This window comes from Acartia tonsa, chromosome 7 (assembly GCF_053477335.1).
Source record: "Acartia tonsa isolate MP-2025a chromosome 7, ASM5347733v1, whole genome shotgun sequence".
Taxonomy (NCBI): Eukaryota; Metazoa; Arthropoda; class Copepoda; order Calanoida; family Acartiidae; genus Acartia; species Acartia tonsa.
In genome coordinates, this window is record NC_137266.1 from 27,519,160 (window position 1) to 27,591,248 (window position 72,089).

General features: G+C 30.5%; 6 protein-coding genes and 1 long non-coding RNA gene across 8 annotated transcripts in view; 3 read left to right on the plus strand and 4 right to left on the minus strand.

The window, feature by feature from the left end:
• The first annotated feature begins 631 nt into the window (after positions 1-631).
• Positions 632-2,154, plus strand: LOC145324240 (uncharacterized). Its single transcript, XR_013881218.1, has 3 exons — positions 632-709; positions 1,192-1,279; positions 1,954-2,154. It is a non-coding gene; the product is annotated as an uncharacterized LOC145324240 (long non-coding RNA).
• Positions 2,155-4,203: 2,049 nt separating this feature from the next.
• On the minus strand, positions 4,204-24,981 carry LOC145325182 (uncharacterized). Its single transcript, XM_080168050.1, has 26 exons — positions 24,838-24,981; positions 24,088-24,195; positions 23,747-23,786; positions 23,284-23,331; positions 22,984-23,031; positions 22,768-22,810; positions 22,515-22,571; positions 21,794-21,875; positions 21,242-21,291; positions 20,806-20,844; positions 20,257-20,353; positions 19,882-19,976; positions 19,323-19,405; positions 18,599-18,680; positions 16,327-16,409; positions 15,971-16,063; positions 13,764-13,814; positions 11,529-11,628; positions 11,077-11,196; positions 10,243-10,389; positions 8,768-8,899; positions 8,394-8,464; positions 6,650-6,748; positions 6,108-6,225; positions 5,583-5,681; positions 4,204-5,295 (listed from the first exon to the last, which is right to left on the minus strand). The coding sequence occupies exons 1-26, from the start codon at positions 24,880-24,882 to the stop codon at positions 5,208-5,210; spliced, it is 2,118 nt and encodes a 705-aa protein (XP_080024176.1). The 5' UTR covers positions 24,883-24,981; the 3' UTR covers positions 4,204-5,207.
• Positions 24,982-27,033: 2,052 nt separating this feature from the next.
• LOC145325183 (clathrin light chain-like) lies at positions 27,034-32,387 on the plus strand. Its single transcript, XM_080168051.1, has 9 exons — positions 27,034-27,146; positions 27,439-27,535; positions 27,940-28,005; positions 28,623-28,746; positions 29,197-29,287; positions 29,927-29,988; positions 30,333-30,410; positions 30,549-30,597; positions 31,212-32,387. Exons 1-9 carry the CDS (start codon positions 27,084-27,086, stop codon positions 31,278-31,280), a joined length of 699 nt encoding a protein of 232 aa, XP_080024177.1. The 5' UTR covers positions 27,034-27,083; the 3' UTR covers positions 31,281-32,387.
• Positions 32,388-32,558: 171 nt separating this feature from the next.
• Positions 32,559-34,930, minus strand: LOC145325184 (uncharacterized). The gene is made up of 6 exons (XM_080168052.1): positions 34,849-34,930; positions 34,245-34,722; positions 33,928-33,976; positions 33,613-33,702; positions 33,280-33,385; positions 32,559-32,827 (listed from the first exon to the last, which is right to left on the minus strand). The coding sequence occupies exons 2-5, from the start codon at positions 34,324-34,326 to the stop codon at positions 33,286-33,288; spliced, it is 321 nt and encodes a 106-aa protein (XP_080024178.1). The 5' UTR covers positions 34,327-34,722; positions 34,849-34,930; the 3' UTR covers positions 32,559-32,827; positions 33,280-33,285.
• A 75-nt stretch (positions 34,931-35,005) lies between these two features.
• LOC145324241 (uncharacterized) lies at positions 35,006-37,544 on the minus strand. The gene is made up of 7 exons (XM_080166862.1): positions 37,422-37,544; positions 37,138-37,223; positions 36,819-36,881; positions 36,509-36,606; positions 35,890-36,172; positions 35,404-35,505; positions 35,006-35,175 (listed from the first exon to the last, which is right to left on the minus strand). The coding sequence occupies exons 3-7, from the start codon at positions 36,844-36,846 to the stop codon at positions 35,051-35,053; spliced, it is 636 nt and encodes a 211-aa protein (XP_080022988.1). The 5' UTR covers positions 36,847-36,881; positions 37,138-37,223; positions 37,422-37,544; the 3' UTR covers positions 35,006-35,050.
• Positions 37,545-38,091: 547 nt separating this feature from the next.
• LOC145324242 (uncharacterized) lies at positions 38,092-39,671 on the minus strand. 2 transcript variants are annotated; one of them, XM_080166864.1, is made up of 4 exons: positions 39,605-39,671; positions 39,259-39,288; positions 38,624-38,704; positions 38,092-38,378 (listed from the first exon to the last, which is right to left on the minus strand). In XM_080166864.1, exons 1-4 carry the CDS (start codon positions 39,654-39,656, stop codon positions 38,179-38,181), a joined length of 363 nt encoding a protein of 120 aa, XP_080022990.1. In that variant the 5' UTR covers positions 39,657-39,671; the 3' UTR covers positions 38,092-38,178. The 2 variants fall into 2 exon arrangements, with proteins under 2 accessions (XP_080022990.1, XP_080022989.1); XM_080166863.1 differs by having other exon boundaries at positions 38,624-38,707.
• Positions 39,672-69,159: 29,488 nt separating this feature from the next.
• LOC145324243 (uncharacterized) overlaps positions 69,160-72,089 on the plus strand; it is an 18,772-nt gene continuing 15,842 nt past the window's right edge. Inside the window, exon 1 of the mRNA XM_080166865.1 lies at positions 69,160-69,283. Within this exon, the coding sequence (XP_080022991.1) occupies positions 69,241-69,283 (43 nt within the window). The 5' untranslated portion in view covers positions 69,160-69,240. The remainder of the gene's footprint in view (positions 69,284-72,089) is intronic.

The window sequence follows — 72,089 nt, forward strand, 5'->3', positions numbered from 1 at the left end:
ACAGCAAGACGGGGCTCGGTCAAAAAATACTCCCCCACCCTTCTCTTCTTAGTTTAATTTTTTTCAAAATAAGGAGAGGGGAAGGGTTTCCATGCTTACTAGGCACATTGAGGGAAACTACAAAAATTCCTGCAGGGCATGCTGGTTTCAACTCCTCACTAGCAGCTACGCACCTGGAGCCCTTTAAGGGCATTTAATTCTTTTTTTTCAAAGGTGATTTTCTCGTGGGTGGGTGGATAAAATAGTTTAAACCTTCCTTGAACCCATAAGAAGAACCTTATCTGTCAGGGGTTACGATCTTCGATTCACACATACAGGAAGACAATCAAACATCATTTTACTTTAATATTTCTTACTAGCGGCTACGCCCCTAGAAGCCTCTAGGGGCACTGCACTGGTAGGAGAAGGAAAAGTCGACCTCATTCTATTTTAAATTTGAGTTTCCAAAGAGTTATAAAAAATATTTTTTTGAGGAGAGGAGGGTTAAGACACCCTCTCGAAAAATAGTTTAAAACCTTCCCAGGACCTATAAGAAGCTTCACTGTAAAGGAGAACAATATCGGTTCAGCGGTTAGCGAGATCCTTCGGGACAGACAAAAAACGCTTACTACTTTATATAATAGGATAGAATGCAAGCAGTCTTGTTTGTTTTCAGACAAGACAAAAATAAAATGACTGATAGAGAAGTGTGGCAAGCTCAATCCTTACAGTAAGTATTCTTTAACATTTATTCCTATATGTGGGGGAGGGGGGCAGAGCCAATCATTCTAGCAATCGGTGAGATCTTTAGATTTATTCGGACGGAGTATAAATATCATTGTACTTTGTATTATACTTGTTGCTTCGCCATTAAATTAGCCTGAAACCTCTTCTAGTCTATTATAATACTTCCCTGCCAGCATTTTAGCTTCAACCAAAAAACCTTACTATTTTATATCATAGGATTTGTTATATTATCAAAAAATTTTATGTTTCCTAAAACTATGTGCTTCTCCCTAGTTACTAATAAAGATGAAGATCAGAAAATAGCTTAATACTACATAATTTTTAAAGCTTTCCTAAAAAGTACCATTCAATTGTACAGCCAACTTTCGAGATCTTGAGCCTCTGACAACAAAAAGTTTACTACTTCACATTAAAGGATGGCTGGTGCCGTGATTATTAATGAATTCATAAAAATATTTTGCTCAGGTTAGGCGAGGCTGCCCAATTCCTACCAATATTCCTTACAGATGCATTCGGACATTTTCTAGCTTTTATAGTCATGGTAATCACTCAGGTAACAATATTATGATCACATCCACCAGTTGTCAGGCAGTTGGTCAAGTCTGTATCATAACTACATACGATAAGATTTCTTCGTGTTTGTGATTTCATTTAAGAATTCTCCAAGCTAATTTAATTTACTGTAGAGCAATGTCTGTCCGTCCATGGGGGTGGGGAGGGGGGGCTCAAACATCCTCATTCTTACGATTCTTTCATCATATATTCATCATAGCTGGTTTTGTAAGTAGTGGTAAAACCACCCTTTTATGTTTAAGATACATCCATACGGTATTTTATTAAATATCTCAAAATAAATCTAACCACCAAGATTTTATTTTGTAAATAGGTTTGGTGAATTTTTAGTTTTATTTTGAATTTGAGAAATTTATATTCATCCTTATAATAAAGTAACAGGATGTCTGTCTATTTGTTTGCACCGAAGGATCTCGCTAACCCCTAAACCTATCGGAATTTCCTTAACAAGGTAGCTTCTCATAGGTAACGTTAAGGTTTATAACTATTTTGGGGGAGGGTACCACCAACCTCCCAAGAGAAATCACAAAAATTCGAAAATTTCGTAGAGACTTGAACGCAACATAGACATGAAATAAATAAATAAAAACATATACAGTGTCACTAGAGGCCTCTTGGGGCGTAGCCGCTAGTTACTTATACATTATATTTTAGGTTTTTATGTTCCTATACTGGAGAACTATAGGGTTTGAGGATTTTTCTGGGTCGGAGACAGAAACTTGAAAATTGGTCGATTTTTTATTTGTGTTTAAGTTTATAATACTCTCGATTTTGTTTGTTTGTTATGTTTTATCCTTATTAACCTGTATTGTTAATAAAGATTTTGAAAAAATGTCGGAGACAGAAACTTGAAAATTGATCGATTTTTATTAAATTTATTATAATATTCTAAATTTTGTTTGTTTTTTATGTTTTATCCTTATTAACCTGAATTGTTAATAATTTGAAAAAATAATTCTAAAAATATTTTTCAAATCCGTTTAATCTTAATAGGAATAGATAGATATAGAATTACTTAGGGCTCTCTATTTAAAGTGATAAGACACAGTGCGATCTTTTGCCAAAAAACGGGACATTTAGAGTAGACTAAAGTAAACTTCAATAAATAAGCTTGTATTTGAAGAAATGATGTAATTTCTTTTGCTTTAACTCGGAAATAACTTAAATTTTGCCTCTGTTAACTTCTAATGTACATTTGGTAAGTATGTCTTGCTGTTTTGGAGGAGCGAAGCTACCCTATTTTTAAAAAATCTATAAAACTTCATAACTTTAGTTAGGTTAGGAATATTTTAACAAAATCAACGTCTATGTAAATATTTCTTCAATGCAAACAATGTTTGTGAACAAGAATATAGCGTCAGGTGCACCCAGTTCGAGTCCCGGCATTTTAAGGTAGGTCCAGTATAAGTAAAATAGGACACTTATAAGGCATGTTTTCAAATATTTTTTTACAGATATGAACAACAATAACATAATTTTCAAAACACTTTTGATTTTGTGGTAATACCTTTATTCTAAGTCTAGCTATCTTCATTTAAAGTTTGTATAAGAATATAAACATAATTACTTAAATTATATTCTCTCTCAAACGTATATTTCTCTCTCTCTCTCTGATGCGTATATAATGTTTTTGCAATATTATAATTAATCCCCATATTTGAATTTCTGCTGGGCCAAAACCAGTTAGAACTACAAATTTTTTTAGAACACATGAAATTTAGCAAATTTAATTGCTAAAATAAAAGTATTTATAAGTCATCTTTATTTAACGACTCCTTTATCCCTTAAATGTCCATTACAACCGCGAGAACGGCAAAAATCGTTAAAAATCACGCCAACGGCGGCAAATAACGGCGAAGCGGTTCGCCAGAGGCAAATGATGCATAAGTCAAGAAAGATCCGCCTTAAAAAGTTTGAAAATATTTTAGAGATGACTTAGGGCTCTAAAATGACTCCTTCCCCCTCTAACGAAGGAAAATTTGAAATTAACAAGAACGAAATTGTTCAAACCATGCAATGTAAAATGCTCAATTACTCAAAAACGGCCAGGAGGCCCCAGGTTGTGAAAACTGTTTTATACACAATACATGTTGCATATTAATATTGTTATTGCAAAACCCGGGGCCTCCTGGCCGTTTTTGGGTAAAATGGAGAAAACTGATTTTTTGGGGTTAAAAATCTTAATATTTTTGGTGAAATTTTCTCACAAAATGTCAATTTACACCTCCAAAAAAATATTTTTTTAATTTTTTTCTTTAATTAGACATTGGTACAGGTATCTGAAAAGTACCTCAATCAAAAATTATTTGCATAAGCTGAACATAAATGTATTTTTTGTTGCTTTGAAAAAATTGTGTAAAAAAATCTGGAAAATCATCAAAACTGAAAAGAAATTTTTCACTACCCTTTTTAAAAATGGCATAAATCCGCCAAAAGTTAATATTTTTTCAAAAATTTCTTTTCTAGCTGTCTAATTACAGCCATTATTAGGTCCTAGGATAGATAAAAGTAGATTTTAAATTTTTTGGATGTCCAGATTTTTTTCAAAAGATCGCACTGTGAAGAAGGGGCTAAAAAATGGTCTAAAATTATCCAAGACTTAATATTAAAAAAAACCCTGAAAAGCATCCCAGAACTATATGAAGCTTTCCTAAAAAGGAGAACCTAATTAGTTCAGTACTTAATAAAATCTCAAGCTTTTGACAAAAAGCTTTCTACTACTAATAGGATACGAGGTAACGGACGGAAGTAGGGAAGTATATAATACCTAAACCATAGAGTAGCTGCGCTACTACGCTAGTAAATATTCTAAAGATTAACATATAGATTTATTGAAAAATCAATGATAAATTTGTTAATTTTATGACATCAGAAAGTATCACAATTGATAAAGTTATTATATTCATTAGAATATACACTGTAAAGCTTTTAAGATATTACAGTTCTAATAGAAAATTCAATTTTTTGTATTCGTTTCATACATGATTTTTAGTCTTACATGTTGCAAAAACTGGTACTTTTTCCTAAAAGAGCTTGGCGAAAAAAGATTTCCTCCCACACCAGAAATTTTTCTAAATCAAAAGATGGGGGGAGTCTTTATATCTAACTCCTGCGAAGAGACTTAATCCTATATCTACAGTTACTAAACCCTGCGGAGCAACCTCCGGCACCCAATATAACCCAACCTAACTTAAATAAATAAAACATTAATTTACGAAAAACGCTATATGTCTTATTTTCATTTTTTAAAGGAAAATGGAAGGGGATTCCTGTGCTCGACTAGCCATTTTTAGAAAACCGCCGAAAAAATTAACTATGTATTAGATGAGATTTTACAGTGTATATTTCAGTTTGAGAAATGTTAATGAGATCAATCTATATGTGAATAATAGAATGAGATTTTATGTAGATGTTTGAGATTTAAAATGTAGGTTTTTTGACAAATTTTGTATTCCTAGGATGCTAAATTGCATATTTTAATACATAAAATAGTTATTTAGGTTATTTCAGTAACACACAAATAAGAAAATAGCAATTCGAAAATATATATAATTTCAAATTTATTAATGATGATTTTATTAATTAGTTTGATGTATAAAAAAATATTTGTAAAACGTCAAAAACTCACAAAACAAAATGGAACCCTGAAGGGATAAGGTAATAATCAATAAATTTATATACATCCCCAATGATAAGAAATATAATTAACCCTTCTTTATATTGTAATCAATTATTGAAAAGTTTGGACACTATCAGATATGAACCAACAAATAAAAATAGTACACCATTATAGGGTTTTAATTCGTTGATTTAGTATTAACGCTTTAAATCCCTCTTTTGGTGTTAAAAAAATAGCAGCGAAATTACTTATTTATGCATTACTGAAATTAAATAACAAAGCTAACAAATTATGTTAATTCAGTGAGACCATCAAAAACTACACCAAAGTCAACTTGCGGGGCTCTTTTAAACAGTCGGTTAAATCTTCTGTAGTGCCTAAAATATGAAAAATTAAAATCAATAGCTCATATTATGGATTTTATGATAGCGGAAAAATTGTCGTCAATTTAGGTTGCAAATGTGGACATCATTTATTGGTTCGTTCTTTCATCCAGTAGGAGGGGAAAGGATGTAGTGTATGATCCAAGATAAAGCCATTTCTAGAGGAACATTGTCAAAAGTTCAGAATAGGGTTCTACATTTTTAATAGAGTTGTTTGAAGGAAAAAAAACACTAATGAAAAAAGGGGTTATATGATTATTAACAAGCTTTTTTTTGTTTACCTGAGGTTTCTAAGTATGACAATGCCGTCATAATCATCTGTAATTAATTCTTGACTATCAACATAAATATTTGATACAGCAGCACTATGTTCATACAACCTAAACATTTTGAATATTTATTGTGTTACGTTTTATATACATACGATGAATTGATTTACAACTTTAAATATGGCAAAATAAATTACCACTTCTGTAGAAAATTAATTGAAAAGTTTGTACACCGCTAGTTTGTAACCGACCAATCAAAATTTAATAGTGAACGAATACATTCAGTGGTTGTAAGACTTTGGGTACCAGTATAATTTACATTTTAACTTTCCTCTATGTCCTCGCAAAACTGTTTTTTTAACCTTCAAAGTTTTTTGAATTTCTGTAATAGCGTGCGACAGTAATTCAGCCGTTTTGAGGACTCCATACCACATTACAATAGATCCCCCTCCCCTGAACCTTTGAAACCCCTCATTCTAAACCACCCCCCCCCCCAAAAAAAAAAAAAATAATAATAAAAAGCTTTGACGTCCTTACCTGCTCTCACTGTGTGGCATACCCAGGCTCTTCATATCATTTGCCAGAACAGACTGTAGGCTCCAGATGACCAGCTGACCGTACTGACATCCACTTATAACCTTTCCCTCGTGAATAGCTGGAAAATAGAAAATATTAGTGAAGACAGATAATTAATAAAAGTGCATGATTTCTATGATTCTATTCCAAAGGTGGGGGTACTTTCACCCAAAATAGACATTAATCTTCCTTGGATCATTAAGGTTAGAGAAAGGTTAAATATATGCTGATATTAAATTTGCATCCGTGGTGGAATAGTTATTTATTGCAACGTATTATAGACAGCTTTCCGTGGATAGTATACTAGAAATTACAAGAATAATTTCACTTTTGTTTGCCACGAGATGCCAAAAGTTTGGGTTAACAACACTTTTATTTTTATGTTTTTCTTTGGAGAAAATTCTTTGTAATATTATTTAATACATGATTTTAGTATGGATACGAAAGGGATTCAATCCAGCGGATATTAATCGGTTTCAAAGCTATACTGTAAAATTAATTACCTGCGCAAAGAAGTTTAGATTCGTGTCTCAAAGATTTAATGCACTCGCCCAGTTCTAGATTATACAGATCCAATATCTCGTTGTCGCGACAAACCAAAGCTGTTAGAACAATTTGGATAATTATTTTCCATAATTCCAGTTTTGTTGGGCCGAGGAGCCTCAGAAATAAGGAATTGTTTAATGAAAAATAACCAATATTAAACAAGGACAATTATATAAATAAAAAATATAAAATAATTTTCCAAAACATTGCACTAAATCAAGTAACAATGGGCCGAGACATAAAAAATATTAGTTTAGCCTAGGAGTTAGGATTTACATGTTTTCAAAGTTTAAAGGAGTCCCGATATCTTTTATTTATCAAACAGAACTGTAAGCTGTAGTTAGTTAAACAATCCACCAATAAATAAAATGGTTTGAACAACGATTGATGTAATATTTTTTCCTATTATCATAATAATGATGCCAAATCGAAGTGGACACTGGACACAAATCTAAAGACGTAAGAGATCATTCATATTAAAAATATTTAAATTTATATTCATCATATCATATTTCTATAAGATTTTTTTTATGAATAAAGGTTTTTTTATATTCAAATTCTTTCTAACAGATATATTATAAAATTATAATAAAAAGAATGTTCTTTTTACTCTTAAAGATACATTTATTTATTTGAACCTATTCTAAAATTTAATATGAATTGTTTAAAAATTGGTCCATTGTTAAGATACAACTGTAAAAAATACCATCATATTTTCCACTATTTAGCTACGCTACTAGATCCCTTGAACCCACACTTTTGATTTTAAAAAAGTCTATAAAATCTTTTTTAGAGGTACCAAACCCTTATATAGATTTATATCACTCCCTGGATCTATTAAGTAGTATCACTGTAAAGAAGAACTATATCGGTTCAGCGATTTGCAACAGACACAAAGACAGACAGAGAGATATCTTGTTACCCGAGCTGGATCTTTAAATCATTTTAGTGGTGAGCCAGATCGGAGTGAGCCGAATTTCAGCCAATCACAGCGCGGCATTTCATAAAATGCTGTGCTCTCATTGGTGGAAAGTTGGCTCACCCCGATCTGGCTCACCACTAAAATGATTTAAAGATCCAGCTCCGTATATAGTATTATATTTTCAAATATAGATTAATAATATTGATGGAAAAAAATTAAACTTGTAAAAGGATTTTTATTAACAAGTATTTATATTGATTAAATGACGTCTTTTTAAATGTTGATATAAGTATTGTTGGTTTTGTTGTTGAATCAACACTCACCAGTTTTCCAATTTAAAATATGGTTCAATGTAAAAGTAACAGGATGTTTGTCTGTCTCTATGGTCTCGATAACCGGTAGACCGATATTCTTCTCATTTACAAAGTAGCTACCCATTGGTCTAGGGTAGGTTTCTAAATATTTTTGGGGGAAGGTATCACCCCACCGCCCATAGACTCTCCTCCCCCCCCCCTACAATTTTTATTTACTTCTTTCTTTTTAAAATTAGAATTAAAAATTGGATGCTGGTCGAATCCCCTTCCCCCCCCCCAAAAAAAAAAAAAAAAACTACCTTAACCTTAAGTGCCACCCTAGGCTTTTAGGGGGAGTCCCTGATATATTTTATAAAATGCTTTGACAAAACACTATAAAAGATAAATTTATAACAGACGGACTTACAACAGTGAGTAATTAAATGCTTTGTCACATAGATTGTGAAAAATATTTATCCAAGTTTCCTAAAGGATATTGCAGATGTATATTCCATATTATTGATTGATTGGAAGATTCTTTAATCACTTTCTTTACACTAACATCACATAGAAACAGTAATTGATTTTAATTCAGATGATTTGATGATAAAAAAGATTGTTCCATATTTTTAAAAAAATCCATTTTGGTTGTCTTGTCAATTTAAATTATAAGATAATTGAGATAATATTTTGAAATTGAATTTGACAAAAAATGTTTGAAGCTAAAGATCTAGCAAATTGCTTGTAATTTTCAGGTCGGCATTATAAATATTGTAGGGTGGGTTTAAGCCATTTTCCTAGCATCCTTTAGAGTCAAAGGGCGAAGCAATTAATTAAAATTAAAGTATCTGTGTGCCAACCTAAAGTCATTGACATCCCAGAGCTTGAATGAAGAGTTGGTCAGGGTGTGACCAGTTAGGATGTAGTTTTTATCACAGGCCAGGGAATAGATCTCCCCAAGATCTGGTTCTCCAGGGAAAAAGGAATGAATTCTAGGATTAATTTACAAATAAAGACAACGTACAAATGATTGAGTTATAGAAATTAAAATTGTATTTCTTAACTTTCTTTGATTTCTAAGATTATTTCTGAATCATATACCATCAAAATAATTATGTAGTGCCCATGGAATATATTATAAATCCTAAAATAAATAAACTATCATCAAATCTTTGATTATATTTAAGCTTTCTTCTTTATTAAAAACTAGCGGCTTCGCCCCTAGCCTCAAGGTTCTTTGCCCCAAGAGGTATAATTACATCTTCTATTACTTACCCAGCAGAACGGATCGCAAATTTTCGCACCTACCCAGCAGGAAAACATTTTCTCGTTTAAATAACGAATTCGCAAAATTCATAAAAAAAATAGTCTAATGTGTTCTCAAGAAAATTACTACTGGTGCTGCTCATAGTCTAATGTGTTCTCAAGAAAATTATTTTTTTTGGGGGGGGGTTAAATTTTCATTATTTGGGGGGTTGGGGGTGTCCCACCCCCCAAGAAAATAGCTTAGAACCACCACAGGACCGATAGGTATATACCCTGAAGAGTAGAATCCAATCGGTTCAGTGGTTACCGAGATCTTATGTTTCAGACGGACGGACAGACGGACGGACAGACATCAAGCCACTTTGTATTATAGATAGTTTAAATTCTAGCATTTTTATGATAATAAGAACTATATTCAATAGATTTTTTTAAAATGACAATAACCATATTGAGCGAGTTTCATAAATATAAATGACAAAAAATTTAAGAACAACGCGATCTTAAGATTCCAATTTAAATGAAAATCTAACACGGAATTCAAAATATATATATTTTAAATAGCAGAAGCGTTAATTCATCTACAACGCAGCATAACAGACAGACAAAGTGAGCTGTACAGAAGATGTAAATTTTAGCAAGTCTATATTCGGAAACAGGCTAGAAAACCCATATATCCTATACAGATTTGATGTATCCCAATGCAGTACAGGCAGACAGACCTACGAACAATTTGAATTACAGAGTAGAAGCATATGGTTTGCTAAATCATCAACAACATATTCATTTCCTTGAGGAATTTTGATGTCCCCTAGAGCCTTACAGGCGGATCAATCGAGTTATAATCTAAATACTTATTGATCAGCTGAATCTTTTCAAAAAGCTGCCTTTCCCAAAGATCTCCCGAGTAAATCATATCAGGACGTACAGACGGACAAATATGGTTAGTTATAGGGTAGGAACACTACAAAAAAATAGAACGTTTTTAGACCGTCAGACCATTCTGCTAAAAATATAAAAAATATAAGAAAATTTAAACCTATAAAACATATGTTGTCGTCTTTATTTGTTCCTAAAAGATTTATTATTGGCATAGGCTTCAATGACATTGAGACTTCCCGCAAGGCTCGTCACTATGATCTTATTTTTAACTATTTTGACACCGGATATTTCTCTGCCATGTGGATGGATGTACAGGAATAGTAAGGCACCAGTATCTCTAAAGTAGAAAAAAATTAAACTTATGCCTTTGTTTTCAAAAAGGCATAACGATGAAGATTATGTTCAACAGTAACAAAGCCCTTTGAAACAGCAAGCTAAATATAGGACAAAAAGGAAGAGAAGGGGGAATAAATAATCCAACACATTTTAAATTTTAAGAAAACAGACCAATAGAAACTTAGTAGTATGGCTTCTTTAAAAAGGAGTAATTGTAAAAAAGTAAGTTACATAAAATCTTTACTTAATAATAAGAATCAATTAGTATTTCTGCAAAATTAATGCATTAAAATTGTTCAATAAAAATATGAAATGCATTTAATTATAAAATGAATTTATCTTTTTGCTAGACATCAGTCAGACGTTTTTTTTGCGAAAAAGATTAGATTGATCTGCAAAGATTAATTTCAAAATTGCAATATGTTTTACCTTTATAAGATTTAGTAAGACTAAACCTGAACGATGTAGTACTTGTATGTCTGCTATAACTATTCTATGTCCATAAATATTGTACCTAAACTCAATTCTAACACTTATGTCCCAAGAACCACATAAAAAGGAAAGCTCTAGTTCATATCAAATGACAAAACCTGACCTATAATGTATCTGAAAGTCTACTATAACTATTCTATGTCCATAGAATACCTGTAAGTCTTCTATTACTATTCTATGAGCATCAATATTATACCTGGACCAAATTCTAACACTACTGTCCCAAGAACCACTGACAATAAAGCTCTGGTTCATATCCAGTGACCAAACATGATCCGTATGTCCCTCAAGGGTCTGTAATAGCTGCAGAGATTTCCTGAAGAAAACAAATATGTCGATTTTTTAAAAGATGAATAAGCTAACATAATTTATCTAAAATCATGTTATTGAATATTTTTTTCTTAAAAGAATCTTTTCATAAATTGTTACTAAGAGAGTATTTAAATTTGATAATATTGACCTACTTATGAAGAGTTCAAATCGTAAAAAAATGTACTAATATGGAATTTAACATCGTTCGCTTTCCATTAATAAAAATTGATGTGGAAATCTCTAAAAGCCCCCCCACCCCAAAAAAAGAGATTTTTAAGATTAAAAAAGAGGAATGAATATTAGGTAAGTCTTTTAATGAGGTGAGAATCGTCCTACCTGTCATAAATTTGAATTTTCTTATTGAGGAGGCCCACCACTACATTATTATGATCACAAACCATTGTGTTTACGCCTATCTCACAGCGCAAAATCCGCATTCCTACAGAGAGACAAACATATTCATTTACCAATAGATGTATTACGCTAGATGTGCTGTTAGACACAATAACCTTCTAACTTAAAAGGAATTTCTAGCAGACGAAGATATTTGTTAATATTTAGTCATATGTTATTCATAGTTTCACAAAAGCTAGCTTTTCTTAGAAATTGAAACAATTTAGAGCCGACTTGTTATATACATCTGAAATATCAGATCTAAGTATATTAATGTTAATATTCCGACACAATAGGCTGATTTTCAAAGACCCAATTGAGAGTCCGCACAAGGTCATTCGGATAAGGAAATACAGTTATTTAACTCCTTCCCCCTCTTGAATTTTACTGTTATTCTTATACTAAAGTAACAGGATGTTTGTTTGTCTGTGTCTGTACCGAAGGATCCACTAACCGCTGAACCGATCGGGTTTTCCTTAACAGGGCACCTTTTCATAGTTCCCGGGAAGGTTTTTAACTATTTTGGGGGAGGGTACCACCACCCTCCCAAGAGAAATCACAATAAATCGAAAGTTTTTTCTCTCGAATAGAGACTCCTACGTAACATTGCAAAGTATCGTAGAATATTGATAGAGACTCTTTCGAAACATTGCAAGGTATAGTATTATTTTTTTAAACCAAACATTTAAAGTGCCACTAGAGGCGTAGCCGCTAGTTATGAAATGAAAAAAAATAACTGCTTTGCTAAAACCCATTTTGATCATTTATGAAAAAGAGTTTTTTACTTTCCAAATTATGTAAAACTAAGATATTTTTTTTCAAAATCCATAATCTATTATATCTTAGTTATTTTCTTACTTATTTATTAATTCTAATAAATAAAAATTTTAGGAATTTCATCCTATAAAGTCTATGAATTTTATAAATATTTTCATATTTTTAATATCATGAATTATATTTTTTTTGTACTTTTAAATTTCAAGGAAAGGAATTTCGTCCTAAAAGGTTTAATACCTTTAAGAATTTTAGAAATGCTTTCATATTAAATTACTAATACTATGTATTTTCATTTTTGAACCTTTAAATTTTAAGTTTAAACTGTTCATTTTAGTAACAAACGATTAATTCTAATAATTTAAAAGTAAAGGAATCCTTTGAGAATTTTAGAAATGTTTTCATATTAAGCTAACTTTCTCAATATTTTAGAAAAGAAATAAATTTTATTTTCAAACTGTTCATTTTGTCAGAATGAATAAGAATGTGATACTTTTATACTTTCAAATATATCCAAGGACGTCCAAGCTTTTTTATGGGAGGGAAATGAGATGAAGAAATATAAATTTTGGGGATGCCTACGTCCCTGACTACATTTACATACTTTTGAAATGTTTGACAATAATAACAACAAGATTATACAAAATGCCGTTAGTATTGAAAAATCACAAGGATAAATATATCAGCTTATGACTAAAGACGTTAAAATGGCTCCTACTGCTGCTTTGTAAGATGCTCGACACTGATATTTAGAGTGGGGAGAACGTCAATGCACTGAATAGGCGCAACCCTTTACCACACACAGTTAGGACTTCTAGACATTGGTCGTGCGATCGAAAATTTTTGAGTGCAATCAAAGTTTAGTTGTCTGACTGTAAAGATAAATCAAGGTGATTGTGGACAAACTATCATCAATTTTAAGATAAATACTTTGTATCTGAAAATAATATTTGAAATTGTCAAAATAATTGAGCCCCTTTTCATGATTTTTGAGCAGTGCGGTTTAGATTATAAGCATTATAAATATTTTGAGTGGTTTTAGGCTATTTTCCTGACCTCATTTGCCCTCCCCTGTAATCTAGGGGCAAGGCAACTAAAAGGAAGTAAATAGTAGAAGAGGAAAAATTAGGATACAAGTAGAGATTCAAGTTTGTAATAGTTATTTCTTTCATCGTATTATAAACCGCTTTCCGCGGATATAGAAAGTATAATTATGAGATTAAAACTAGTTTTTTAGCCCCGTGTTGCCGAAGGCACCGGCTAAAAAAACTGGTTTTAATCTTATGATTGTACATTTCTATATTCGTAGAAAGCTAGATATAATACGATGCTAGACATAGTTTTTTTGTATGGATGAGAACCGGTTCCTATCCACCGTATTCGAATAAATACGAGAAATATGTTTTCCTGGACCAGCTTCAACACAATCCCAGAAATCTTTCTCCAATAGGATTCCTGAAATTTAAAAAATATAAATAATTACACCCCACTTGAAATCTTATTCAGAAAAAGAATAAGTGAAAACACAGGAGGGGGGGGGGGGGATATTTTTTACTAGAGGCGATTTGTCATGGGAGAGTAAAGATACCCTCTCCCAAAATAGTTTTAAATTTTCTAAAAATGTAAGAATCTTATATGAAAAAGACACCTATATCGTTTCAGGCGTCTAATGCTAGTGACATACATCTATTAATTTTTTTCAGGATGAATTATTATTTTTGATCTTTTTTAATGCTCATTGGTCAGGATAATCTTTTGAAAATTTCTTGAGGCTATTTTGAAATAAGTCGATTTATAAACTTAATATTATCCATAGCGTTTCGGATGTACGGACAGGAAACGCCAATGTTTATTGGTTATAGGAGTCATCTCAAAATGTTTTAATATACATTTTATTTCTTTCCTTTACTTTGACTGATAAAATACGAAAATATATATTTAGAATTTAAAGATAATTTATTTTCTCCAATACTATTCATAAGTAAAATTAATTTTATTCAGATAAAAAGAGAAACCTTTTTATCAGTGCATCTACTCTTAAAAAAATAGTATGACTGTAGATTCATGAATGTCATTTAAGCGTTCATACTCGATAGATCAACAACAAGACACGCATGCAACGAATTCTTTGGACGTAAAAATATATTCTATAAAATACAATTGCTCAAGAATGTGTACAAAGCAGTGCAATGTCCTTCCAATAACAATTATAGAATTCTATCCAATAATGTGGTCTGATTGTTTCTAAACTGTGTTCTATTTTATTGTTTTTAGTATATTTATAGTATATTCCAACTCAACTTTGTTAGCTCATAAACACGCTCTTTCTATGGACATGTCAATCCTTGCTTTAACTTACTTTACTTTTCGACATTTTTTTAATATCTTTAACTGAAAATTTCAAAGAAATAGTTAATTTCTTACTTTAATTTTATGTTGTACATTTTCTTTTAAAATGGAACATGTTTGAAAAACGTGAGATTTTAAAATCAAATTAATTTTACACAGATTTGTGAAGCAAAGAAAAATAAGTCTTAATAAAAAAATATGGTTTTAAAACTCTAATTTCTTATAATTAATCTGGGGGGGCGTTCAACGCCTCCCCCCCCCCACCCCCCGACCGTTAAGGGTTAAGATGCGCTTGCTTTTACTCAGTTGAACTTGAAGCAATGTGCTGATATTTTGTATTTTAAAGTTTATTTGACTATATAAAAGTAACAGAATCTTTGTGTGTGAATCTGTCTGTCTGTACCGAAGGATCTCGCTAACCTCTGAACCGATATGGTTCTACTTTACAGTGTAATTTCTCCGGTCCAGAGAAGGTTTATAGCTATTTTGGAGACGCTACCACCACGATCCAAAGAGAAATTTGCACAAAAAATACTCACTTGCTATCCCGTCCTACAAGGATGCCCAAATGTTTTCTTTTTAAGGCTACAATTGAAATTTGAGGGGGGGGGGGAGGACGACATTCCAATCCTCCCGACCACCACCTCAAGGGTCGTTTGTACAGCACAAAACAAAAGTAGTCATATTGTTACCAAAGTATTGTCATTGTGAATTTATGAACTGCTTTGCTCTACAGGGAAACTCTATACTGCTATCAATTTACAACAACAATGTTATGATAATTGTCATCTAACCACGTTTTAGAACATTACTTTTTTAGCAAAATTAATAAAGAAAACTTGACGTGGGTGTAATTGGTTCAAAAGACAGCACACGTTTTATTCATTAAAGTTTCCATTAAAAAGGCTTCATTTGATTGAGATTCATTGTGAATGAATATATATCAAAGAAAACTTAAAATAAGAGCCATGTTAAAATAACTAGCGGCTGCGCCCCTATCCTATTTGAAAGGAGCAGAAAAAAAAACAGCTTAAAACTATCCTAAGGTTTAAATCGAAAAATTTAATTTCTAAAACCATCCCCAGGACCTATGTGAAGGTTCTCAAAATTGGAGAACCGAAACGGTTCAGTGGTTAGTGGGATCTTAAGCTACAGACAAAATACCGTACTACTTTATGTAATAGGATGTGAAGCAACCAGAAATGTTATATGTAGACTGTCCTTATCCTGATAATAAAAAATTAAAAATTTTTAAACTGAACCTGAAATATCACAGGAGAGAAGGACAAACCGTTCACAGTGTACAGAATGTACAGCACTTGTGTGACCAGAAAGTGTACGTAACGGGTTACCACCTAAAAGCAAAGTAATCAGTTACTGGCATTCTAACTTTGATCCTAAGATAAGCTCATAATTATGCTTCTGAAATAACTGATGTACGAGGGCTGAAAAATTCCAACGATTTTTAACTCCCAAAAATGACATTTTAAGATGCCTAACACTTTTTGTTATGAGAGCGGTGTACTTCCTGCAGGCTTACTTTAATAAAAATACATAATCCCTTAATTTTCTAATTGAAAAAAAGAATGCAAGGCTTGGTATTTTTAAACAACAATACCTGGTTCAGTATTGATATCCCAAATGTAAACATCTTTAAAATCATCTCCAGTGATCATTATAACATTGTTCATGAACACAGACCTAAATAAATAATAATTTCATATGAGAGATGTTATGTAAGGGGAATGCCTTGGACCAAAACAGGCGTAACTCATTAGCATGCACCAGTTAGGACTTCCAAGACAAAGGTCGTGCAATCAAGGGTCTGGTTGTCTGAAGGCCATATGATCTTACAACCATGCAAAGGTTCTGCAAGGTTTGGTTCATAGAAAACTAAAGATTGCTTAGTGTATCCCGTCCTCAAGGTTATCAGTTTTTCACCCTTTATTACAATCTTTTCTTTATGCCACTTTTTACATAGAAAAGATGCATTATCTAAATAATTTTAACAATGTCCTGCTAATTTTTGTAGTCTTTTATAGAATATGTTAAAATGTGATCTTTTTTACATTTTGAATATGGTATTTTAATAGTCTTATTAAGAATTTTAAATAACAAAGGATTTGGTGTTTTCAAATATATTGTAACTTGTATGGCAAAGAAATATTAAGATATGTTGGGCTGATAAGAAAATCAACACTGTACTTGGTAACAAACCATGAATGTTAATTTAAACAACATTGTCTGATAAAGTTGTAAAGGTTTCTAGATTTTCTATTTTTATGACCTATGCAAAGCCTTTGATACTTTTAATCCTCTCATATACAATAGTTTTTTTTGCATGTCAACACTTTGCTAACTGATTATCATTTCTAGGAAAGATTCATATAGTTCATGGAATGTTTATATTTATAAGCTAAGTTTAATACAACACTTATACAAAGTAAGTAGTTTTCTTTTAGTATAAACTAATCTTTAAAAAATGGTTCTAGTTAAAGAATATTTGATTTTATTTCAACAAAAAATAATCAGGGATTTGATAATATAATATAATAAGGAAGTCAAATTTGTAAATGTGAATTAAATGCTTATAATCAAATATGATTATAAAACAATTTAAGCAAGAATTATTAGGTTTTATTTGAAGAAGAAACTAAAATTTGATCAAATTTGCTCATTAAAACCAATATCAAATTTTTAAATGAGTTATTTAAGCAAAACGGTATTAAATGATGAGCTAACGCTCGATCATTTAATACCTTGGGATTTAAATATCCATTTATGCTAAATTTTGTTTGCTTAAATAACATTCTATTGCAACAAAAAGGTGATGTTAGCAAATAATTTCTTGAATAAAATCATAAAACGTTTTTTCATTTAATTTTCATTTTTTTCACTGTTGTGTTTTTATTTGACATTAAAAATAAAAATCATAAAAAATCTTCCAAATCAAAGAGAACAAATCTTTGAATTATTGGTCAATTTAAGTTCAAAGATTTTTTTATTGTAAAAAAGTTAATTTTTTAAAAATATTTTAGAAAAAAAATCTTCTAACAAAAAAAAATTATCATAATCCAAGATGGCGTCAATACATGTAAAATAATATTTTCAGAACAAAAAATTAAAACTTGAATATCTTTTTTCACAGATTGAATTTCAAAAATCGGTCTGACAGTTTTTCCAAAGTCAGTATGATCTATCGAATGGAAAAGGTTTGAAACTGATAGAACATTTCTTTATACTAAAACATATTCTTTCTCCCGTTTTTTCCCACACTTCTAAAAAATGAAATTCAATGAAAATTAAATGGTTCTCACGTTAAAAAAATTTTCTCACGGGTCCTAAAAATGAATTTAAATGAAAATCATATGTACCATTTAAATCAAATTAAATGGTTCCCACACTCGAAAAATTTTCCCACGCTTGACATTATTGAAAAATGCCAAATAAATGGATATTTTAACAAACCCAATATCGCGTTTTTTGCAATGGAATGAAAATTTAAGACTAATAATTTTTGGAAATCTTATCTTACATAAATACTTTAAACTTTCTTCTCATTAAAAGAATTATTAACGGTTCCTAAATATTTTAAACCATGAATGATATTTTCATAAAATATATACACATAAAAGCGGCTACGCTCCTAGAGGCATCAATGGGAACTTGAGGGGAGGGGGAACAAGTCGACCCCCAAACTTTCAATTTTAGTTTTAAAAATAAAAAGAATTAATGCTTTAATTTTTTTTTTTTTTTGGGGGGGGGCATTTTTTCCCAGAGGCGATTTCTCTTGGGAGAGTGGTTGTACCCTCCCCCTCCATCTATACACACAGACAGCCAAACAGACAGACCGACGACAAACATCCTGATACTTTTAGATTCAAGTATACCTGACATCAGAAGAATGTTGTAAAGTTCGCATCATAGTTCCCTCCTCCAAGTTCCATAGGATGGCAGTCTTGTCTTTAGATCCTGATAAAAAGTTTAAGATTAATGAATAATTTAACAATTCTAAATAGTTCTAATGTGTTTCTGTATTAATAACATACATATAGTAATCATTATATAAAATAACAGGATGTCAGTCTGTCTGCAATTTATCTCTAACTGCTAGACTGATGTGGTTATCCTTTACAGTGAAGCTTTTTACTGATCCAAGGAAGACTAATAGTTATTTTAAGAAGGGTACCTTTACCCTCCCCATGTCGAAAAAGTCAAAAAAGTCGATCAATGAATAGAAAAAGATAATATGTTTGAACAGCCATGCTCAAAAGTAACTTTGCTACAAAAAATGTAATGGTTTATTTTTTGTGTTTATTATTTTTTTTACAAATTAAAACCATACTTGCATAGTTTAGTTGACCATAATTTTGATGTTTTAAAATCAGTCAATATCTTCTATAGGATACAAATTGTAGTTGATTAATAAAACCCAATTTTCCTTTTCACTCCCTAAGATTCTTATCTGCTTTTTATCCTGGTTTGTAAATATATTTCTTGAAAATTTTACTAATAATGATATTTGAACTATCGAAAAATTCCATCCGTCAAGAGGTTTTGTTGACTTTTTTCAAGGATTGTTTGTTGAAGACCAGTCCCTAGTCCCACTGTTACCTGAAAGTGCATGAGGATACTTCATTGTAACACATCTAATTGTATTCTTGTGACCTTCCATTGTTTTCAACTTAGTCACTCTCCTTTTAATCAAGGACATTAGTTTATTTGTTTACTGGCGTCTACGCTTCTACAGGACTCTAGGGGCACTTGAGGACAGGGAGGGTGGGTAAATCGACACTCAACTTTCCATTTTGGTTATGGTTGAGGGAAAATATTTTTTTGCATTGGCGATTTCATTTTGTAAGGTAAAGGATTTATTCCCAAAAATAGTTATAAACCTTTCCTAGACCATAAGAAGCTTTACTGTGAACTAGTAATAGTTATCGAGATCTTAAGCTGGAGACACATAGACTTCATATTACATTAATATACTTTTATTTGTGTATAAATTTTTGGAGATTCCTCATATTTAAAATGAACCTCAAAAGAGCGTTTGATAAAAATCGTTATTAATATGACATTAAAGTAAAATAGGAATTTGTCAACATTATGTCAATGAAACTAAATTGCATAATAATAATATATATAAATATTAACTAAATGGCCTTATTCCTGCCTTTTATCCCATAGGTAAAGTTTGCTGTCTGAAGAACCAACAAGGATATGATCAGGACCTACAGCTGAGCAGGTTAAAGATTCGCTATGCTCCAACTAAGATAGATAGATAGATAGATAGATAGATAGATAGATAGATAGATAGATAGATAGATAGATAGATAGATAGATAGATAGATAGATAGATAGATAGATAGATAGATAGATAGATAGATAGATAGATAGATAGATAGATAGATAGATAGATAGATAGATAGATAGATAGATAGATAGATAGATAGATAGATAGATAGATAGATAGATAGATAGATAGATAGATAGATAGATAGATAGATAAATAGATAGATAGATAGATAGATAGATAGGTAGATGGTACCTTAAAAGTATCCAGCTGTGGTTCTCTAACAAGAATGGTTTTATTGCTAACATTATCTTTAGTCACCACCAGAGCGTATCTTAGGACACTACCCTTTCTAAAAATAAATAATAATATTTTTTAAAATTATTGTGATAGGGCAATAAAAATTGTTTATTTGTGTTATTAAAGACTAGCGGCTACGCCCACAAGAGGCCTTTACGGGCACTGGAATTCGAAATATAGATTTTTAATTTTCATTTTAAGTAAAAAAACTTTTTTAATTAAGGAAGGATTTTTTTTTCTAGGGCCGAATTTTCATGGGAGGGTGGTGGTACCCTCTCCCAAAATAGTTATAAACTTTCCCAGGACCTATGAGAAGCTACATTGTAAAGGAGAACCACATCTTTTCAGCTATGGCCAGTGGTTATCGAGATTTTTCTATACATACATACAGAGACATCCTGTTACTGTTATATAAGAATTATTTCATACAAACATGGGATTGCTTTTGATTTAATTTATGTGAATAAACAGAATATGGAAACCTAAGTTCTATAAAACATTAACCTGTGGGTTGTATAAAGTAGTTGACGTACTAAACCAGAACCCTGTATTTAAAAATGGATATGATATCAAAATAAATTATTTTAACTTTTTCATTTTACTTGTCAAAATTACTATAAAATTATTGAATATGTCTTTTTAGATATAAAAAAATTACAAAGATTTGTTAATAGTCAGAAAGGAAAAAACATTGGAATAAATTACACTGGTACCCAAAGTTTTATAACTTATTCGTGGGCTCTATAGCTATAAGTAATATTTATTAAATTTTCATTTGTTGGTCTCCTAACTAGCAGAGGCCAAACTTTCAAACTGATAATTTTAATTTACACAATGGTAATTTTGTTTATCACTATTGCGGATGTATATTAATTCATCGTCCTTAAGATAAAGTTATTTTTATTTCATAATAATTAATTGAAATATGATCCATTTTTTTCCCTGATCAATTGGAGGATCCAAGTGGCAAGCAACTACTGGACCCAGATTCTAGAAATAAAATAGTAAGATATTAGTTTTAATTTAAAAGTAGAAAATTGTCTGTTTTTATAGTAATACTAAAAATATCTACAATGTAACAATAAAAAATGGTGTGATTTTTAACTACCATTTTCCAGACTTGCCCTAATTTTTAGATTGCCTTTTAATTCTCTACCAAAAACATGGAATAATTATGCAGAAGATTTGAAAGATCTAAAAAATAGGCCAAATTTTAATTTATTTAAACAACACTTTAAAAAAAACATTGATTGAAAATATTGAAACAAACTGCAACAGACTTCTTTGCCATATTTGCCATTTAAATGCAATTTGAACTATTGTTGGTTGGAATGCTGTCATTATTCTATAATTTTATTATTCTGTGATCAAAAAATATTAGAATGCAAAAATTGCCAGGTTTTAAACATACTTTTTTACATTTTTACCCCGAACAAGATAAAAGCTTGGACGTCACTGGAACCAATAATTGAGGTAATTATGGCAATAATACCTGATCTATTAAAGTTAGTTGTGTAAAAGCGTGCTTGCACCACAGTTGTATACTTCCGTTCCACCACCCCGTTATTAATAACCTTGAAATTATAATAATAATGAAGTAAAGCAACACCTATTCCGTAATCTATAACTTTGAAATCTTAGTAAATATAATCAAAATTAATGCATAAAAATTGGGACAAGGGACAGTTAAGTATGACTATAATGGCATGGTAGAATAGATATCATATTCTAACAATATAAGTAACTACATTAACAGATTATTTGTTATAAATTAATTAGTAATTTATTGCAAATAAATCATATCTATAGTATAACTATAGTTTTCTAGTCTTTGAATAATTCAACAAAGAATTAAAATCACAATAAAGCATTTTTTTAAAACTAATGCTTAAATGTTATAAAGTCAATGTTTTTTAAGCTCAATCATTAATTGAAGGATACAAACAAAATTTATTACTTTAATAAACTCAGGGAGGGAGAGGACATTGGGATGTTTACTACACTAGTCCCTAAAGTTTTCTTACTCGTTAGCTTAACAACTTTGGGGACTTTAATTGAATCTTAATTGTTTGATACATTAAGTTGAGTGTTCAAAAGGTTCAACCACTAATTTTAATTTACAAGAGGGGTATTTTGTGTATCATCATTGAGGATGTTAATCAATTTCTCGGTCATTATCTTATCCCTTTAGATACCTAAATATATACTTTTACCTAGAATCCATGTCTATAGATATGCAGATATCTGGATTGGAAACCAACATGTTATGACTGAAAATTAAAAATATAACAATATAAATTGTTTAGTAAATACTTGGAAAATAGTTTTTATACACCTTCTTATTATTCTAAAAAAAGTTTCAGGAATTTTTTTTATTCTAAACGTAATTTTTACTTTATTTATTGATTTAATGGGATTACACTCAAATAATTATAAGATTTTTAAAAATTGTAAATTTTTGTTTACCTTGTAAAGGTTGCTCTGTTATAAACTGCTATTCTCCCATCACCTATAAACAGTATAAACCTTATTTATATCCTATAAATTAAATTAATATGATGTCGTCTGTATGTCGCTCCTAAACGTCTGAACTGATTGCCTCACAATTTTCACATTAATCCAGTAAATTATTTTAAAGATATAGATAATTTATTTTTATGGTTCCAATAAAAATATGTTTACCTAATCCACAAACGATTTTATCTTCATCGGCTACCATACAAAGACTTTCTAAAAAAACAAAAATTAAATTTTCAGGAATTATTCTGAATTTAAGAAATAATAATACTATAAGCTTTATTTCAATTTTAGCCTTATTCATAAGAGAATGGATGATTTTGCAAAAATCACATTATCGAAGTTAATACAAAAATTTTATTTTGATTTATTAATGTGATAATCTTTTCTTCGTTTAAAATATAATTCTTACAATTAAAATCCTTTAAACATGAATTATAGTTCATATTGGAAATAATAACTTACCTGTTCCGATTTTAATTCTTTTGCTTGCTGGAACTCCTTTAATCCATCCTAACAATATAGATTCAATCATGTGGATATTAACAAGAAATTCATTTAAAATTATTTAAAATACCAATATAAAATTTCTTAGAAATGTTTATGTTTCTTTCTATTTATCATAACATTTTATTTATTATGTTGTATGTTTAAAAAAATAGTAATTTATCATATATTATTATTCAAAAATTCCAGTTAATTTGTTTTTATAATTCTATTTCAATATTTGTCGAAAATTGTCTATAATTCAAAACGATACATGATTTTTTAGAATGACTCAGAAAAATTACTTATCAAGTGGATATTAATCGGTTAGGAATTTATGCTGCAAAGTTATTTTATTCTTTAAAGTAGATTATCAAATCTATGTGATTTTTGTGTTAAATACTTTACTAATGTCAAACTGTATGTTATTATTTCAATTTACCTTCTTTTAGACGTTTTCTATTGGACGCTGATCCAAGAACCTTAACAGAGTATTGACAGATTGATCAATTGTAATATATTTTAATATGTTTGTTCTTGTACTATCATAATGAAATTTCAAACTAAAAAAACAAGGACAGAGTTTATCTAATATAAGCTGAATATAGGGACAAAACAAATTATCATAAAGTAGACACTAACGTATTAGGTTAAATTTTATAAGATGTAGCTGGCTATCTTGATAAAGTAGCCGAGAAACTCCTAGTTTATAGAAAAAGATTTTTTGGAAAACTGATTTCAAAATAATTTTGCTATAACTTCCATTAATATTTTCTTATTAACCTGATTTAGAATGATGTCCCTCCATGTTTTACAGACCAGGGAGGCAGAGTGGAGGCTTGTGCCATCCAGATAACAGAATATTCGCTCCAGTATGTGAGAATACTCACCCTGAAATAGGTTATTTATTTTTTTAATACACCTCCATAATTATTATTTCTATAGTTCCTAGACTTTTTTAGATTACTCTCCTAACGTACTAAATGGTAGAGAATTAAAATCCATAATATGAACTGAATACATATATTATTAAAGTCATAAAGATAGGTTTAAGTATGTCATAGTTAAGGCCCTAACAATAATTATGTCTTTCGCAGGGGATAAAACTATAGGTTCATTTATTGTATGACATTTCTGGTGGTTATATGATTTTTGTTTTAATCAGGAATCTAAATTTATAAGACAATGGTCAATAAATATACACTTCCAAATCTATCTACCGTAGATTTAAATTAATGTATTAGTTTTTACCATCAATTCAATATTTTTAATCAGTCAATATTAAGTCCCCAACGTTTTCAAGCAAGCAAATGAGAAAAGGGTTTATTAAACTTTGGGTACTAGTATTATTTAAAGTTCGATGTCTCCTCCCTCCCTTGGTTTTGATAGTTTTCTTCGATGGCATTTCGGTTAAATTTTATCTTAAAATCAAACGTTTTGAAAAAAGGATAATTTAGTTTTAAAAGTTTTCATTTATTAGATGATGTTATGAATATATTATGATATTTAAGGAAATAAAAGAAAATAAGTTACCTCATTTATTAACCTAGCAATAACACTTTCTTGTATATCTGTCATTTTATTGTTTTATTTTTATTATTTTGTTGTATATTATTTCATATGATACAAAACAATGTTTTTCCTTTCATAAAACTGTTTGAATTATATTCAAATCAGCTGATTTTTCACACGCAACCTCGCAATGGTTCTATAACATTTTTGGTTTTGGCGGATTTTTTATAAATATTTGAGAACTATTTTGCTTTTAACATTTTATTTTACTCAGATAAATGAAAAGTATTAGGTACTAAAGCCGATAAAAAAAGTAGAAAAATCTGTAAAATATATATTTTTTTTCATACTTTATCTTTTTCCTGTTTTATTAGTTAGAAAGCTGTAGGGAAAGGAACAAATCAATATAAGGAAGTATAGAGAAAATAAGAGAATATTAGAGACAATATTAGGAGGAAAGAGGAAGCTAAAGAGAGAGAGAGCGAGAGAGAGAGAGAAAGAGAGAGAGAGTGTGTTTGAATAGGAGAGAGAGATAAGAGAGAGAAAAATTGAGAGAAGAGAAGGGTACAAACCATGGAATTAAAGATGTATAAATAAGATTTTAAAATGATTTTAAATATATAAAAAAAAACATAAAATTGGAAGATCAATCAATTACAAATCTTTTCATAAACTGTTACACTTAAAAAATATTGAACTTATATTGAAATATTATGGATTGTTTCTTAAGTGTAATTTAAGAACCATTTAATAGGTAAAACTTTTGTAAACTACATATTTTTGTGTATTGTTTGTAAATTTATCTAAGAAAATAGTTATAATATAGAGTCCGACAGATTCAGGGTATATACAGTTTATATAGCAGCTGTGCTCCCAAAAATTATTTATATATTTTCCAGTATGGCTTCAAAACTGATTAATATCCACTGGCCCTTCGCTATAGAAAGCTCTCTATAGAAACGTTGTGATATATTATAAATTTATTTTATATTTTACATAAAATAATATAAATAATATTCATGGTGAATTTACATATCCTTGTATCTCTGTTAAACAGAGGTTATCCAAAGTACCGGAATAAAGTCTCTATTTTTGTGATAAAACCAGCTGATTATATACATACAATATTTCTTAGAAAAAATATATATAATATGTTTTAAACATAGTTATACTAGAGGTTGGTATATCTATGTGAAAGTACTGATAGGTGTACCTCAATTTTTTCTATTAGAACCAGCTGTTTATATACAATATTTCCTAGAAAAAATATATATAATATGTTTTAAACATAGTTATATTAAAGGTTTGTATATCTATGTGAAATTACTGATAGGTGTACCTCAATGTTTTCTTTTTGTTTAAATACAGTTTTTATCTGTTAGAACCAGCTGGTTATATACCATATTTCTCAGAAAAATATATATAATATGTTTTAAACATAGTTATACTAGAGGTTGGTATATCTATTTGAAATTACTGATAGGTTTAAATCATGTTTTCATTGTGTTGGAATACAGTTTGTTTCTGTTAGAACCAGCTGATTATATACAATTTTCTTAGAAAAATATATATAATATGTTTTAAACATAGTTATACTAAAGGTTGGTATATCTGTGTGAAATTACTGATAGGTTTAAATCATGTTTTCATTGTGTTGGAATACAGTTTGTTTCTGATAGAACCAGCTGGTTATATACAATATTTCCTAGAAAAATGTATATAAAATATGTTTTAAACATAGTTATATTAAAGGTTTGTATATCTATGTGAAAATACTGATAGGTGTACCTCAATGTTTTCTATTTGTTGAAAAACAGTTTTTATCTGTTAGAACCAGCTGGTTATATACAATATTTCCTAGAAAAAAATGTATAGTATGTTTTAATCATAGTTATATAAAAGGTTGGTATATCTATGTGAAAATAATTATAGGTTTACTTAATTTTTTTTTATAGTGTTTAAATAAGTTCTTTAATTGTCAGAACCAGTTAGTTGAGTACAAATTCTACTAGAAAAGTAAACTATAGTAATGCTTTTTATAAATGTTCTAGGCATACTTATATAGTTATTTTATTACTATTAGTCCGTCATTTGAAATATTGATTCCTAGAAAAATTGGTCATAATGTCATCCGCACGTGGCATCGCTATCTTTTACGTTAATGTCTTAATTGTAAATGTCCCGTTATTCCGATTTAATTTGCTTTTTATGAATGTTGGAGCATTTTAAAATTATATAAAAATTGTATTGAATTTGAGAAAGCTAAAATGTCTGGATTTGATGATGATTTTGGGGAGATGGTAGAATCAAAGGCTGAAGCTAATCTCATGGTAAGCTTAATAATCCTACAATTTTCAAGGAAAGGAAAGGTATATTTTTGGATAATCATTTATCCAATACTTTTACCATACTTAAATTTAGTGGCCGGTCGAGGGGTGTCAACAATTTCTTAAATTTAAAATTTGGAAATTTAATTAGTTTTCATGATTATTTTTTTAAAGGAAAGTTAGCTGTGAAACAACGTGATGAATGATTTTTTCAGTGTGGCTCAGAACCGGTTCTAATCCAGTGAATATTAATCGGTTTCAAAGCTATACTGGAAATTATATTTTATTTTATCAGGAAACTGACCTAATCGGAGAAAGTGAAGTAGAAGTGGAGAAGGTTGAAGATGCTACTGGTGATGACAGTGGAGAAGTTGAAGAAGATCCAGCTGCAGGTGCGGATATTAGATTCCCTCAAGTACCTTAACTTCCCAGTTCCTTATTTTACCTCAACCAAATCTAACTGAATCAAGTACATAATTAAAATGGATTCAATCTACACAGGTTACAGGTTCTAAAGAAAAGGACTGCTACACCCTGGGGGTTTTATTTGTAATATTACTCAACCAAATCTTTAATCATGGAGATCTTATAGCCTAAACTCTAAGGGAAAATTAATAGTATTTACTCCAATATGGTGTACAACATTTGTGGTGGAAGGAATGATTGAGGGTAGAGATGCTAGACATCTAAATTATTGTTAGAAACAAAATACAATTATAGAATTTTTAGAATTTCAGCCCAGCTTTATTTGGAACTTCTGAGCTTTTAATTGAATTAATTGTCTTGTTTTGTTCAGAGTTTCTGTCCAGAGAGCAAGCACAACTTGGCACAATTGATTCAGAACTTGGTGCTGCCTTGTCAGGTAACAGACAACAACTTATTATTTTTATATTTCCACATTCAACAAATTAGATATTGCAACTAAATAAATTTTAAGCAAATTAAAATGTTTTTTTTACGAAGAGTTTTTTTTTGGTCTTTCGATAATTTGAGGAACACAGTAATAGTGTCTGACTGATTATGACGTAACAAAAAAAAATTAGCCAATGAGAGGCCGTTATTGACCAATGGTAAAATTTATAGTGGCCTCTCATTGGCTAATTTTTTTTGTTACATTATAATGAGTCAGACACTATTACTGTGTTCTAATTTGAGGTTACTTAAGTAAATTATTTTTAAATACAACTCAACTAATTGCTTTTCTACTGTTGTGAAATTAAAAAGATAATACTGTATTACCTGGTTTCAGTAGTGGGTTCCTTTTTCGTCTGCTAACAAATTGCTTTCTGCTATTTTGTAGCTGCAGCGACTTGGCTGTGTTAATATTTCCGATCCTATTGGTTGTTATTTAAAGACCCAATTTAAAGTCGGAACATGGTCCACACCCTGTGGGCAAAGTTATATATAGCTCGTGCCTCCTCAATTCGTTTACTGTAAATTCAAATATTGATATTAAAATGCAACTTTGCACTGATTCAGATGATCTTGGCGTGACTCTGTCCCCCTCTTCGGTGACTGACTCCTCCAAGCCAGTTTCAACAGTCAAGCCAATAACATCTTTTCCCACCATCAAGAAGGTTAAAGAAGAGCCAGCTGTTTTAAGGTAAAAATTATACATTGGTAGCTATCTCAATGTTAATTCAGCCACAGCAAAGTAATAATGAAAAGTTTGACAAGTGTGAGTTATATATATTAGATGCTTAGTTGTAAAAAAGAAACAGAGAATATGTCAAAAACCTAACAGTCATGGAACCTCATTATAATTTTTATATCTTTTGAAGTATGAGCAACAGTCATACGGACAAAACTATGTATAGACTAGATTTACAGAAGCCATAGGAATCATCAATGAAAATATTAGCTGTCTGTCATAAATAGCAGTTTAGAAAATCAAATTTCTTCCTTAGTATTACGAACTGACGGACGGACAGACAGTAATTTATAGAGTAGCTTGGCTACTAACAGACAATGTAAATTATAGAGTAGCTTGGCTACTAGCAGACAATGTAAATTATAGAGTAGCTTCGCTACAAATCTTGAAATATAATTTTAGAGAATGGAGAGAAAGACAAATGGCTCGTCTGTGTGAGAAAGATAAGCAGGAGGAAGAGGACAGACAAAAACTCAAAGAAAATGCAGCAAAGGTGGGTAAACAAAATGTAGCTTTTTATAGTCCCTATAAAAATGACGGCATACTGCCCTACCATTAGTCAATCAAAATGTATACTAGTCTACCATTGGTAATTTAGTCTGTGTATTGGCCTATCATTAGTGATTTTTTATAGGCGCTATAAATCAATAAGATAGAGCAGCAATAATAACCTACAAATGTATAATTAGAAAGATAGTGTTAATACAAAAATGAATCATACATGAAAATTAAAATTAATAAATTATAAAAATCTGAAAAAAATCAATACCAGTATGTTAGACGCAATTAAATTTAAATGTGATATAGTTAAAGAGTATCTGTGTTGTTTATAAATTATAAGAATTCAAAATTGAGGCAATGATTTGTTCTGAAATGGTTTACAAATTTCGGTGGTTTCCCTCAAATTGAATAGTCGAGTACAGAATCCCCTACCTTTTGTTTTTAAAAAAAATTGAATATAGGGGGGGGGGGAGATGTAGTTTTTTTTGTGTCAAGATATCTACCTCCTTTATTTCAATTCCTTTTCAAAAAAGGGAAAGAGGGTTCTGTGTTCGTTAGGCAATTTTAGAGAAAGCATTCAACCTACATATATATATTCTCTTGAAATACATGATCTTAAATTTAAACTTAGGAATTAGAAGATTGGTACAAGCTACATGATGACACCATGGAAAAAACTAGAGCAGCAAATAGGTAAATCTTTATACAAAACGTAATATGCGTTTGTCAGTCTGAATGTATCACTGTGACCACTTGGCCGATATTCCGATATTGATTTTATTATTCCTATTTTATTACTCGTGGAAAATTAGGTGTAAAAAGATACTTTTCTAGTATGACTTTAAAATAGATGTATTAGAACCGGTTTTGAGCTATACCGAAAAACTATGTATTGCATTGTATTAGTTGGCCTCTCAAGGCTAAAAAATGGAGCTAATCTAATGATTTTTTATTTTACTATCCGCAGAAAGATTGTATACTACAATTTGATTAATAACTATTATTATTACAGTATACAAAGACACTTTAATTTTCAGAGAAGCTCGACTAAGTGAGGACAGGACCTATGTTTCCGAGTTCTCTGAAACCATGGAACCTGGCACAGAATGGGAGAGGTATTCAATGACAAAATACATTCAAAATCAAAATACAAGTTTAGTTTGAAAGGCAAAAAACAGTAAACTGAATAACCGGACTAATATCAATATCCATTTAAAATGTTAATAGTTTATTTCTAATTTATTTTTGTTCAGAGTGGCCAAGTTGTGCGATTTCAACCAGAAAACGTGCAAAACAGTTAAGGTAGATATTAATTTTGCGGACTTTTTTTTCATATTAAATTAAACTAAAAATTAGCAACGGAATTTTAAATTTTCTCTTGCCCTCTCCCTTCTTTAATTTTATTTTATTTTTCCCATGGACAAGACAATTGATGACAAAATTATTAAAGATTCCAAATGAAACAAAACAAAATTAACCCCTTCTTATAATTAATTGTTGAAAAACTAGGCATATTTTAATGTCCAATTTAATTCCACTCACTGTCTGAATTTCTCATCTGAAAAGGATTAATTAATACCATTAAATGCTTTGTTAATATCAAACTAGTCATTTTTTATGATATTACGCTAGTATAAGTGCTTTCTCTCAAAGAGCTTATAGATTACTTATTTTTTAATAAATTCGGGAGGGGGGGGGGGGATTAGTTAAATTTTTTCCTATATGAATTACCCATGCAAAACTATCTAATATGACCCAACCTAACATAATCCAAAGTGATAAACTAAGTAAGAAGAATGGGTGTTTCAGTATTCAAATAAACACTTAAGAGAATACACCAACAAAATTAAAGAAGGATGACAGGGTTGTTGATTTTGCATTGATATTCCCTCCCGAATAAAAATAATGTGTTGTAGGATGTGTCAAGGATGAGATCCATCATACTCCAGCTGAAATCACAATCTAGCTCAGCCGTGGCCAGCTAAAATGAATAATACCTGGAATCCTACCCTGTCAAATTTTTAACTCAACAAAAATCGATTAAGGCTTAAAAAGATGTCATCAGGAAAGCGATAAGTCGATGATATACCAGCAATGATCATTTTTTTATACCATCTCTTTGGTCATCACAAAATGTCATATCTATAATTTATCAGCATTTGCCACTTTTTTTATACAGCTTTAGGCGACATATACAATTAAAATGGAATGTTGACAGGGTTATTATCTTTTATGCCAAGTAAAAAAAAAACTGTAGTAAATTTTAATCTTATTTTGCCAATAACTATTTATTTAAAAGTATATCATGATAATTAATTGTTGAAATTATAATGTAGAATTTAGAGCTTTTTACAGTTAATTTGTTAGCAATCTATTAAATTTTACACAAATTGTAAACAGAAACAGTTTCAAAAAAGAATTTATTGAAAAGTAGATAATAAAATGTGAAAAAAAGCAAATGATTTCAATTTTAAAAGAAGCACAGTTGAAAAACCTTAAGCAAATAAAGTTAATAAACAATAAAAGAATGTATAATTCATGTAATATACTGGAATATATTCAGTAAAAAGCATATTTATGTTATAATAGTAAAATCAATTTTTATTGTTTTTTTTAGAGGTGCAGCTACTCTGTATAAAATAATGTATCTGTCTGACAGATGCTTTTAATTCACAAATAATTTTTGGTTTTTTATTGCTGCGCTAGATGGCAAACACTGTCTTTACTAATGATTTTGATTTAGTGCCAGTTAAGATATAACAACTAGCACAGTAAAACCAAGCATGAAACAATTAAATATTATTCAGTAAAAATAATTAAAATAGGTTTAATAATTTTCAATCAAACTTTAAAATCGCCAATAAATAATAAGTTCTTTTTTATCTCAAATAACTTAATATGAATACCTACAATAGTTATAGAGTAGGTGCATTACTCTCCTGAAAAGTTAATGTTTAAGCACATAAAAGCTTCTTAATGTAAAATAAAAGCAAATTTATGTATATTATAAAAATTTTTTGAATTGTACAAAATTGTTATCATGAAATTATTCTGTTTTATAATTCTTTCTGCCAAATAAATGTGTTATTATATTTTTTGGATTTCATTCTAGGTTTTAAAGGCCAAGGATCTACTCAGAAATCCGTAAAACAAAAAACAAATAATCTAGGTTTCATAATGCTGCCTAATCAACCTAATTTTTCGTATTTTAGATTTAAAAGTAAAAAAAAAATTGTGGGGGGAGATTTTTTTTTGGGGGGGGGGGGTTAGTCTGAAACTTTGGACACTTGAGTTAATGAACCAACCAATCAAAATTCAGGAAAAGACCCCAAAGTTGTTAAGCTAACAAATAAGACAACATTATCATAAAACTTTGTCTTCAGCAGCCCAACGTCGCATCCCCCCACATTTTTTATATTTGATTGTGACACCCTATTGTTTCCACTTGTGTATTAAAATCTCTGAAACTGTTGTCTCCTCAAATTCAGAAAGGGTTCTTTTTCTTCTGTCCAAGATGTTTGAGGCCCTTGATCTACAAAAAAAAAATATTTTCCATACCAGTAATTTTGGTAGGACTAAATGATATATTGAATTTTAAAAGCTATTAGGATAAAACGATAATTTACAAAGACTTAGCAAGGAAAAAAACGTTTTAAAACATTTAGAGACCCATTTAAACTTTTTAGAGAGGTTTTTTGGTAATTGATAACATCAGTCTAAATATTTCGAAATCTCATATTTGGTTGTTGGTCCTAAATTATGTGATTAGCATTTTTTGGGCACCTTTTAAAATATACCAGGAATTCATATGTAAATGTGGCCGGTAAGATATGTTGTTAAATAAAAATTTTTATTTGTGCCATTTGGAAAGTCAGATAATTTTGTTCCTCACATTTTACATAACTGAAATAAAAGACAAAAAAACTTATAGTGGGGGTGGGGAGGGGTCTGAATTACATGACTAAAGAAAACTATGAACATTACCCTGAATTATTTTTCCTCATTCTTCAATGTTTTACTTGAATCATCACTGCCAGGTGTTGACTCCTCAGACGTAGCTGAGTTCAACGATGTACTTGATATTTCTGACCTAAAATGAATAAAAAATATTTTTTTTTCAAATTTCAAGCAGATTTTTGTACATAATTCTACCAAATTTTGTACTGATTTTATTGTTCGTTTGTGGCTACCTATTGTTAAAAAGTTTAGCTTTCTTTAAAGGGCCCAATAAATCTGATAAAATTTAAATTGAAAGCAAAAAGTTTATAGTCTATCTGCTCATTTCATTTAAAATTGACCAATACAAAAGTTGATTACCCCAACGAGCTCATGGAAGAATATCTTGAAGATAATGCAAATGATTCAAGTGATGAAATTGATCCAATTGATGACAATGAAGAAACAGAGCCTTGTGAGAATAAAATAAAGATTAGAGTAGTTGTTAAAGTTGTTACCAAGTTCAAATAATCCAACAGTGAGAATAATTAAGTAATTGATAAATTCTATCAAAAGTAGTAAGGGAAAAGATAAACCTTAAAATACCATTGCCTACAAATCTTTGGATCTAATACTTTGGACATTAAGGAATCACTTAAATATAAAGTCTATAGTCATTACTCTAATACATCTATTCCTAGAGATGAAATACTTGAACCAAAGGAAGATAAACTTGATATTGAACCTAAAACATAGAATAAAAAGAAAAATAATCACGACACAAATTTGGGAAATCTGAAAAGGTTTTTTTTTACAATTTAAAGGTGAAGCTTTAAAAAAAAAAGATTATGTATAGGTTGCTGCCCTTACTTTAAGGCACAACTAGAGTTAATATGTTCAGTTCATTTAACTTATTAAATTAGAGCAAACAGCAATTGTCCCTCAGCAACAGTAGTTTTCAATCTTTATGCTGCTAAGCAATTCATATATGACTCTTTTTTTAAATTTATAACCTAATGAAGATATGGTGGATCCCATTGAAGATATAGAACCCAAGCTTGAGATGCTTGACCCAAGTGATGAAATTGATCCCATTGATGAAACAGATCCTTTATGATTAAAATAAGATAGGAATTAAAAGACAGAGAAGAGACAAAGCTAATGAAGGGGAACTCTTTTGATAATCCAACCCTTTAGCTTTAGTTGGAAAAATTCCTAACACATTGGAAAGTAAATTGAATTTTAAAGAATTTGAGACAAATAATATCAAGAAAGGACAATATCAGTAAGAATTATATCTAATCCTTGAATTGGATCTGATGTTAGATATTTATAGACAACAGCTTTTCCATTATGAGATAATTTTGATCTTGCTATCTAGACCAAGTTTAATTATTAAACCCAAATTTAACCATGCCTAGGGATGATAAGCTAGAAGCATCTCCTATTGATGAAAGACTTGAAACTGTGGAAAAAGTATCTGATAATTCCCTTAATATAATTGATCATTATTTGAGTTAAAATCTATTCATATTTAAATGAGTAATGTATAAATCACACAAAGGACTAAGTAGTGGATAACAAACCCATCACTGATAAATTCCACATTTAACTTACTCAATTCTATCTGACTCCAGTGAAAGTTGTTGTCTTAACCTCCTTCTCCCTCTTCTAGACCGTCTCCTAAAATATTTTTTTGGTTATCATCAGTCACCACATCTAAAAATAGTATCCTTAAAGATGTAAAATATTTTCCTGAATTGTCATTTTTCAATCATTTATAACTCAATACTCAAAACTTTACAATCTATCCTCTCTATTATTGGAATTCAAAGTACCGCAAAAAGATTTTATAAACTTTCCTGAAAGAATATCTTGATAGTGCTTGATCTGCAATACTTTTAGCTTCTGCAGCATAGGTTTCTTTCTGGTCAGCTGTCAATTCTTTAAAAAAATTGTTAAATTACTATAAAGTTATATGTAGATGTGGCCTAAGACAAGTTTTAAAAAATCTTTTCTTGACAAAAATATATTTCTTTTACAAAAATGTTTTTTAGAATTATGGAACTAATTATAGTCATTCCAATCACATGAAAATTAGGTTCTTGCCATTTCTTAAAGACAAAGTAGTTCCACAATAAATTTAGAGAAAAGCTTCAATATAAATTAAACCTGGCATTTCAAAATTTCTGTTTACATTTGATTCTGGGAGTTCCACAATAGGATGCAGAGTTCCTATAGTTGGAGGTCTTTTTGATCTTTTTCTCACAAAACCTAAAATCAAATGTTAACCTAATATAAATCAGTTTTTTTTTTGTCTGAGGATATCAGTAAAGTCAGAATTGCTTGGGAATTTTAAGGACTATCTATTAATGTTTTGCTATTACAGACGTCAAAAAAGGGAGAGATAAGAGGAGAAGTGAAAAAGGAAACCCCTTAAAAAGAAATTAATCTATTGACGTCACACAGCTTATTTTGTTGGACACTTTGTTGAGTCTCTTTCAGAATACATGGGGTTATTTAATTGTAAATACCTTGACTGAAACTCTTTGTTAAAAACTAAAGTTGATTTTTTAAAAATAGTTTTTTAACTAAAAGTATGATTTTAAAATCCTTAATTTTCATATTCTCATAAAACTTCTGAAAACTAACAAATACCTTCATTTACAATGCTGTTAGCTTGAGAAGTTTCAGTTAAAACTTTTTTTTCTTTTTCACTTTCTATCTCAGAATTAGCTTCAGATTCCACTGCTGTAAAATTTCCTTGTTTAGATTTATCTTCTTCTGAATTTAATTTTGTTTCTTCTTTGTTTTCATTAAAATTTTTGTCATTTTTATTTCTCTCAATGAAATCTTTAAGATCTTTTTCTTTAACCTTTGTTAAATCATCAATACTTTTGACTGCTTCATCTATTTGATCAGGAACCTCCTCTGAAGTAATCTGAAAAGATATTGTTGAGTTGTTTTTATATCTTCTAAATTATTCATTTATAGGAATATATATTGTTAAACTTCATTTAAAGCACAATTTTTCTGTCCATTCAGTCCATATAAAATTAGGAAACTTGCAATTAACAGTTACTTTTCACATACTCATACCAACGAATATGATATCACCTTTGTAAAAAATATATTAGGTACTAGTCTTTACATTTGAATTTTCCCTATTTCCCTGTAGTCATTTACTCTAAAATATTGTCAGTTTTCTCTGGTTTTCTTTATTTCTTAAAAAATATTTTGTATATATTTAGTTCTTCTTGTAACAATATAAGATTACCTTAAAATTAGCTGGAACTGTGTTGCATCTCTGCAATCCTAGTGTTTCATCTTCATCATTTGAGCTTATGCTTAAACTTCTTGAGTTTTCTATTGGTCCTGAAGAAATTTAGATTTAATATTACTTTGCATCTATGTAATTAAAGTTTATACGACTGTTTGACTTTCACAGAGACATGAAGAATTAGGTCCCTTGCAAGGGTTAGCCATATTAAATAAAAAAAACTGCCTTTCATATTCAATTAAAAAAAATAAATGAGGGGGTATTTAAATGCTTGATATACACTTTGAGTACATCAAAATAGTTATACCTGTTTCTTTAGACCTAGTTGTAATCATACCAAGAACAGCTTTAGATTTCAAACTCAACCCTCCTTCACGTTCATATTAAGTAGGAGCAGGTTTGATATATTACAAAAACAACTAAGTCTCGCTTTAAACAAAAAGAATGATATACATTTGAACTTAAGGATTACGTGAGTAGCTTACATTTAATACATTAACAGTACACTAATATCATTTGAATCAGCTTGATATTAACAATGCGTTTGATTCAAAATTAAGCTACATTCCTAATGAAAAATTTAAGAATAGGTATTTTAATCCCAATTCTACCAAATTATAATGTGCCTTTTGGTTTCTTCTTTAACTTCTCAGATTGTGACCTACAGATTATGGGTTTTCCAATACTGTTGCTTCTTTTTACACTTCTTGGACTAAAACAGGAAATGATTAAATTTTACAGAAGAAAAATTTAAGTTTTGAATTATAAAATTTCATCTAAGGTTTGCAGGTAAAAAAGACAGGTTCCAGATCTGGAAAATTACAAATAATCTTATAAGATAGGTCGAAATAAATGATTTTTAAATCTGAATTTCTTTTTGGTGGTAATAATTTGTTAGAATCCGTCTCACCTTAGTTTAACATCCAAAATTGTTGGAGTTTCCACTTTCAATGCTTCATTTAATCCAAGTTTTAAGGGTGTTTTGTGTTCTTCTTGTAGAGATGTTTCATTTTTAATTTCATTTTCTGGTTTTTGTTCCTAGTTCATATTAATTTTAATCACAAACCTATAATTGTTCGTGTACTTCATTTTAAAAAAAATATATTTTGCAACACTTACCATCACAAAAGTGAGAACCCTTCCTCCCCCCCCCCCCTCCCTTATTTTTGCAATTTCTTCTAGGAAGAGTTGATGGGGTAGAGGACTTCTCTTCTAAGTTATTTTAGTAATTGGTAGCCTCGAAGGGCACCACAGGTTTCAATCACGCAGGCTTAGAGCCACTGCCGGAGTTAGACTAGTTGAGAAAAAAACTAACGAACACAGTAAAAGTGTCAGACTGATTATGACGTAATAAAAAAAATTAGCTAATGAGAGGCCACTATAAATTTTACCATTGGTCAATAATGGCCTTTCATCATTGGATAATTTTTTTTACGTCATAATTAGTCTGACACTTTTACTGTGTTCAAAACTAACCCCCTCCTATATTTTTAGTTTTTTTTTATCAAAAGGGGTTGTGATTATCATTTCTCAACAGGTACTTTCTGTAAAAGCATCTTATTTTTTGGCCATAAATCTAAACAGAACCATAAAAATAAAATTTTTTAATCTTAGGTGACTGAAAAACATCCAATTACTAAAGCAACAAAAACTATGATTAAAATAAATTATTCCTTGACAATTTCATTCTCAACAACTCCACTTTTCTTTTCTTTCTCAGGTTCTATTTGATTAGCACTTGTTTCTTCAATGTTTGTTTCACCAGGTTTTTCAGTTCCATTTTCACTTGTATCTTCAGTAGAATCTTTAGTATTGCTTTGAGTAATTTCATTTTCAGATGTTTGATTGTTTTGTGAATTTTCAGAAACTAAGATGAAATAAAAATGGGTTGTTTTTTTTAGACTGAAGCAACATTATAATTCACTTTGTCTGTGAGTAAGATAGTCGGTTCGTCTGTCTTAACAATGTGTTCCTTTATTGTTTGCTCTGGTAATGTTTCTACAAAATTAAGTAAGTCTCTTTTTATAAATGGTTTAGAACTGGATTGATTCTGTTGAAAAAAGAAGCAGATTCTGATTTTTGTGGGAAAAAAATATAAATGATTTGAGTTACCTTGGCTAGTATTTTCATTATTATCTTTGCTTTTTTGAAGAGAGGATTGTTCATTTTCTAAACTTTCTTCCTTTAGATTCTCTACTAACAAATATTTGCATCATTAACATGATTATATTTTATTTGTATATATCAGAAGGACAAGGAACACATAATTTTTTACAGGAAATTATCGTTTTTCGGCTGTTATCACAGCTGATATGTGGTGAAAATTCATACGACTTCTGGGAATCTACCCTGCTCTCAATAATGTCCGTCTATTTTGCTCATATTTATTATTCTGTTTATACGCCTCGTCACGTAGAGATACTGTCCTTGTATCAAGTAGAAATCAGATAAATCATACTTTAAAACTGCCTGTTTAAATTGTTATCCATAATATTAAAGTAAAATAATAAAGGGCATGTTCTTTATGTAACTTGTCCCTCAGGGCAGGGGCCCTGTTTAAATTATGTTTTGGGTCTTTGTAATCAGCTAATAGCGTCGGAAATATAAACTCACTCGAGTCCCTCCTAAAGAACAAAAAAAAATGCTAGCAGACGAAAAGTGTCTCTGCCACTTGAGGAAGGTAGTTGTCTTGAGTATACATCAATACTCTTACATTTATAATATTTGTAAAAAAAATGGAATTTTACCTCGTGGTCTGAGAAATCCTCCAACTGCACCTGGATAAATGATTTTAAAACGATGCTTATGTTAAAGGGTAGTGAAGCATTTTAAACAAATTAATCAAAGATAGAAATGTAAACAAACCTTTATTCTTTAAATAATGAAAATTTAAAACAAATGAAGAACCCAGTACCTATTTTTAATTGAATAAATACACAGACAGAATGCACTATTGAGTAGCTTAAAAAAAAACTATTGTCAACAACCGTTGTACCTGTACAACTGTAACGGGTCAACTATTGTTGTACCGATTTAAAACTTTGATGACTAGTTTTAAGATACAATTTAAAAATCCTCGTTAGAAAAAAATACCTCTTACAGCATGCCTTCTGTTTCTTTTCAGAAGAGGTTTTGCTCTATCCATTTAATCTATCCTGTTATTATGTATCTTATCGTTATTTAGACATCTTCCACGAATAATAAAATCAAAATCCCAATACTAATATCAATTATGTTGGCCCCAAAGTGAATTAATCTTCAAATTCTTGATTTTACTATACGCTGAAAACTGTCTTTAATACGATGCGATAAATTGTTATTATGATAACTTAAAACTCGTAAATAAAAAAAAGGTTTCATCAATTTATTATAAATGAAAATGTAAATCATTAATTTGATAATAACTTTTAGTAATAAACAATGAAAACTGAAAGTAAATATGAAAATAAAATTTTTCACAGTTTCAACTTCCTAAATATATTGCATTGATAACAAGATTATTTGTTAGTTATGATTGATAACATTTTTGGATTATTTTCTAAAAACAAGAAAAAAAATTTCCAAAAGACACTCAAACGCTACTTTTTAAAATTCTAATTGCGTGGCTTGAGTTAATAGTAGAAAAATGTTACGCATATCGTTAGAACCGCTAAGAAGAAGTTTTTTTTTGTTGGAAATATAAGAACGATTCCTCTACTATGTATAGTTAGGGAGCTACGTGTTGAAATGTCCCAACTGAAGTAAAACTTGACTTGCGGGTATATAACTGAAAATTAGAGAAAAAAATTTACAAAAAGAGATGCGTACATTTTTAAATTTCAAATTGCGCGGCTTGTGTTAATTTTATAAAAATGTTACGCATACCGTTAGAACTGCTATGATTTCTCAAAAATATTTGCCTATTGTACTTTTTTAAGTTGTCGTCTAATGAATTTTAACATTCTCATAAACGATTTTTTTTCCAAATCTTATTAAAGCTATAACTATAAAAGTCGTCCTCCATTGGATTATATCTTTTATGAAAATAATAACAAACAAGATGAGGGTACATACAAAAAGAATTCATGATGTTAGGGGAAAGAATTGAGTGCAGATTATTCTAATAAATAAGAATATAATACTAGAGCATAGGCGCAGTGCCCCTAGAGCATAGAAATAGTAGTCTTAATAGTATTAAATAATATACAGAGATAGAAAATATAAAAAAACGCAAACAAAATAAAAATTATTTTTAAAGAACAAGAATAATCGAGTAACTTAGTAGCGCAGAGTAATTAAAACGTCCAGTCCAACAAGTAAGGATAAACAAGGGGTGCAAAATCCTGGGTAATTAGTTGAGCTTACCCTTTGATTCTATGACCTTTTTCTTGAAGTCATAACTATGCTCTGTAATGAGTTTATGAGATGAGCCAAGGTTTTGCACTGCTTTTTCTATTGAATTCACGCACCTGACATAACAGCCTCCGGTTCCATATTAATTTTAGAATGGTACAGACTCGAACCCGATACCTCCTGACAAGTAACTAATCACGCAGCGCTAACATGCCGCGAGTTGTTAGTTATAGAGCAACTTCGCTACTCCATAAATAAGAGGCCTCTTGTATGAGGAAAAGGTACACAGCACAAGGGGTAAGATTAATAGTTGAATATCAAATAATAATAACACTGAATAAATATATACACGGATTATAAATGTTTGTATGTACTGTCAGGGATCTTTAGGGATAAGACAATGGACGATAATGTGATCATTATCCTATGATGATTAAAATTATTGTTTAAAAAGTTTGCAACTAACCAATCCATAAAAGTATCCAAAGTTTTTAGTTCTAAATAAGATAGCGAGGTTATAAAAATTTGGGTACCTGTGTAATATACAGTCCAATGTCCCCTTCCACCCTGATATGCTCTGCAGGTGGGGTTAAGGAGTATATCTTCATTTGTTCTAAACAAGGATGATTACGTCCAAAAAGTGATTTTATATGATCATTACATAAAAGTTACTGTTTGTTTGTCACGAAGGATCTTGCTAACCACTAAACTTTTTTCACAAGATAAAATTGAAAACTAACCCCCCATCACTTCCCATGCACCTAGAGGTTTCTAGATACTAAAGTAAAATTGTGAACAATTTGTGAGTGTGTATGTTCATCATAAGCCATTATAAACCACTGGACTGATTAGTCAAGCATTCCTTTAATTCTAAATCAATCACTACTATAATTCTATAAATACAGTGGACAAACAAAAACACTTTACCTTTTTTCATCTATTAAAATTTTAGCAGTAGCTTCCTATTTCAATATCAGTTGTCCTTAGATGCAACAAATATCTAAATAATAATTGTACGCACGACAACGCAAGACTTAGATTCCGCGACATAAGTCTATTTTTATCGTTTATGAAACAGATTGGGACGGTTCAGGTTGGAACCCTACACATTTCCATCATTAAAACAATATAAATCCCTTTATCCATTTACATATATTTATGTACACATAAGAATGCATATGTATGCTTTATTTTACTCTGGGGGGTTTCAACTGTACAAACAGCCCTCTCTCTCCCCCCCCCCCCCTCGCACACAAAGCCTATTGGAAAATCCTTTCTCGTATTCATTCGAATCCGGTGGATAGGAACCGGTTCTCATCCATACGAAAAAACTATGTCTAGCATTGTATTATATCCAGTTTTCTACGAATATGGAAATGTACAATCATAAGATTAAAACTAGTTTTTAGCCGGTGCCTTCGGCACCACAGGGCTAAAAAAACTAGTTTTAATCTTATAATTGTACATTCTATATCCGCGGAAAGCCGTTTATAATACGATACGAGAAATAACTATTACAGCATTAATGATAAAAATTAAGAAAAGGGCGATTAATTATTTGCAGAGAAATTACCTTTACGATTAATTAAAAATAATTTTATTTCTCCTTTTTCTGCAAAGGGAGTGAGGTAGTTGTATCCTTCCCCAAAAAAGTTAAAAACCTTTCCTGAACCTATGAGAAGCTTTACTGTAAAAGAGAACCTTGTTGGGTCCTTTGCTAAAACACACACAGACAAATATGGATACAGACATCATGTTATTTCTATATTATTATATCTAAATTTTATTTGAGTGTTTATAAAACATCATAATGTCTTCCTGTATCTCCTTTGACCTTAACAGCGACCTTAAATTTTTCTTCTTTGAATTCTTAAATCTATATTCCTTTTTCTAACAATATTCAGAAAAAAATTGTAGAATATGACAACGAAGTGTAACCATATTTGATTAAATCAGAATATTAAGAAAGTAGCATATATTATAGGAAAGAATTTTACGGTCGGGTTGTTGTTATACTTTTATCTTTTGGTCAAATTAAGGTACTTTTACATTGATTACTAGTTTTAAATAGAAAAGTGCAGAAAGTTTTTTTTTCGTTTTGAGGGTGTGGTACCCTCCACCAAAATATAACTGAACCTTCCCAGGACCCCTGAGAATCTTCTTTCTTAACCCTTACAGATCGGGCCCCAATTCCCACCTTAATAGATTGGGGGGGGGGGGGCTCTATCTCGGCTCCTGGTACAGATAAAGACGTAAAAATTTTTTCTGGTGGTTCATGTGTATTTTAGAGAAAATTACTTTTTCTAGTCATAGCAGTCAGACCGCTCCTTAGCCGCTTTTTAGCGGCCAGCCGCTAAATTTTAAAACAGCTGTAGAGCGGCCAATTTTGCAGCTAGGATGACCAAATTTTAGGACGAACTTTTATTTTTCATAACAAAAAAAATCCTTTTCTGATCATCGCCGAAAAACGGCAAATAACGGAAACCGCCATTTTCGGCGGTTACAGCGGTAAAACGGCGATTGGCGGCGCAAATAATTATTTTTTTCTGTTTATTATTGCTCAAGGATTTACCAAAAAAAATTATAGGTTTCTAGCTGTAATAGAAGCCACGATATTCATGATATATGTCTGTAGTAAAAGCCGGACAAAAATCGGTCATAAAGTCGGTCAGGGAGCGGTCAAACGGTCATAACACCACTTTTCTCAGATGGTCATTGATATCTAAGTATTCACCAAAAAATTTTTGGTTTCTACCTTATACACAAAAGTCATAATGTAGAAATTAAGATTTATTTAGAATTTTTTTGCTACCCAACCGACTTTGACCGGACACCACGACCGACACAGACCAGATATCCTAATATATTCAACTCTTGCCGACGTATAATTGGTAAACTTAAAAAGTCATGAAGTTACAGCTTTCCATCTTACCTACAAAAAAAATGAGATTGAAAAAACTAGAGGGGGGGGGCTCTTTGAGCCCCCCCCCCCCCTCCGATCTGTAAGGGTTAAGGAAAACATATTGGCTCATAGGTTTGCAAGACAGAAACACACAGATATCCTGTAACTTTTTATTCAGAACACATTACCCTTTTCAGATTCCCTTTAAATTTATCTGCCCACCCCTCTCCCTCCCAAGGGATGTAAAGTTTAGTTAAAGAGTTAATTAGATGTCACTACCCAGCATACACACAGAATTTATATCATAGTCACACCATGCAAAACATAACAAAAGTTGATAGTAGAAAAAAAACATTAAAAAGAAATAAGTAAGTTGATTCATTCTTAAAGAAAACCTAAGTTATATTTCATAACACTTTCACATGATTAATGTATTTCTTTATTTATTTAGATTTTTGTAATCATAGAACTAAATCATGTAAAGTCTGTAAGTTTTTTATATGTTTAATCATGTATTTCTCTGTCAAAAATGCTTACAATACAGACCTTTTTCGACCTAAGATACTGAAACAATTTCTTTACAAGCCCAAGTAATCAGTCTTGAAATATCTTTCTTTTTCATGGAAAACTAATGAAAATACTAAAAAGATATGCGAATTTGGGTTTAAGTTTTTTTTCTCGTTTTAAAATTTTGATTCTGTTTAATAAAAAAGATAGAACATATATGTACAAAAAAAAACTTATACAAATTTAGTCTGAAGATCCAAAAACTCGTCATGCTAAAAATGGACATACTTTCTTGTAATGCTTATAATGTTGCTACGCTACCTAACTGTTACAAAAACCATATTGAAGTTTGAAATCAATAGGACAATTCCATGGTGAGCTATCCGTATTGGGGGGTCCTGTCCTAAATGTAGAAAAGCTTCGCTTTTGACAATTATCGTTCGAATTATTTAGGGCATAGATTATCTAATAAAGAAACTAAATATCTAAAACAATTAAGTTTTTACAATATTTGTATATGTAATAAAAAGCTTAAACATTGTATTATTTTAGATTATAAGAACTTCAAGTGAAACATTTATAGTTTGCGTAAAAGGAATAGGATAATTAATCTAGAAAAAGTTTTAAAGGGTTGGATATTTTTCCGTTAGTATGTCTGTCTTCCCTTGTGTTGGAATATATGCAGGATCCATTATGCAAAGTTTGAAATTTATAGGACAATTCTAACATGACTAAATTAGCGATAAGAGCTATGAGATACTGACGTGCCTAAAGGGCTTATGATAGAAAATCTACGCTTTTAAAAAAGGATCAACATGATTGTCCACGGAGTTCCATGCTTCAGAAAATAATTTACTTGTTCATGTTGTCATTTATGTGTAACAATTATGAATATGATAACATTTCATATTCGTGTTTTTGAAAATGAAACAGTTTTATTTTGTGCAAGAGAGTTGGTTGGAATTTTTTTGTAAATTGTTGGAAAAGTGTTCTCACCTTCTCGTAAAAGAAATGAGTTCGAATCTTGGCTCAAAGTCTGTCGTACTTAAGGACTACTGATGTAAAATAAGGTAGGTTTAATTTATAATGAGAGTATGGGGAATACATTGGCCAATAAACAGGCACAACACATTGTCATACAATGTTGGCTAAAGGCTCATGTAGCTCATAAACAATATTTTATTATGCATAAAATATAACATCAATATAAATTATACATATATAAAAAAAATGTTCTTTATTTTTGAATTTCATTGTTTATCAATTGCTAAAAATCGCTTAGAAAAAGCTATACAACAAATATCATGTGAAAAAAATAGGCTTTTAGTATCTTATATTTGATATCAAAGTTACTTCAGCTACATACAAATATTATTAGGTTTAAGTTCTGGCGAAAATGTATGAACAACGTTTAAATTTGTTGTAAAGTTTTGCTGATCACTACCTCTAGTTTTTGTGGATAAGCCACAAAATTGGAAACTACTTTTTCCCTATTTCTTCATTTTAATCAGGGTTATAAGGGAATTGCTTTCTTAGTGTTTAGTAGTATTGCTTCTCTAAAACTAGGTGTGCCTGTTACCATAAACAAGGACGAATGCATCGAATAATATCGAAGCTCTTTGAAATGATAAGTAGACAGAAGAATGTACAAATAACAGAGTTGCTTAAAAGTCTTTATGTATTTTAAAATATAGTGTTAAGCCTTAAATAAATCCGGCTGTATACGGCAATAATACGAAAAGGTTATAAATACAGAAATCTAGTAGACGGGACGATAGAGAGAGAAAGAGAGAGAGAGAGAGAGAGAGAGAGAGAGAGAGAGAGAGAGAGAGAGAGAGAGAGAGAGAGAGAGAGAGAGAGAAGTAGAGTAACAAAGAAAGACAAAAAGTAAAATGAAAAATTATAAGATTAATTCCAGTTTTAGTGGCCCTGTGGCAAATTGTTATTTTATGATTTTTTTATTCATGAAAAGTTGTCTATAATGCTATAAAATACATGATTTTTCAGTTTTGCTTTGGAACCGGTTCTTATCCAGCAGATACCAATCTGATTCTAAGACATACTGGATTAAACAGAACACAAAATGGCTTAATATATTTTTATGTTATCCTTATATCCTGTAGTTACACCTTAGTCGCAAGTGGTAATACTTTTCATCTACAAGTTTAGAGGTTACCAAGATCTTAGAGTAATGCATTAAAATCAGGGAGGGATGGAACGTCTGGCTGTTTATAAAAATTGGGGATGTATGTACATCAATTTATTGGCCTTTGTCTTATCCCTTTAGATTCCTCCTATCATGAGGCCAATTTAGCCCCTAGGGGCTAAAGGTGAAGTTTTTTTTATTTTTAAAAGTATTTTTTTTCTTATTTCCTCTTATCTTTTTTTCTATTAATTACTTTAACCAATTTCTTCATTATCAAAATATTTCTATATAACTCTTTTATGCTCTTTAAATTGTTACTCTCTGAGTTGAAATACATTTTTCTTACATCCCCCCACAAATTTCTTGCACTGTAGGTTGAACCTTTTTTTACCTAGCTAATCTATTTCATTACTAATTGCTTGGTTGTCAATATTTTTATATATATTGCACGTTTTTTTTGAATGGTGGTTTACTTAATGTTTTTTCTTTTTTGTTGATCGGGAAAAGATAAATATTTTTGTATGTAATAAAAAAAACTTAATTATCGTAATTAGGCATGTTATAATCTTCCTGTGGATTTTAAACTCTGTTCATAATTCAAAAAAGCGTTACAACTCAATAATCATTTCTAGAATGTCTATTTCAGAATCTTGAATAGATTTTTTTAATATTATGCAGATTAATATTTTTTATCTGAAGATTATTCTGTCACTCCATTACGTTATTTTTATTTCATGTGTAAGTTAGTTGTTAACCTTTGTTTTTAATGAAATTTTCATCCTTGTTCATCTATATTGATAATATCGGGTTTCACAGTAGCTTTTCTCTTATTTAAAGCCCCTGCGGGGCCTATTTTTTAACCCTGCAAGGCAATCATTAACATTTGTCTAACCTAACATAAAAAAAACTCTAAAAGGCTACTATTAAAATACTATGAAACCCATTTCATTTCCATAATCCAAAAGTTTTTATGTAAAATCATTATCTATTAGTCTGCATATAAACAAAAAATACATTGAATGAAATTAATTTGTAATTTAAATTTTAATTCATTGTTTTAATATTTTTAATGGTTTTAATTCTCAATTGATTACAATATTTGTTTATTTGTTTATTTGGGTAATTTATTATTATATTAACCACTAATAATTAGCATATTATCTGAAGCAAGGCATTTCTATAGTAGGCGACTAAAATGTTAATTAATTAAAGAATATTTTTTTCCATTTAAGAATAAATTTTTTGTTGATTCGTCTAAAATGATTTATGTTCTTAATATGAATGAATAAGGAAACTGAAAATTATTTGGATGTAAAAATCTTTGAACAAAAAAGTGTTAATAGAATTACACTATAACAAAGAAGGGTAATAAACAAAAACTTTTTAAAAAGGAATTGTAATAGTTATTTATCGCATCGTATTATAAATAGCTTTCCGCGGATATAAAAATGATTAAACAAGTTTTGTTAGTACCGAAGCGCTGAAGTCCGGACAAACATAACTGGTGTGATTTTTAAAAGCGAAGCTTTTCTATAATTAGGGTCAGTCCGTCCGTCCGTACGTCTGTAACGAATAGCTTTTTTCGTTATTTTAGGCATGTTAGAATTGTCCTATCGATTTGCATTGTGATTCCTGTAGTAGTCAGGTACGATTTAGAAAGCGTAGCAAATCTATCATCGCTACCAGAATGTCCGTATGTCCATTTTAAGCATGTTGATTTTTAACTTTTTCAACAACAAATTTGTATGTGATAAAATTATCAGATTGTTTTGATTTTTGGAATACTGATTCCTAGGACAACAAAGTATAATGTTGTAAGCAAAGCATCTCTATAATCAAGTCCTAAAAACGTAAGTATGTCCTTAAACATTATCCTGTATTTAAGCAGTTTTTCAACAAATTTTATTAAAATGTTTATTCGACATATATACAATATATTTCTCGGAGCCGGCTCCGAGAGCCAGTCGGCTCCGAAAATTGAAATTCATAATGTATTATAAGTAAACTTTACTTAATAAATTACATTATGTTTTTCAGTTTTTTCGGAGCCGATATACATTATACTGATTTTTCAGTTCTGACACACTACAACTTTAAATGTTCGTTTGTACTACCGTTTCAGAGCTTCGCTTTTATGGATGTTGGTCATCCTTGCTATTTTAGTATTTGTAGAAAATAGTCTGTAATACGATGCTATACATGATTTTTCAATATTGATGAGAACCGGTTCTAATCCTTCGGATATTTATAGGTTTCGAGTCGATACATGAATGTATCTTACTTCTAAAAAAATATCTGTAAAATTTTATCATTCAAAAGGGTTTCATTATGTCTAATTATTTTCCTTATTCAATTGTTTATTTCACTTCCACAAAGTTGAGAGAAAATCCACTAAAAAAAATTAGAAAAGTTGTTTAATTATTTAAAACTACACTTTTGACCATTTCAAACTAATTTTAAAATGTACACAGTTAAAAGATTAACAAATGAAAACATCACACCAGGATCGAATGAATAGGACAATGGCCGATAAATGATAATACACTAATAAGTGGTTGAAACGTCTAAACATTCAACTTAATGAACCAACTAATCAAAATACAATAAAGCCTCGAAAGTTGTTAAGTCAATGAATAAGAAAACGTTACCATAAATCTTTGGGATCTTTTGGATTGTAAAAAACAGCCCAATATCCCCTCCCTCCCTGCATAAAACAAAGTCGATTTAAATCAATTTTATGTTTGATTTTTAACTTTTTAATAGATAATTACTGAGCAAAGGCAATGAATTAATTTCTTTAGATCTTAACATATAGGTAGGTTTTAAGCCATTTAGCTTATAATTGTTTACGGATTGTATTTAGGGGGTTGAGTCATTAATTTTAATTTTTTTCTGCGCTCTATAAACGACCCAATTCTTTTATATTATTTTTGCAATACATAAAAGATATTTTATAAAATAATATAAAGTAAAATTATCTGATTATCCAAAATATAAAAAAAATGCAAAAAGGAATTTATTTTGGTGTTTGATGTGCTAGTTTAAAGGGGCTAAAGTGGAATGGTTAAAAGGATAAATATTTCAAAAAATAATTTGCAAAGTATGGCAGTTAGTACTTTTGTAAATTGAATAGCTGACACTTTATTTTTTAACCATTTATGGTCGGTAGGAAAGTGGTGTGGTTGGACTTCATACGCCCGTTAGGAAAATAAGTGTAAGTCATTACTCCCTGTTAAAAAATACATCAAATATATTTCAGGTTTCATATTTGATATCACCTAAAACTCAAAAAATCGTCCAATGATTACTTTTTGGCTCTTTTACTATAAGGACGATTTTGCCTCTAGATATATTAATAAACACCTGAAATCAATTCTATGTATTATGTAACAGAGAGTAATGCATTACAACTGTTTTTTTTACATATTCCTTTTGACTGTCTCAGAAAATAAGTTGTTAGACCTCGCTCTGTACAATTAGAATCAATGTAAAATTGTTTTACCCAAAGTATATTCCTATCCTAGAGTCGGGGGCTAAATGTTATGTCCATGTATGTTCAAGTTTTGACAGACCACCAGAGTGATGGGATTTACGCCGCCCTTTTTATCTATGGTGCTCATACATTGTAATAAATAGCAACAATAATAAGTATTAGTATTTTGTATTAAAATAAGGATGACAACATTCATAAAAGCGAAGCTCTGAAACGGTAGGACAAACGAACATTAACAGTTGTAAGGTGCCATAACTTAATAATTAGAATATAAATGTATAAAATCAAAATTGAAAGTAAATTTGTTGAAAAACAGGAAAATACAGGATAATGTTTATGGACATACTTACATTTTTAACACTTGATTATAGAGGTGGTTCGCTTATAGCATTAAACTTTGTTGTCCTAGGAATCAGTATTCTAAAAATCAGATCAATCGAATAGTTTATCATATATAAAATTTATTGTTAAAAAAAGGCAAAAATCAATTTTCTTATTATAACTTTTACAAAATTGTTAATTAAATATCTTTTTTAAGGAAAAAAAAAGTATTTTAGTTGCTATCCTATAATATAAAGTAGTAAGCTTTTTTTGTCTGTAGCGAAGGATCTCGCTAACCGCTGAACCGATTGGGTTCTCCTTAACAGGGTAGCTTCTCATAGGTCCCAGGAAGGTTTATAACTATTTTGGGGGAGGGTACAACGACCCTCCTAAGAGAAATCGCCCCTAGAAAAAAAATTTACCCCCCCAATTTTTTTTTTTACTTTTTCTTTTAAAATCTAAAATCCAGGGATACTAAAATCAGAAATTGGGCTATCAAATTGGATTCCCCTCTCTTAAAGTGCCCCTAGAGTCCTATAGGGGCGTACCCGCTAGTTAAGAATAAAATATGTAATATTTAATCAAAGTGTGCCAGTGCCCACAGGGTTAGAGCTACCATCAATATTAAAATACTGTTTAAAATTTTGAAATAAAGAAGATTGCGTTGGTTAACTCGTTTTTAAAGAACACCTTATTCAATATATTTCTTCATGTATCAATCTACCTATGTTTTTTCCTTGCTCTAATTTTTAAAGAAGATCCACTAGAAAATTACTTATTTTTTTAAAGATACATTTTGGATAAATTAAACTTTGTATGACTGTTACAATAATACAAGCATAGAATCACAACTAAATAAGTATGGATAATGATATAGAAGAATTGTATATATTGACAAGGGAAAATCGTTAATTTAGGTTGCTAATTTAGACGTAATTTTTGGTCATTTCATTCATCTATAAGATGAGAGGGGATGATGGTATCGGTTTTTTAGCAACCTTCGAGTTTTACTATATTAGTTTACATAAAATTCAGGTAGAACATCCAATTAATAATATATCGAATCCTTAGTATTAAAGTATCTTTAAAAATTTGCTCTTTTGTAGTAGAATTTTTTTATGAAAAAATCCTCAATGCTTAACACCAAAGAACCATTTATTTTCTCGTATATGCTGAAATACAAATGATAATAGACTTAATAGTTTCAGAAGAAGAATGAAACCGATTTTAGAACTTTTGAATAGCTACACTTGTAAATGCAGCCGTATTTTATCTGATAGGTTTTGGGTTCAAGTCTTGGTCAAAAATACGTTATATCAAAGACCTTAAAAATGCTCCTAATTGTAATTTTAATTATGATTTAATACTATGCATGCTCCGTTAGGACTTCTAGAAAAATTTCGTGCAATCAAAAAGACTTATCGTAGAAAATTCTTGATAGCTATTTCTAGCATTTATTTTTTATATATCTATTTATTTTATGCATTTCTAATTTTTAAAGGATTTTCCGATGCACAATATAAAGTTTTTAGGCTTCTATTATAAGTATAAAAATATATAAAAGCATTTAGGATGTAAAGGCTCGCATGAAAAAGTTGTCCGGCAGAAATTAATTAATGGGACACTCGGACATCTACCTTTTTTACTTATCAATTAAGATATAAAAATAGGAAAACTGCATATTTCCCTCTATTAAGATTTTTTATAATAAAAATATGCGGTTTATTAAATTCAAATTTGAGTGCATTTCGTGCATCTACCCTTTAACCCTGCGGGGCCAATTACCTAACCCTGTGGGGCAATCACCTTAGATAAGTTCAGCTTTTATTTAAAGCTTATGCTTTAGAAAAAGAAAAACCTTACTACTTTAAATAATAGGTAAGAGCATTAGATATTAGGTTTGACCCTTTAATAGCCTTTTCCCTCTGTAGGCGCCTAAAGGCATCACCACATAAGTAAGTTGCTAGTATGCACAAACCTTTAAATTGTAAGTCATCTAAAGCAATGTACTTTAGCTTAAGATTCCGATAACTACTGAACCACAACCACTAAATTAAATCTACAATAGGGGTAATTTGTGTATAATCATCACATTAATTCATTGGCCATTGTTTTATTCTTTTTGATCCATCAAATTTTGAACATAATGGTAAAGTTAATTTGTGTTAATCTATACTCGCCATGAAAAGAATGTTGAAACTAATCAAGAGGAAAAGAATGAATTAGAAAAAGAGCATACTTCAGTAAGTCAGGAATTAAAGGATATGAAAATGAACTCTTTTATGATCAAAACAGTTAGTTCCATATAAGTAGCTCAGCAATAATAAGCTGACACATTTTTGAAAACGTAGAGTAACACAGATATAAAGAATAATATTTTAATTAATAATCTTTGAAAACCAAGATATAAAAAAAGGTAACTGGACACATTGTCTCAAAAATCAGCCATGTGACGTCATAAAAATGGTGGAGTTGAGAGGAGAAGTGGGAAAGAAAACCCTTAAAAAAGTAATGGTTGATTTTTGAGACACTTTGTCCCGTTACAAAAAGTAAAAAACTGTTTATGATATCTAGCGGATGCGTCCTTGGCATCTAGTGGTATATTATAAGAAGTAAGGAAATCAGAAAAATTGCCTAAACTATCCAAAAAATTTCATAGCCTAAAAACTTCATGGGGCCTAGAAGCTTCCAAAAAATAAAGATCTTAATCGTATATGTATGCGTAAATTTCTTAATACTTCTATCATTTAGGTTTTGTATAAAAAATATGTTTCAACTGTAAGCAAATCAAGTTTTTAGATCCCTTTATCCAAATAAGTGTGTGGGTATTCCTTTAGGCTAAAATGTAACTTGATTATTCTCTTTTAGTGTAGGTATACCTTTTTAAACTACTTTCTTTGTTAGCAGTGCAGACCAAATAAGGGGATAGAGAGACGGATAAACAATATCAAGAAAAAAGTTATCCAAAACAAATCACAGCTTATAAAATATTAATAAAACAAGAATGATAATACTCAAAGATTATCTAAATAAACAGGACATTGATTAATAGGAAGATTAAACTCTGTTTCGATCATGATATAGTGCCTAATCGTATTAGAAATCACCTTTTCAAAAAAGGGGAGCTAAGATGTTGGTGCTTTAAATACTACCTAATCAAATCAGCATTAAAAATCTATATAAAGTGTAAATAAATTTTGACATTTTTAGGATACTTTTCTTATTCCGTAAATGAGGGGTTGAATTAATAGAGAACGGCCTTTTTACAAAGCTTTTTTGACCAATGGAAGGACAAAGAAAAAACTTTAAAGAAAATCTAATGCTTTGAAAAAAGGGGGTAGGGGAAAAAGACATCCCCGTACATGAATTAACATACTATGTTTTAAAAATTACATACCATTGTGATATAAAATCCTTCCCAAAAAAACTTTTTCCAATCACCCGCCTATTCATCATATTTGTTTAATTGAATTAAAAATAAGAGAGGGAGGGGGTAGTCTTTCGTTTGTTAATTTATTACTTGAGGTTAGGTAAGGCTAGGTTGTATAGGTTACTTGGGTAGCCCCGCAAGAATTGGGTACCTTACAAATGAGAGGCATAGGAAATAAAACTATTTCATTTCACATACATTTGCGATATAGCCTAAAACCTATCCATGTAGAATAATAAACTCTGAAACTTGAATACTAATCGGTTCAGCTGTTTGCGATATCATAATGAACACAAAAAGGAATAAAATTTAAACAAATTTGCAAAGTTATTAATGTAAATATTATGTATGCAAAGCAGAATTTAGCAACATAGACAAAGACCGAATATGGGTTGCAAAGACAACAAATAATCAAGAATGGTAATGTATGAAACGTTTGCTAAAGTCAAACTAACACTAAATCATCTAAAACGACCAAGCTACGTGCTTGATTCACTTCTATAAGAGATGCGATTGATAAACAAGATTTTTTTCTTTGAAATATATTTCGTTATGAAGCAGCAGTAGTTACTAATTTTTAAATGTTGTGGTTGAGATAGATTTATGACTGGTAAAAGTGTCATCAAAATATTCCGTATAGATCTCGCCAACGAAGATGATCAAAGTTCCTCCATAGATTATGACGTCATACAAAAGAATAACCAATGAGAGGCCAGTATACACTGTTAATGACCAATGGTAAAATTTATGCTGGCCTCTCATTGGTTATGATATCGTATGACGTCATAATCTGCTACTAATTAACCATCTTCTTCGCCAACCACTGAACGATTGTGTGCTTTATATTTAGATAATCAGCTAATAGTTTTCTGGATAGTTTAAGACTATTTCATATATAAGTTTATCCCCCCCCCCCCCCCCCTCCACCTATTGACATAGAGCTCATAAATGCTAGGACGTAGCTGCTAGTACATTGAAATATAATAATAAAGATCTTTAACTTTTACAATTGATTTCTTCTTACTGAAACATTTCTGGTAATTTAGCTGACATTTTCTAAATTATTACTGTATTGTATTGAAATGTTTTTATTATTAAAATATTAGTTACTTTTTTTAAATTTAATTTAATCTTTATCTATATATTTAAAATGGTCTATGAAATGTGTATTAACAAGAACAATTAAATTATTGGAATATGGATTAACTGTCATTCTCTATGTAATATTAATTTTCTATCTATCTATAATGGTTTGGTCAGCTCTTTTATTTTTACTAGTTTTGATTATGTTTATAAAAGTAAAAAGGTTAGCTCTTTTCGTTAATTTTAGTAACGGTAGAATTGTCCTAATGATTTCAAACTTTAAATAATGACTCCTGTGTAATTTAGAAATCGTAGCAACTCTATAATTGTAACCAGCTCGTTCGTCCATATCAAACATGTTGATTTTAAATTTTTTGTATCATATTTATACCCTTCATTTTATTTTGTAAAAATGATTTATGGGACAACAAGGTACAATATTTTAAGCAAAGCGTCTCTATAGCCAATTCCTAAAAATGTAAGTATGTCCTTAAACAGCAACATGTGTTTACGAAGTTTTACAACAAATTTATATGCAATTTAGTTTAGACTTAATTAATTATTATTCTACTTATGAACATATGAAACTCACCAAGTGGTAATGTACGTTTTTCCTACCAGCTGACATTAGAGTTTCGATTTTTTTGGATGTTGTCATCCTTCTGATGTTCATCCCGTAGCTTAAAGATTTTGGAGGGTAAGGATTGGATTTTAATTTTAATCTGCACAAGCCAATCACGATCTGGAGATGAATTTTTATTCCAGGGTCTTTGATATCAAAGATTTTTATTATTTTTTCCAATGAAGCTTTCAGACATGTAGACCTCCTATGTAATTATCTGTGAATACCTTTGTGATAAAATAGAAATAGATAATTTAGCTCTTAAGAATCCTTTATTAATAATATATGAAATATATTATAATGTAGGTTATAATAAGAGTTGAATTTGAGACATTGATTCTTCAAATATAATTTAAAAATAGATTTAAAATATTTTTTGCACTAGATTTAAAAACATTAAACCATTGATTTCTTTCTCCTTTAAAATTACACTTTCGGATTTATAGTTTGATATGAAATACAATTTTTTAAAGGTACTGTAAAACTCAGTGGTACCCAAAGTTTTATATTATAACCAAGTTATCTTATTCGTTGGCTCCTAAATTGTGGGTATTTAGATTTGTGTTTAAAATGTTTGACAAATAATTTAATCTGCAGATAGAGTAATTATAATTATAATTATTGGGGATGTGCAATAATTTATCGTCCATTGTCTTGATCCTTAAGATCCATAATTTTTTGTTAATATTTATCCCTGGTACTGTCATAGAATGGATGCTTTCCCTTCAAGAACCTACCTAGCACTTAACCCCCCCCCCCATTTTTTCCCCTCTTTCTGCGGGGGGTTTTAACCCTTCGATGCTACGTATTACTCAATATAACCCAACTTAACCAAACCTAAGGTAATAAACAAACAAAGACTGGGGGGATGGAGTCCTTTCTTAACCTGGCACTTGGAGGGAAACTGAAACTGTGGAAAGGATATATAGTTACCTATTAGCCAGCTATTTGCCTAGAAATATGATACTCGGGAATAAACACAACCTTTCTTACAAGATAGTATGGTAAAAATTATTAAATATTATATATATTAGGTTTTTATGATTTTTGTTTGTTTGTACGTCAAGATCTCGCTAAACAGTAAACCGAGTAAGTTCTCTATTTTAGGGAAGATTTATTTTGGTCTTGGGGTGGTAATAGTAGTTTATAAAAAACTAGCCGCTTCGCCTCTAGTTTATAGGGGCTTTGGCCACCGTCCAAGAGGAAATTAGAAACAAAATAAGTATTTCTGGTGCAGTTTTTTATTTTGAAGTGGTTTCCCCAGAAAACTTTTTTTTGTGGGGGGAGGGGGGAAATTTTCATTTTTTGGGGAGGGGGTTGGTAGTATCCTACTCCACAAAAAATATAGCTTAAAACCACCAAGGGACCAAAAGGTATATACCCTAAAGAGTAGAATCCGATCAGTTCAGTGGTTACCTAGATCTTAAGGGACAGACGGACAGACGGACGGACAGACAGACATCAAGCTACTTTGTATTATAGATAACAATGATGCAAAAAGTATTGCAGCAGATAAAATTCTGATTTATCAACCCTAAAAGTAATTTTTTTCATGAAAAAAAATTAGGGAGGGAAATTACCTTAATACCCCACATGTAAATTTTACTATCATGTTAAAAAAATTGTGGGAGGGTTTTGTAATTGTACCCCTTTCCCAGTTCTAATTAACCTTTTACTTTTAAGAATATTAACTCCCACCCCCTCAAAAAAAAAGCTTTTTTCAGCTTGATAAGAATATTTTAACGATAAAAACCGACAAATCACCAAGAAATAAATAAATTGTGAGTGAAAATATAATAAATGGTGTTTGTTAATTAATTTTTACATATTAATGCTACAAATTATACATTATTTATTCATTACCAGATATTCTCTTCAAAGCCAGGACATAGTAATAGGAAAACTATTTTTGCTCGGCAATGGATTTGGTTTTATAATAAATGGAACTAATACCTCTTTCCCTTTTAAACCTTACTCCATGCTCCCCCTGACCATGGAGGAACATATTGACAATATCTGAGGATTATATTAGCAATCTTAATTGACGACAAAAATTCCCCAAGAGCGAAGCTTCGAGTATTATGAGGTCAGACAAACTAACATGAACAAATATACAATATCAAGGCATTTTTATTAAAAGCTTTCTGGTAATAATTATAGAGATGATACGCTTTCTAAATCATTCCTTACTCTTACAAAAATCATCATGTCAAGTTTGATATCAATAGGACAATTATATCATGCCTAAATTAACGATAAGAGCTATCCGCTACGGTCTGGTGTAAGGACATTTCACAATTATTATAAAGCTTCGCATTTAAACTTCTTGCAGACATTTACTTAAATATTTTTTTCTGTATAGATGATTTTTAATCTTAGATGGATTGTCAAGGTCCCTGATCGTTTGCCCCGCAATTTTGGAAACTTTCCAAGAAGGTTTTACATTTTATATGAGGAGTTTTATATTGCTTATTCATTATTTACTTTCATTTTCTTTTTTTATTTAATTTTGAAGCGTTCTTTCTTTCTGTAACACACGATTTCTTTACTTTATCTGTATACTAGCGGCTTCGCCCCTAGCCTCTAGGGGCTTTGACCCAAGAGGTGATCAAAAAAAATGGGGGGAGGATTTTTTTTCTGGGGGGGGGGTGGGGGGTGTCCAACCCCACAAGAAAATAGCCTAAAACCACCATAGGACCAGTAGGTATATTCCCTAAAGAGTAGAATCCAATCGTTTCAGTGGTTACCGAGATCTTAAGGGACGGACAGACAGACGGACAGACAGACGGACGGACGGACAGACATTATTTTACTTTGTATTATAGATGTCTATCTCTTAGGAGGGTGAAGTTACCTATTTCCCAAAAAATATGAACCTTCTCAGGAGTAGCTGCGACGAAAACTCTACTTCCCCTAAACCTTGGTGTAGTTTTGATCATAAATTATGGTAACAACAATAAATAAAATTTTATAGGTCTTCGATACTTTTTCTTTACTTTTGCATGTTTCGGGACTTTGATTAAGTGAAATTGAAAATTTGAAATGCCTTTGAAAATAACAGGATGTCTGCCTGTCTGTATGTAACGATTAATTTTACTAACACATAAGCAGATATGGTTCCCCTTTACAGTAAATTTTGTATAGGTCTGTGGAAGGTTTAACATCATTTTTGGGGGGCAGATTACCTCCCAAAAGAATTATACCCCGTAAAAATACAGGCCTCTAGGGACATTTAATTTACAGTCCCCCCCCCCCCCTATCTCCACATTATACTTTAAGTTTTAATCTTATTTGTCATCTTCTACTATCTTGTTCATAGAATAACACTCCGAATTCTCATTTTTAGCATTAATTTATTTTTTTTATGAAAAAAATTCGACCCATTCCTGCCTACACTTTTCCTTGGAGTTCATAGCTAATCTGTAACTTTATTGTTGACAGAAAAAGTTGTTGTCTGACTTGTTTTTGACCAGTTGAATGCAAAATGATTCATTAGCGGTGTGTGAGGGGGGTGAAAAAAAGTTTAAGTTAGGCCTTCCCTGTTTCATTTTTAAGTTTTTAAGGGATCTTAATGTTGATATCCCGACCCCTGTCACACATCACTACTTATGACAAATAAGAAATCAAAGCTTTTTTCCTGAATTGCGTCAGATTGAATGTCAGATCATAATTTTTAAGAAACTTCGCTAATGAAAATTTTATGGTAATCGCTTATTTTACTTTTCAGTATTACTAATTTGGATTAAACAAATAAATACTTTGGACATGGGAATTCTTGTTCCAAGAAAAGTTAACTTGAAATTGATTAAATTGTGGTTATTGCATTCAGGACACGATCAAATAATAATTTTCAATATTGCTTCATCAAAATTTTATACCACGTTTCAATTTTATATTTTAGAAGAAGCAAGAAAAGGAGTAAACTTGTATTTTTAGCAGCGCAGCTTCTTTATAATCATGTTTATCCGTCTGTATGTTTGTATGTAACAATGTAAAAGTTCTTGACCTTACAAAATTTTTTACACTTTTAGTAATTTTATTTACGTTTTTTTTTTTAAATTTTAGACAGCATTTTCTTAATTAAAAAGTTTCATTTAGTTTTTAGCAACAGTTTCCTTTATTCATTTTTGTTTACGTAACAAGCTAAAAGGATTCATATTTTGAGTATTACTCAATATCTAAAACGCAATCAAACAATAAAAATACCCTTTAAAAATCATAAGATTACTGGAATTTAGAGTTGTGTAATTATCTAAAAAAAATTTCTCAAAATTTTCGTTGCTTTAAACTTTTACATTGTTTTATGTAGAAAATAATTTAAGATGCATGAAATTTAAATAAAAATTTTCATGGCTTATCGTAATGTTTAAATAACTAAGGTTTCTTTAGTGAATTGAATGCTTATTTAAAATAAAAATGTAAATCTTTTAAGAACTCTGTTTTGAAGAATCTATGTTTACATGCTCAGCGTTGTAGCTGATTAAATAGCAGGGGATTAATTAGTTTTGTTGGAGCTAGTTAAGCTTCAACATATTTTTCTTCTTAAACAAGGCTGCCATGTTTGGGTCGATTTTAATTAAATTTATTCCTAACTATATCAAAATCAATCATTTATAAAATTTTACATAAACAAGTGATTTTCAATGGTCGATAAATAGTTTTACAGTGTAGATAACAGATAACTACCAGCTCCCTTTTCCGAGGACATTTTTCGTCTGCTAGCAAATTGTTTTCTGCTACTTAGCTGTGTTAATATTCCCGACACTATTGGTTTATTTTCAAATCCCGATTGAAAGTCTGAACAAGGTCCTTAGGATGGGGACATACAGTTATTTAACCCCTTTCTCTAATGTTTTACTCTAATGTCAATACACTTCCCAAATGATGATGGACACAATAAACCACTTCTGTGAATCAAAAAAAATGGTTAAAAAGTTTGGACACTACTAGTTTGTAAACAACCAAGCACCCAAATTTTTGAGCTAATAATAAGAAAACTTTGGGAATCATTTACAGCCCAATATAACGAAAGTACCCAAAGTGCGCAGCTTAGTTAGAGGTCCATGGTAGAATATAAATCATGGTTTACACATTCTTAAACTTTTATAACCACATTTATAAACACAGTATCATACACACCATGCGGTAACTTACAGGGATCCTCGAGGATAAGACAATGGATGAGAATTGATATAAATCTCCAATGATGATAAACAAAACAATCCCTTATGTAGTTTACAATTATTGGTTGAAAGGTATGGACAATAGTTTAGAACCAACCAATAAAAATTTGATAAAAGTACCCACGGATTATATGCAAAAGAATAAGAACGTAGTTTTATAACTTTTGGTACCAGTGTGATTTCCAGTCCAATGTCCCCTCCCTCCCTGGGTAACCTAGGATACAGACATATTTTACATTGTTTTAATCATTTTAAATTTTTGTGTATGACTAGAAGCGCTGAAAAGTATCATGTGTGACGTCTTAAAAATACGTCTAAAAAGAAGGGATAAGAGAAGAAGTGGGAAAGAGATGGATTAAAGACGTATTTGTACGACGTCACACATGACACTTTCCCTTCTTGTGACTAGCAAAAGAAGACATGTAAACAGTGTTTCGGAGGTGGAGCCGGAGCCGTAATTTTCGTAAAAAATCGGCTCCGGCTCCGGACTAGATAAATAAAGAGATTTTTTATAAATTATAATTTGGTAACTCTGTTTTCTCATGTGCAAATGCCTTTTTTTAAAAAGCAATAGTCTATCTTAGATAAAAGCCGAGAAAATTACATTTACTCCATAGCGTTTAGGACGGGCGGATTAAGTTAATTGTAGAGTAGCTACGAATATAAAAACAAATTGTATATTTTTTTTAATTAAGGTAAAATCTCAAGAATATTTGTCTAATACAAAGGACTTTATTCCAAGTTCATTGCAGATAAAGGCCTCTAGTTGCTAAATTAAAGGTACATTTATTATACAGATTCTTATGTAAGAGTAATTATTTGTTCTTAATATATTGCTCAAACAAATTCTGATTGGGGTGTGGCAGAATGAGGAATATGGAAATCCTAACCCCTTTTTAAACGCGAAGCTTTTCTATTATTAAGATCTTCTGTCCGTCCTTATTTAACGGTTAGCTCTTGTTGTTAATTCAAGTATGTTATAAGTGTCATATCAACTTCAAAACTTACATGATGATTACTGTAACAGCTAGGTACAATATAGCAACCCTATAACCGTTACCAAAAATATTCTGATTGTTATTATTTTGAAGAATATTCTTTATTAGACAATTATTCCATCCATCCTATTATAAGATAATGATGCCTTGGAAAAAAAGGTAAAATATTATAAGTGAAGCATATATCTCTATAATCAAGTCATAAAATGTAAATATGACAGTATAATAGATATCACCAATTTTGCAAAGAAAATGTTAAACAATTTTGTTTAGGATTAAAAATTAGCATTATCCATATGAAGTCTTTACACTCAGCAAGTATCATTGTTCGTTTGGAATAAAAATATGTCCTACTACCCTATTTTAAAAAACAATTTTTAACTATTAATTTTGACCTTTCACCTTGAAAATATTATTTATGATTGTTAATAACTATCTGCTAGCAATATTTTTCCTAGATTTTTATAAATGGATATATGGATAGATAAATAAGTAATAATTTTTTTTGTAAATGTAGTTTTTAAGCCATATTTTTTTACATTTCTTGCACAAAAAACGCTTAAAAATACCTCTTCTCTGCCAATTTAGACTTAATTTTTATAGGACAAATTTGCAGATAAATGAATACTCTAATGAATTTTTTTTTGTTTATTTAAATATCCCTTCACCCTTATTAACTTGAAGAAAGCAAGTGCAATATTAGGAGGGTAGGAGGAATCATTTGTCTTAAACATCCAACAATTATCAACATCATTAACAAATATATTTACTATTTACTCATGAATAAAGGGATGGAACAATGAATGTAAAATTAATTTTATGATTGTCGTAGACTTTTTGTACTAGTCACTCTTCAAACAAACTAAAGTTTAAATTACCAAAACAAGATTATTTTGGTTTACATTTAAAAATAGCTTATTTTTTTGTTTAAAATTTTGCTACCAAATGCAAATCTACTCTATAAATCATATTTTTTCAGCTGTTATGCTTATCTGTCTGTCTATTATAAACCCTATTTACTTTCATTTGCTTTACTATTATTATTTTTGGTTTGAGCTGGAAATTAAATCTTAAATGAATTGCCCATTGTTCTATCTCTATATCTATGCTCTTTACTACAGGTCAATTGTAAAAGATTAGAATAATTTTTTAACTGACCGATTCCCTTTCTTTGAATAATCTAAAAATTTTCTATTTTCAATTTGTGTGACTTTTTCTAACTAGACTAATCTTTTTTTAAAGTGTTTTTGGATAACAAACTAACTAACGGTTATTGACTATTATAAAATACATTTAAATGGTTAAGTTAATATGTTATTGCCACTACGACTTACTTAATTATGTACTAGAGGCCTCTAGGAGTACTTGAGTTTAGGGAGAAGTCCCCTATTTCTAATTTTAGTTTTTAGAAGATTTTTTCAAAAATTTTGGGTAGGGGGTGATTGCAAAAGGATAAGGATTTTTGTAGAGATATGAAACGTTGTCATACAGGGAAGAAAATACCTCGCTTTTTTCCTTTGTTGGAAATATGGAATATAGGCAGTTTTTCAGAGCACCAATGAGATAAGAGGAGTTTTGTAGAAATGAAACAATGTCATTCAGGAAAGAAAGTACATGTTGAGTTACTTCGCTTCACCCATTCGAAAGGGGTAAAGATATCAATGGGTATGTTTGGTGTATGCGTGGAAGTTGTTAGCAAAGTATAAACATTTTTCAAGTGCCCGTGAGGGAAGAGAATGGTTGTAGAGGTACAAGTTATGTCAGTTAAGTTATGTTATGGAGGAAAGTACTTGTTGAGTTACTTCGCTTCACCACTTTCAAAAGGGTAAATATATCAATGGGTAGGTTTGGTGTATGCGTGGAAATTGTTAGTGAAGTATAAACATTTTTCAAGTGCCAGTGAGGGATAAGAAGTTTTGTAGAGATATATAAAATATTATCATACAGGGAAGAAAGTACCTGTTGAGGTATATTGTTTTTTTCCTTTGTGGAATATGGAATATAGGCAGTTTTTTAGAGCACCAATGAGATAAGAGGAGTTTTGTATAAATGAAACAATGTCATTCAGGAAAGAAAGTACTTGTTGAGTTACTTCGCTTCGTCCCTTCAAAAGGGGTAAAGATATCATTGGGTATGTTTGGTGTATGCGTGGAAATTGTTAATGGAGTATAGACAGTTTTCCAATGAATGTGCCACTCTAATACATTTTTCACCAGGTTGCCAACACAAAAACAAAATGTTGATGTTTTTTTAACAGTTCAATAGTATAAATGTAAATACAGCTAACTACCTACCTCTCTTTTCCAAGGACTATTTTCGTCTGCTAGCAAATTGTTTTCTGTGCCTTGGCTGTGCTAATATTCCCGACACTATTAGTTGATTTTCAAATAACCAATTGAGAGTCGTCACAAGATCCTTAGGATGGGGACATACAGTTATTTAACTACTTACCTTTCTAGTGTTTTACTCTAATGTTTCATCAAAGTAATCATGCTCTTAGAATTTTGTTATATAGTTGTATAAGGTTTTTAGAAGTATTTTTTTGTAATTATGTTAAATTAAATGCTATAGTTAGCCGAATAATAGTATCAGAATATTCTTTTTTATAAATGGTTTTTAAAAAAATGAGTTGTCAACATATATTTAGCATCTGTAAGTTCAACTACTTCTTTTGAGAACATATTTTGGTTGGGCCATTTTCAATAAACTAGGCAAAATTAAAATATATACACAAAAATATATAATTTCTTTGAGGAAGATTGATTAATATTAGTTGCACATTATATGGAATGATTTTATCTAAGGAAAAAATCTAAATGTATATTTAACTTAGTTTCAAAAAATACTTTTTTTCAAAAAATAATTTTAAAATTTCAATTGAGAAGAAAGAAGTCAAAATTTTCAGGTACATTTCCTTGACCCGCGAGCGTCTGTAGCGTAACACGCATCCGCTCGATGTCAGGAAGGTGATAGGTTTGAGTATTTGCCCGACACCGCGTCATAACTAAAGACGTTATTAATGGTTGCTACTGCTGCTAGGTCAGGTGCACTTCATAGATAGTTAGAGAATAGGTAAAAACAGTCGCAATTTATTACCATGCACAGTTAGGATTTTTCAAAGGTTTGGTTGTCTGAAGGACGTTTGACCATATATATCTATTCTATAAATCTATTTTCCCCTGCTGTCCTCTAAAACTTGTGGAGTGTAAGAGTGATGAAATAGTTTACTGATATTTTACATACATAATACATTAACTAATGTGTTTACTCAAGTTTTTAGCACAAGAAAATATATAAAATCAGAATAGAAATTTGGGTTTTTTAGTTTATTTTGAATATCTTTAGATTACTTAATAAACAAACTTATAAACGCCTTAGTTTAAGGCGTAAGTAAACAAAAAACATCAATCTTTAAAAGGAGTTAATTGACTTAACTATTTACTAGGGAAAGTTAGATTGTAAATTGTAATGCTTATTATCTTTGGGGACTTGTACAAACCTTCAGTGTCCAAACTTTTTCACCATTAATTTTAATCTACAGAATGGGTAATTTTGTTTTATTAATTTGGATTTACATTGATTTATATTTAATGCTGTATTAATAGGACTAAAAGCAACGATGGTAGAAATTTTAAATTGTTTCTTAAGTTGTTTAAAGTTAAAGGTATTATAAAAGTTTGTTACTTCCTATGTTATATGCAATTGTACATCTTTAAAAGCGTTGCCTCTCTACAATAAGTGTGTTGTGTCAATGTGTCTATAAAAAAAAGCTCAACCGTAAATGCAGACATGTCATAAAAGAATCGATATATTATTACTTGGATGTTGCACCATAAGTGATGCTTGCAACAATCTAAAAAAAGACTATACCCCCTCCCCTTCCCCCCCCCCACATTTTAACCCATCCTCTCTCCTCTCCTACTGGATGAACGAACTAATGTATGAGGTCCATATTAGCAACCTAAATTGACGACAAATTTTCCCCTATCAATATATCCACTTATATCCTATAGCCATTCATAAACGTGCTAATGTTTTCATCAAACCTTGTATAAATATTCCTGTGTCAATAAGGTATAATTTATTAGACGTAGCAACTCTACAGTTAGCATCAGAAGTTCACAGATCTGAATTTTTGTATTGGAGGTATTAACGTAGGGGGGATAATCACCCTCCTCTCTATAATATATTTTCTTCATATTTATTACTCTGAAATTAAAAATTATGAATATTGTCATCCATGTTTGTTGTACTATTTTGCAATGTGTACTAGTATTGCTAAACAATTTATTTTCTTATTGTAAAACATTGTTTAACTCAAAGACAATGAAAAGCATTATGAAAATCAAAGAATGTCTGTTATTAAACCAAAGCATTTCCCTACTATAATTATTAAGTCAGCCTTTAGACATAGAAACAGGAGGTACAATTATCAACGTCTTTGTTTTGCCGTTTCTCCGACAGCAAGCAGGCACATTAACAATTACGATAAAGCCGCGGGTTTGACAAAAACTAAAACAGAAGACGAAGAAAGTCCCTCAAAAAACCAGCATGTTACGTCATAAAAACGAGGGATTATCCATCTCTTTTTTAGGGGTTTTCTTCCCTACTCCTCCTCTCACCATCTCTCATTTTTATGACGGCATTGAGGGATTTTATTCGTCCTAAAACATCTTAATAAACAAGTATTATTGTTTATCTTTAAATTAAACTTGATGCTGCAACTAGTATAAAACCACCCTAAGGGTTAAATCTAAAAATAAAATTGCACAAAACTATCCAGTTACCCATTAAAACGGGACTGATAGAGTTAGATCTTCAGACCGATGAAAAAAATCTATTATTTATATATTACAATTTGATACGCCCCTAGAAGACTCTAGACTCTTTAAAAACAAAAGGTTAATAAAAAATCAGCATGGAGACAATTTTGTTTTGTGACTTTTTTTCTTGCGAGGGTGGTGTTTTTTTCCAAGTACCTATTAGAAGCTACATTGGAGAGTGAGAATCACATCGGCTCAGCGGTAAGCGAGATCCTTCGATACAAACAGATACACAGACAGACCTATAGATATCCTGTTACTTTATATATAGACTTTAATATATCAAATAAACTTTCTTTATCTTTATCACTAACATTTGGTTTTGAGAAGTTTTTAGTTGAAAATACATGGAAAAACATTTTAGACGAATGCAAATACAATTTTCATGAAACTACACAACATACACTTAAGCAGACACACATTCAATATTTAAGTAAAGATGCTAATCCTATTTTATAAAGTAATAATTTTTTTTGTTTATACGATAAGATCTCGCTAACCACTGAATAGATTGGGTTCTCCATGTAGGGAAGCTTCACATAAGACTCAGATACTAGTTGCGAAGCTGATAGTTGTCTTAAAAATAGTTGGCTGTAAATTATAGAGAAGCTTTCAATTGGTAAGGTGTTAATAATATATCTATGTAATCTATTTACTTTTTCATTTTATAACTGTTTTTTAGAATACTTACTCCAAGAATGAACACACACACACACGCATTAAAGACCCAAATTCGTATTTCCCGGAGGTTCATCAAGGCCATTGGTTGCCGCCGGAGTCAGAGACCGGTACGAGGCAACCTCTCGGAGATTTTCATGACCATTTGGCGGCAAATGCTAGAGACCAGTATACGGAGCTTGCTCACCTTCATGTAACAAATTTTGGAGAAATTAGTAAGGGCAGTGGGACTTGCAGATTTGGATCTATGGGCTATAGACGTGGTTTTGCATGGTTTTTATTATTCGTTATGAATTAGTGATAATTTTTTATATGTATATTAGTTGCTTTGCCCCTAGCAACAAGGGACCCGACAAGTAAGCAATTAAATAGTATAAAGCTAAAATAAGATATGTAGGGAATTTCAATTAAAATTACTTTATATTATACTAGCCTCTAGGGGCTTTGCCCTAAGAGGTAATAGGAAGACATCCCTACTATATAGAATTATTCGTGGAGCTAGAGGGTTAATAGGGGGGTTAATTGGGGCTTCGTCTCATGGTGAGGTGGGGGTTACCCAACACCTATTACTGTTTTTTTTTGTTTACAAAAATTAAAATTTGAAAATTGTGGGGGCGGAGGTTTGATGTAAAATAGAATATAAATATAATAATTCAGAATCATAACTATAATTTCTATTTTCGTATCTGCAGACCAAACTAGTAATTTATTTATGTATATTCCGTGATTTCACTCAAACTTTAAAGTACCTTTCATTGAAAATTTGATTGGTTGGTTATAAACTAGTAGTATCTAAACTTTTATGCCAATCGTTTTAATCTACAGAAAGGGTAATTTTGTTAATCATGATTTAGAATGTATATAAATTTGTCGTCCATTATCTTGAGAGTTTGCAAGATCTTAAAGATTAAACAGTCATGCATTTATTTACAAAGATTTCTATTTTCTATGAAAATAAAATATACATCTTTCTTTAAGATTTTAGTTTTTATAATCTAAAAGTTTTCGGAAAAATGATAGGAAGTAATTGATTATTATATAATAATGATAAAAAGTTAGCAGCATTCATAAAAGCGAAGATCATCATTCCAGTAAATCCAAATCTAAGCTAAATTTAAGGGCAAACATCAGGATAAAGAAAGAGAAAAAAAGAAAGAAAGAGAAACAAACACAGTAAAGGTAAAAGAGGACGAACCCCAATCTGTCCTACTTTGAGAAAGACGATTCCAGTGACGTCATATACGTTTCGAGAAAGAAAAAGGGTAGGATGTAAGAAAATCTCTTTCCTTTCATCCCATCTCTTTTGAATAGATTTTCTTCCCCCCTTCCCTTTTTCTTTCCAAAACGTACATGACGTCACTGGAATCGTCTTTCTCAAAGTAGGACAGATTGGGGTTCGTCTAGAAGAGTAAACATTACAGAGAGGCAGATAGAAGGGCAGACAGAAAGATAGACAGAAAGACAGAGAGAAGGACAGACTGGATGATAAACAGACATATACACTTAAAGACTGGATAAGCTGCTAAATATATAGAGATGTTTCGCTCCTAGCAATAAGGAAACTGAATGATATAATATTTATTTATCGCATCGTATAAAACTAAAGAATTTGAGATGAATTCTTTTTTATTATTTGATTCTTGAATTCTATTTTTATGGCCCTGATAGGCCGAATAAAACCGATAATAATTTTATGAGTTTTATTTTTTTATTCGTGGAAAATTGTCTATAGTACAATACGATATATTTCTTAGTATAGATCAGAACCAGTTATAATTCTGCTGATATTAAACGGTTTCAAAACCATGCTAAAAAATAAACTGGAATGACCCTTTCAAAAACAAAGTTAGTATTCGCTCTATAAAATTCAGAATAATAAACACTTAAGATAATTTAAATGAACGTTTGGACATTCTGGTATTGACTTATTCGTTACTAGCGGCTACGCTCCTAGAGGCCACTTAAGTGGGGCACTTAAGGAGAAAGAGTGCCCCCGATAACACAATTTTTTATTTCGACTACCAATCCCCCCAATTTTTTTTTTAATGTAAAAAAATTTGAGGGATAATTTTTTCTAGAGGCGATTTCTCTTTTGAGGGTGGTGTTATCCTCATTATTATAATATCATTTCAGAAAAAAATGGAAAAGATAAGAAAGAGAATAATGTGAAAATCTTATAATTGTGTTTAATAAAACAAAATAATATTAAAAATGAGACAATTACTGTATCAGCTAATTTTCTTTATTTTGTTAGGTAAATTTTAATTTTTTTCTTAATTTAAAAATTTAATAAAGGTGGCAGCATCCATAAGTTGCGGAGCATAGATAAAAGTATGTTAAAAAATTACAAAATCACGAAATATTTACATATCACTATACATCACATTTAATTATCTTTTTTTAAACTTTGAAACAATATACAAGAAGGAATAAAAGATAGACATAGATTTTGGCTAATTTACAAATGATTATTTTAAGAATATAATATTATCAAGACTATTGTGTAGTTAGGAATTTTGAGAAATTGGATATGAGATCGTTTTTAGGCATGCTTTATAAAGGTGAATTGAGGTAAGAATGAGAGAGTGTGCAAACAAATTATTATAACTAGAATATTAATGTATAAAAGTCGAAACAAAATTGTTAGTAATTTTGTTGAAAAACTGCTTAAATACAGGATAATGTTTAGGTACATACTTACATTTTTAGAAATAAATTTTAGAGATGCTTTGCTTATAACTTTGTACTTTGTTCACACTTATTTAAGAAAAGCTTTGCTTTTAAAAAGAATCAGCCGTCTATCTCAAACAGCAGCCATTAACTTGATGAAAATACTGGCGGACGAAAATTCCCTTGTTATAGAGCAGCTAAGCTACTAAAAAGAAATAATATAAAGGTCATAAGGTCAGATAAAAATACTGTAGTTGTATTGATATTCAATTACAAATAATGGGTCCTGTCAATCACAAATGCAAGAAGGGAATAGAAATAAATATTCAAAAAAAATAAGGTTAAGAGGGTCCTTTCCCTGGAAGTTACTAGTAAGCACAAAATCCCCCCTTTACCTAACTTCCTGAAATCTATATCAAGCTTTACTGTGAATTAGAGCTATATATATAGGTCAAGCGAATAGAGAGATCTTTTAGAACTAAATACATCCTTGAAGTTGAAGGATGAATTATAAAATTTGAACTTCTAATTATACCAAATGTATTTTATAACAATAATCATTATCCCTAAGTGCAATACATAATTGCTGTTGTCGATATTTATAAATTAATACATGCTTTCTCTATGGGATTAAACTATTGACTTTCATATGGTTATAAAATTAACAATACTTATATATTATTACTACTAGCGGCTACGCCCCCTAGAGGCCTCTAGGGGCACTTGAGGAAGGGGGAGTCGAGTTTGATAACCCAATTTCTTATTTTAGATTTTAAAAGAAAAAGTAAAAAAAAATATTATGTGGGGTGGAAATTTTTTTTTTTTTTTTGGGGGGGGGAGTGCCCCCCCATCATTTTTAATTTTAAATAGTTTGAAAATGTAAAAAAAAAATATTTTTTATTAGGGGCTATTTTTTTATTTTGGGGGGGTTGGGGGTGTCCCATCCCCCAAGAAAATAGTTATAAACCTTCCCGGGACTTATGAGAAGCTACCCTGTTAAGGAGAACCCGATCGGTTCAGTGGTTAGCGAGATCATTCGGTACAAACACACAGACACACAGATACACAGACAAACATCCTGTTACTTTAGTATAAGGATAATAATTAAAAACCTGTAAGTAAAAGGAGTGATATCTAGTTAGAGAGTGGATATAACACTAGAAAAGAATAATATAACAAATGAAGCACAATAAAACTGGGAAAGGCAGGCGCGCCTTCAGCCGCGTGGCTTCGGATGATACAAAGCTGTGATTGCTGCTTTAGGTAACTGCGGATTAGGTTGGCTGAATTAAAATTTGATGGCTTCGACTGAGGTTGGCTGTGACTGAGAGTGACTGAGGAGTACTGCGGATGAGAGTGGTTTACGCAAAGTATGGCTTTGGCGATTAGTTGCAGCTGCTACTTAGCTTTGTCTTAGTTGGGTCATTGGGTATTAAAGCGGCCCCAGCTCCTAAAAAGCTGCTTGGTGCGGTGAAATTTGGCTGATGGAAGCGTAAACTGATTGAGGCTTGAGTTAGCTGACGCTGAAAGTCGCTGAGACTCGTGAATCTTAGTTTGCTATAGGCTGAAGGAGACTGATATGAATTTGTTGGCTGTATGTGAGACTTACTGGGCGGGATTATTAAGCCGCTCGACTGACAGAGGCTTCTTGGGTGTCTTACGAAGCCGCGTGGCTGAAAGTTTGTGCTTTGGTTGGCTATTGCCTCCAGGCACTGTAAAAACAACCATTAATATTAAAGGCAATCATGAAACTATTTAAATGATCTCACTTTGTGCCTTATGTAATGGACGTACAAACTTGTATTGCAAAGACTTTTTTCTTTTACATTCAATATATATATATGTAGAAAATAAATAAATAAAAAAACAAATACCTTTCATATGGTACATATTTATAGTATGTATGGTTTATTAGCTCCGTCCGATATATATTTTTTTCTAAACTGAAATACAATATTACGATATAGTGCAGCGTTTCAGCTGTCATATCAAAAGAAAAAGAAAGAGAGATACAATGGTATACTAATCACAAAACCTTTATAAAGAAATAGGATAGACCGATGGACCAAATAAATTATATACTGGATGCTCATTTGTACAGGGAATTTACACCGAAAACTTCAGAATTCTATAATAAATAGCAACCATTGTTATTGATGGACAGAAAGTGAAAGTACTAGTTTTGCTACTTTAAAAAGTTAATTAAGAAACTTTTGTGAATGAATATAAAATGTAAATAATTAGCCAGTCTAATAAAATCGAACATGGTCATAATTAATTGTAAGTGCCACCACAAATAATTTTACTTTGACCAATAATTAACACTTTGTTTTTATTAATAATCTGACACAATAAATTGTTTGGTCACCTTACAAAACAAGGACAGTTAG

Bases quoted from the DNA above. Each gene is read 5' to 3' on its own strand.
- LOC145325182 (XM_080168050.1), bottom strand. From the start codon at position 24,882: ATGACAGATATACAAGAAAGTGTTATTGCTAGGTTAATAAATGAG. The intron at 18,681-19,322 runs GTAACAGTGGGA...ACTTTTTATCAG, and splicing joins GTATCCTCATGCACTTTCAG to GATCTAAAGACAAGACTGCC. The intron at 16,064-16,326 runs GTATTGTTGTTT...CTTTGCTTTTAG, and splicing joins GGATATCAATACTGAACCAG to GTGGTAACCCGTTACGTACA.
- LOC145325183 (XM_080168051.1), top strand. From the start codon at position 27,084: ATGTCTGGATTTGATGATGATTTTGGGGAGATGGTAGAATCAAAGGCT. The intron at 27,536-27,939 runs GTGCGGATATTA...TGTTTTGTTCAG, and splicing joins TGAAGAAGATCCAGCTGCAG to AGTTTCTGTCCAGAGAGCAA. The intron at 29,288-29,926 runs GTGGGTAAACAA...ATTTAAACTTAG, and splicing joins TCAAAGAAAATGCAGCAAAG to GAATTAGAAGATTGGTACAA.
- LOC145325184 (XM_080168052.1), bottom strand. From the start codon at position 34,326: ATGGGATCAATTTCATCACTTGGGTCAAGCATCTCAAGCTTGGGTTCT. The intron at 33,977-34,244 runs GTTATAAATTTA...TCTATGTTTTAG, and splicing joins ATCCACCATATCTTCATTAG to GTTCAATATCAAGTTTATCT. The intron at 33,386-33,612 runs GTAATCAACTTT...TATTCATTTTAG, and splicing joins TCTTCCATGAGCTCGTTGGG to GTCAGAAATATCAAGTACAT.
- LOC145324241 (XM_080166862.1), bottom strand. From the start codon at position 36,846: ATGATTACAACTAGGTCTAAAGAAACAG. The intron at 36,173-36,508 runs GTAATCTTATAT...ATATCTTTTCAG, and splicing joins CAGTTCCAGCTAATTTTAAG to ATTACTTCAGAGGAGGTTCC. The intron at 35,176-35,403 runs GTTTAATTTATA...ATTTTTTTAAAG, and splicing joins CAGAAATTTTGAAATGCCAG to AATTGACAGCTGACCAGAAA.
- LOC145324242 (XM_080166863.1), bottom strand. From the start codon at position 39,656: ATGGATAGAGCAAAACCTCTTCTGAAAAGAAACAGAAGGCATGCTGTA. The intron at 39,289-39,604 runs GTATTTTTTTCT...TCATTTATCCAG, and splicing joins CAGAAGGCATGCTGTAAGAG to GTGCAGTTGGAGGATTTCTC. The intron at 38,379-38,623 runs GTAACTCAAATC...ATTTCATCTTAG, and splicing joins TAATGAAAATACTAGCCAAG to TTTCTGAAAATTCACAAAAC.